General features: G+C 41.3%; 1 long non-coding RNA gene across 1 annotated transcript; it reads right to left on the bottom strand.

The window, feature by feature from the left end:
* Window positions 1–27,171: 27,171 nt before the first annotated feature.
* On the bottom strand, window positions 27,172–57,435 carry LOC144267574 (uncharacterized). Its single transcript, XR_013346637.1, has 3 exons — window positions 57,307–57,435; window positions 51,576–51,743; window positions 27,172–27,246 (listed from the first exon to the last, which is right to left on the bottom strand). It is a non-coding gene; the product is annotated as an uncharacterized LOC144267574 (long non-coding RNA).
* Window positions 57,436–72,089: the final 14,654 nt, after the last annotated feature.

The raw sequence follows: 72,089 nt of genomic DNA, 5'->3' as shown, positions 1-72,089 counted from the left end.
CTTGGGCCTAGTACACATAGCTGCTGCGAGTGCCTCCAGGCGGGGGCTGGGGGGGGAGGCAAGGACACTTGGGCCTTGTGTGAGGGGGCTTCATCAACACTCGTGGTCTTCTATCCCCTCGAGTTACCTAGTGGCCATGCCCCAGTGTCCCCAACAACTCCCTCCTTTGAGAACACTTAACAGCCTTGGCTCTGAGTTTTTTTACTTGGGCTACTTATTTCTTTACAATAGGACTTTGCATAAGCACTTTGTGATAGCCCTGATTAATTATTTATTAATTTTTGCAAAAGGGCCCTGACACATGATACTGCACAGCATAATACCATTAATACAAGCAATACAGGAAAGAAGTTTTAATAACAGGCTAAATAAACCACCAAGCCAAAACGACAAACCCCAGCCTGAAAACAAGGTTTGCAACCAATCGCTCTCTGGGGCAGTATAGGCAACCTGCGCTCCGGCTCGGGCATGGGCCTCAGCCTGTACCATTTTTTTATAGATTTTATAATTGCTATTATATATATATATATATACACACACACACACACACACTACTGGGGCCCAACAAGGGCACAAACGCCTCCTTGGGATGCCTTGGAGGGAAAATGTCCTGAGCTGCTGTACCTTTTTATTTAATGTTTTTACTGCTGACCTTAAATTATTAACTGAGTCCTTTAACTTTAAGGCCATTTTTTTCAGTACCATTTGCAGCCTTACAGTATAGTGGCCTATGCATGCCATGGGTGGCCCAGTAAACAGTGGCACTATTCCCAGTACAGAGCACCCTATAAGCTTCTCGGTTGTGAGGGAATTTTTTATATTGCCCTTTAATGCCGTAGTCAGTCGCTGCAGGGTCTTTTCTTGTGACTTAACAGAGGTGTTTTGGGCATTTCTAATTTTTTTGGGGGGCAGTGTGGCAGTTATTGACAGATGAGGAACTCCATGAGCTATATAACAACTACCTGTCCAGTTGGCTGGCAGCACCTTGAAAGCCTTTCGGCCACATACAAAATAGTGACCCTGTAGGGCCCAGTAAGGACTGTTTCTTAAGAGGATTCCTGGGATATCTAAGGCTGCTTTTTTAAACAGTTTATATGCTCCTAAGGGGGCATCCCATCCTCCTGATTGGGTATAAGTGGGGGCGTTTCTAATTGTGCCATTTAAATTACACTTGCTATAGGGACCACTACAAACCCACCATTGGCTTGCTACATTGGGGATATTAACTGGTCGGCAAGTTATATTTTTAAACTTTTTTTTGTGGTAAAATTATTTGTAAGAGTTTTTTTAAAAGGGGAGGAACCATTACACCCACATTGCTGGCCTCCCCTTTTGGTCTTTATTTAATACCTATTAGCCCACTGTGTAATAACACAGGAGCTTTTTCCCACAGGACGCCCATAGTAATTAGATTGGTTTTGGGTAAAACATAATACTCCCTCAGTGAGTACTGCAACTGAATACTCCTGGTCCTGATAGGTGGCTTGCTGTAAAGAGGTCTTATTTCAGAACTGCGAGTCTGTTCCTTTTTACTCTTTGGTGGCGGCTAATTCTGCTACGGTCGGGGCAGCATGTCAAGGGGCATTCCCGTTCTGGGGGACAGTGGAGTTGGAGCACATACCCAGCAATCAGTCTGGTTTGTTAAAGTAGCAACATGGTGCGCAAGCGAAACAAAGGAGTTATGCTCCCGATATGCACAGTTTGGAAATACCAATACAGAGAATAACAATGTTACCCAATTAATTATTACCAGAGTTTTTTTTAACCCAGGGTCTCCAGTACCTGGGTGGGCCCATTTTAGTGTTAAGGTGCCCGCCATCTGTGTCTTTTAAACAGTAGCTTTAGCCCGAGATTGTCACTAAATGAGGAGTCAGCAGGTTGGATGGTCCACTGTTCTGCTGACGAGGGGGCAGGTACTGCCTTCAGACGAGAGTGATGGATCCAGTTTTTGTGTCCCTCGATCTTTGCCACTGTATGGGAGATCAGCAGGACGGTATAGGGTCCTTTCCACTTTTTTTGGAGAGGCTCGTCTTTCCAGGTACGAACAAGCACGGAGTTACCGGGCTGTAAGGAGTGGACGGGAAAGTCCAAGGAGAGAGGCTGGGAATCCTTGGTATACCTGTGAAGAGACAAGAGAACAGCAGACGGGGAACATATATACTGTGACAAAAAACCATTACCCAACTCCCATTCCCCTGACAGAACCGGGGTGCCATTCATAGGCCATGCCCTTTCAAACATAATTTCAAAGGGACTAAGCCCTAATTTACCCTTTGGGAGAACGCGGATATGAAGTAGGACGAGGCGCAAAGCATTAGGCCATCGCAGTAAGGCTTTTTGGCACACTTTTGAGAGATGCCGTTTAAGGGTCTGATTGGTATGCTCCACTACACCACTGGCTTGCGGTCTCCAGGGCATATGGAGTTTCCAGGGGATCTGTAAGGCATGTGAGATGCTTTGAATGATTTTTGACGTGAAACGTGTCCCACTGTCAGATTCCATCCACTGGGGGAGTCCAAAGCGAGGAATGATCTCCTTAACAAACTTGAGGGCCACTGTTTTGGCAGTGCAATTATGGCATGGGAAGGCTTTTGGCCATCCGCTGAACTGATTCACTATGACAAGGAGTTACTTGAACCTTTGGGTCCGGGGAAACTCAGTAAAGTCTATTGCTACACTTGTCTGGGGCCCGGAGTGGGTTCTAGGGCAGCTGGTGGCAAAGGATGTCCCAGTCGGGGGTTATTCTTTTGGCAGACTAAACAGTCCGCTTGTACCTGGGCAGCCAGGGGTCGGAGTCCGGAAGTGATAAAGTATTTTCCCATTAGCTGGATAAGTGCTTCCCTGCCAGCATGAATGGTTTGATGTAGTTTTTGCAGCACTGGCCGGATCAGGCTCTTTGGTAGGAGGACCTTCCCTTCCGGGGAATGGAGCCATCCCTCCTTTTCCCAGAGACCGAGTTTGTCAGTTAGCTATCTCTCCTCCCCAGAGTACTGAGGGGTTGGAAGCTCCCCTACTGATAGAATAAGGGCATGCATATGGGCATTCTCAGGGGTGCATATGGGATTCTCAGTACTGAGGGGATGGCAGGGTGGCAGCATGCTTAGCCTCTCTGTTTACCCTAGCATTACCTCTGGCCACATTTTTATTTTTCCTTTGATGGGCTTTACAATGTACCACCGCCACTTCCAAGGGAAGTTGTACGGCTTCTAGGAGCCAGAGGATTTGGGGCCCATACTTGACTGGGGAGCCTTGGGTTGTCAGCATTCCCCTTTGCTTTCATAGGCCAGCATGAGCATGTAGCACACCAAAAGCATACTTTGAATCAGTAAAAATATTGACCTGCTTTCCTTTTGACAGTTCAAGTGCACGGGTCAGGGCTATTAGTTCGGCAAGCTGGGCAGAGGTCCCAGCAGGCAAACCTTTAGCTTCCATAGTGTCATGGAGAGTCACAACAGCATAACCTGCCCTCCTTTGCCCATTTATTACAGTACAGTACATCAGTGTACCACTTATAATTTGCATTTGGGAGGGGTATATCCTTTAAATCCGGATGGCTGGAGTACTGGGCATCTATGATTTCTAAACAGTTATGTTCCTGTTCCTCTGTTTCTGGCACGAAGGTGGCTGGGTTAAGGGAGGGGCAAGGCTGTAAGATGACTTCAGAGTTTTTTTCAGAGCAATCCGAGCCTGGGTGAGCCAAAGCCCTCCCTCTGCATCCAATAAGGCTTGGACCATATGGGGAGTATAGATTTGCATAACCCCTCCCAATGTTAGCTTCTCAGCTTCCACAAGCACTAGGGCAGTAGCTGCGACCGCCCATAAACATGCCGGCCAACCCTTTGCAACCTGATCCAGTTGCTTAGAAAAATAAGCCACGGGACATCTCCATGCTCCTAACAGCTGTGTGAGCACTTCTAGGGCCACCCCGTTTTGTTCATGTACATACAACTGAAACGGCTCAGAGAGATCCGGCAGGCCCAGTGCCGGGGCTTCCACCAATTTTTTTTTTTTGGATTTTAAATGCCCTGTCAGCCTCTGGGGTCCAATAGAAGGGGTCATGATCTGCCCCTTTTACACAGTCGTACAGGGGTTTAGCTCACAGTTCAAACTCTGGGATCCATATTCTGCAAAAGCCTGCCATACCCAGAAATGCCCTGAGCCGCTTACAATTACTTGGGGTAGGAACTTGACAGATAGCTTCCTTTCTTTTGCTTGAAAGCTGACGCTCCCCTTGCCGTATGTGAAACCTGAGGTACTGTACCTCTGGGAGGGTGATTTGAGCCTTACTCTGTGCTACCCGATATCCCTGGAGTCCAATAAAATTCAGGAGGCTCACGGTGGCTTTAAGGCAGGGGGTTTGGCCCACAGTGCCAATTAACAAATTATCTACATACTGCAGAAGGAGGGCCTCCTTATTATCCCACTCCTCTAAGTCCCTGGCCAGAGCCTGGCCAAAGAGGGTGGGGGAGTTTTTAAATCCCTGGGCCAACACTGTTTAGCAAAGTTGCTTTTTAACCCTTTTTTGGTCCTCCCACTCAAAGAAGAAGATCTCCTGTGACGGGGTGGCAACTGGGATGGTAAAGAAAGCATCTTTCAGATCGAGGACTGAAAAATGGGTATACTGTCCCCCTATAGAAGCCAATAAGGTATATGGATTAGGGACAAGAGGGTGCAGAGTCTTAACCCATTCATTGACTGCCCTTAGGTCCTGTACCAGCCGATACGTGCCAGCAGGCTTCTGTACAGGTAGAATGGGAGTGTTCCAGGCTGACTGACATTCCCAGAGAATACCATACATTAGGAATCGATCTATAGTTTTCTGTAAACCATTTTTGGCTTCCCTCTTGATTGGATACTGTTTTACTTGCACTGGGCCTTTCCCTGGTATGAGCTGAATAGTAATGGGGGTCTGGTGAGTGGCCTTTCCTGGGATCCCTGATGCCCACCCGAGGGGGTACACCTGGTCTTCCCACGGGCTTTATTCTGGGGCTTGTATGGCTGAGGGCTCAATTGCAAGGGTCATGATTCATGCATTCTCAGGGGGTAAGGTCAGGGTTATTTCATTCTCAGTAAAATGCAGGGTGGCACCGAGGTGACAAAGCAAATCCCGTCCCAGCAGAGGTGTTGGACACTCAGGGAGGTATACCAGCTTGTGGGATATAGTCCTGTTTCCCAAAGCGCATTTCGCTGGGGCATACACTGGGCACTTGATGTCTCTGCCTGTGGCTCCCACCACAGTAAGGGAATCTGCTACTGGCAACTGAAGGGGTCGATTTACAGCAGTTCGTGCCACTCCAGAGTCCACTAAAAAAATTTATTTCTGAGCTTCCCACCCACATCTTTACTCGGGCTTCCAGGGGTAGGGTGGTCCGTCTCCCAACACCCCTATTCCTGCTCTGCCATCGCTATTATAGAGGCACCCCCCTTTTCTTTCCTCTTTGGGCACTCATTTTTTCAGTGTCCCTCTTGTCGACACAAGGCACGCTGGTTGCGACCTGGTCGTCTCTCCTGCGAGCCCGGACGTTCGCGTCCACGGCCCCTTCCTCCCCGGCCACTTCCCTTAGTGCCGGCCTGTACCACTGTTACCATCAGTCTCACTTGCTTTCTCTCCTTCTCTGTCTCTCTCAGACTATAAGCTCAGTTTGCAGTCTCTAAGATTTGTGCCATGGTCATGGCCATTAAATCCTCCTTTTTTTGTGACTTTCTCTTAATATCAGGGGCTGCTCGTAAAAATTCCCTTAATAATTGACTTAGTTGCCTGATTATCGGGGTCTGCATTAGTGTTCTGTCGAATTGTGTCCTGAATACGCTGTAGAAAGGCCCCTGGGCTTTCTTTTAAGTCCTGCATTATTTTATATGGCTTTGCCCAATTATTATGTCAGACAGCCAAGTGACAGAGTCCATGCAAAACTCCTTATAGGCGGTAAGGCAGGTCATATCCCCATGATTATTTGGATCCCACCTGGGGTCTGCTCGGGGGACGTGTGCATCCGGGTCAGGGACATTAATACGATCCCGGTCGTACCGTTTCTGCGCCTCTTCCCTTGCTTTGGACACAACCTGTTGTCCTTCAACCTCAGACAATAGGGTTCGCAGGAGGATGTTACAATCATTCCAGTCCGGCTTGTGACTGCTGAGGCACCCCTCAAAGACTGATATAAACCTGGTTGGGTTGGTGGAAAACTCTCGTGCCTGTGCTTTGAAAGCAGCCAAATCCACAGGATTAAAGGGCACATGAGTATAAACCTGCATAGTTGTGGCTGGACGCCTGTCCGATCCAGACCACGCAACTTTAGTTTCGGTGATTAAGAGGTATAGGCCAACCATTGGGGACTTACAAGGTGTGGGTGTAGGGGAACACTGGCTCTGCCATTACAGTGGGGGTGGGGGTCTGGGGACTAACATTAGCTGCTACTGAACCAGTCGGAGTTAGATTACAGCGCTGTAAAATATCTGGTTGAGTACATAAAGTAAGAAACAAATGCGCATACATATGTTCATTCCAGTTCTTTGTTTTTTGACAGAACAGGAGTGACTGAAGGATCGTGTTGTAATTAATTGACCTTCTTAATGATTCCCAACATTGTTTGCTTTTTTGACTGCCACTGCATTTTGAGTGGATGTTTTCAGAGAACTATCCACGACGCCAAGATATTTTTTCTTGAGTGAGAACAGCTAATTTAGACCCCATCGTTTTAAATGGATAGTTGGGATTATGTTTTCCAATGTGCATTACTTTGCATTTATCGAGATTGAATTTCATCTGCCATTTCGTTTCGAGTCACCCAATTTTGAGAGATCCTTTTGTAGCTCTTTGCAGCGTGCCTGAGACCTAACTATCTTGAGTAGTTTTGTATCATCTGCAAATTTTGCCACCTCACTGTTTACCCCTTTTCCCAGATAATTTATGAATATGTTGAACAGGACTTGGCCCAGTACAGACCCCTGGGGACACCACTATTTACCTCTCCATTCTGAAAACTGACCATTTATTCCTACCCTTTGTTTCCTATCTTTTAACCAGTTACTGATCCATGAGAGGACCTTCCCTCTCATCTCATGACAGCTTACTTTGCTTAAGAGCCTTTGATGAGGGACCTTGTCAAAGGCTTTCTGAAAATCTAAGTATACCATATCCACTGGATCTCTCTTTTCCACATGCTTGTTGACCCCCTCAAAGAATTCTAGTAGATTGATGAAGCATTGATTTCCCTTTACAAAAACCATGTTGACTCTTCCCCAACAAAATTATGTTCATCCACATGTCTGACAATTTTGTTCTTTACTATAGCTACAACCAGTTTGCCTGGTACTGAAGTCAGGTTTACCAGCCTGTAATTGCTGGGATCACCTCTGGAGCCCTTTTTAAAAATTGGCATCACATTAGCTATCCTCCTGTCATTTGGTACAGAAGCTGATTTAAATGATAGGTTACAGACTAGTTAGTAGTTCTGCAATTTCACATTGGAGTTCCTTCAGAACTCCTAGGTTAATACCATCTGGTCCTGGTCACTTATTACTGTTTAGTTTATCAGTTTGTTCCAAAACCTCCTCTAATGACACCTCAATCTGGGACAGTTCCTCAGATTTGGCTCAGGATTTGGGAATCTCCCTCACATCCTCAGCTGTGAAGACCGCTGCAAAGAATTCATTTAGTTTTTCCGCAATGGCCTTATCGTCCTTGAGTGCTCCTTTAGCATCTCGATTGTCCAGTGGCTCCATTGGTTGTTTAGCAGGCTTTCTGCTTCTGAGGTACTTAAAAAATGTTTGCTATTACTTTTTGAGTCTTTGGCTAGCTGTTGTTCAAATTCTTTTTTGGACTTCCTAATAATATTTTTATACTTCATTTGCCAGAGTTTAAGCTCCTTTCTATTTTCCTTAGTAGTATTTAACTTCCACTTTTTAAAGAATGCCTTTTTGCCTCTCACCGCTTCTTTTAGTTTGTTGGTTAGCCATGGTGGCACTTTTTTGGTTCTCTAAGACTTTTTTTTTCTAAAAAACTTTTTTGGTTTTTTAATTTGGGGTATACATTTAAGTTGAGCCTCTATAATGGTGTCTTTAAAAAGTTTCCATGCAGCTTGCAGGGATTTCACTTACAGCTATTTTTATTTTCATAAAATTATATGACAAAGACCAGCTAACAAGTGAGGTCTGAAAATGAAAAGAAAAATAGCAGCTGAATAAAATCAAAGTTAGTTTTTCTTGTTATGCGTCTAATAGCTTTAAAATAGCACAGCAAACTATTAACTTAATCAACTGGATTCTTTTTTCTGGGTTGCCAAACCTCAGAATTCCTAAATCCTATAAAATGTGTTAGACAATGAATTGAATTGTTTTATATATATACTGGAATTCTCTTACTTTCTCATCTGAAAAAAAAAATTCTTGTAATGAAGAACTACATTCAGACGTTAAAATTCCAAATACATCTTTGGTCCCAAATAGGAATAATATATTTTCTTGCTGTATTCTTAATCATCTTTTTAGGTTATATATTTTTCTGCCAAAAACAATTAATTTTTAGCTGTAAAGTGCTCAACATTCCCCCTCCCATTAGGCATCTATAAGGTGTTTATTTTTGTGGACTTTTCCAGCAGGACATAAAATGCCTTTTTATTTTTGGATTTTATATGCTATGTATTATTCTATTACAAGTGAAAGGCTTCATGCTTGTAATTATTTCAAAAGCTCAAAAAATAACTCAGCAAAAATTACAAGACAACAAAAAATTGATGGTTCACTTATGGATAAGGTAACTTTACTCCTTATGGCTCATTCTGCTCTCCGTCCTGCAGCAGTTCCATTCATTTCTATGGAGTTGCTCCATGATACAACCCAGTTGATTACAGTGACATTGCACAGATATAAGAGCAAATTTGGGCTTATATGCGCAAAAGTCATTCTAATTCCTTCCAAGATTTAGCTGTTCTGCCACAAACATAAAATATTTATTTCTTTTTTTCCAGTAGCTGCACTGTATGAGCTTTCGGTTATTCTTAGGCTACCACCCTATAAGTAGTAATTGAATTCTTTGAACAAAATTATTCTGTTCAAGATATAATTGCTACTTACAAGAACTGCAGTGATTTTTTTTAATCAGCCAACTATCTACACTTAGCCAATGACTCCATATTTAAAAGCTCCTCATAGCTAAAATTTCAGCCAGCTGAAGGAGGAAAAAAACACACTTGCTATATTTCAAGCAACTACCTCTAGAAGTAACTTTAAAAGACATCATAGAATTATGCATGTAACGTCAGCCTTATGAGTACCAAGTGATAGATGGAAAATAAAGTCCCAATGTGGCATTTCTTGCACATCCAAAACTCCTTTTGACCTGAATGGGAATTTCACATGTGAAGGAAATTATGTACTTACATCCCACCCCCAGCATCTGATCACCTTGCAAATATTAATGAACTTTTATTCACAATACACCCCAGGAGATATGGAAATATTATTCACATTTTACAGGACTGAGGCACAGAGAGAGAAAGTGACTTGCCCAAAATCTCACAGAAAGTCTGTGGCAGAGCTTGGAACTGAACCCAGATTTCCTGAGTCACCATCCAGGGCCTTACCCACAAGATCATGTTTCCTTTCCAATTCTGAAAGGTGGTGAGTGCAGCTTGAAAGGGACTGCGCACCCTCAACTTCTGTTTAGCACCTTGCGGGAGGCGCTCAGCATGATCAAGTCCCCGGTGATTTTACTGACTATCATTTTGCAAATATGTACCCTGCAAAGAAAGATGTTTTAATTCCTACCTGACAAAATTCTGCATCATATTTGCCACTAAATCAAGTGAAAAAACCAGAACAAAAAATATCTGTGCTTCAAGAACTGCTTTTAAATATCATGCTTTTAAATATCATCTTTTGGGAAGGAAACAAACCAAGTAATGATCTGTGCAAGAAAACATTAAATGAAAGAAAGAGTGAAGGATAAAAGGAAAGGGCATTTCTCAAGGAATATTATGACAGTATAATTATATTCTTCAATACAAGAAGAATTCAGCAAATTACAGCTCAAACAAGTCAAACATTATAGCGTCATAAATATCTCTGAACCATAATAGCTATGTAAACAGGTGTAATAACTGGCTTCCTCTCAAGTCTAATAGGGATACCTAATGAAATACCATTAGTCAACTCTCTTCAATGGGTAAAGGGGAAATTGACTATGTATTAGACAAATTTAACATCAAATTCTGGATTTTGAAGCCAGAATTTAGGAGATTAATAGAGCTAGTAAAAATTTTTCTACCTAAAATTTTTCCCACAATTATGGAGGTTTCAAGAATTTTTTTTTTTTTAAGAAACCAGTTTCATTTTTTACACAGAAATTTTGAAATAAAACTAACAATTTTTGTTTCAAATTTATTTTTTCCTCTTAGGAGAAGAGATGCAGAGGTGGAGATATCATATGGCAGCAGTCTGAGGCATGGGAGAGATGCAAGCATGTCACCTCACAGGTTGGCAGGGCCTGGAGAGCACACTGACCAACAGTACTTACCCGTCTCATAGAAGGCTACCAAATATGATACCCTGTCTCCAGCCGTTAGGTTCACAAGGCAGGGTAAAGGAATTGGGGCGAGATGGGGGAGGGAGGAAGAAACAAGACATTGGCCATGGGGTCATTCCAAATGTTGAACACAGAAGGAAGGGATATGAGCCAATCTTGTGTCCATTTCCTGATACTACTACAGGACTTGTCTGATGAAGCTAAGGAATTTACCAAAGCATTCAAACCCTCAAAGGGTAATATTTGGACTGTACTAGCTTAGTAAGGCAGCTCTGCCTAGCGTGCAAAACTCCTCAGTTCATATCTAGGTTCTTGTATAACAACCCTCAGGGGGTGCCTAGTTCTGGTTCTAGCTAGCCTCGTTCTGATTCAAGGGAAGTCAAGAACAATGTGAATTTAAAGTGAAAGAAATTTCTCATACCTTTTCCCCCCCACTCCCCCACACTTTTTCTATTTGAAAACAACAAAACAAACGAGAGAAAGAAGTAGGAGGAGAGAATACTTCATCAAAGCCCTAGCCAGTTTCTCAGATTTTAAAAACTTTTTCACCTTTTTCCTGTGTGTGTGTGTGGGGGGGGGGGGGGACTTAAAGGAGTCGAAAAAGTGGATTTCCCCCCATTTTCAAGTAAAGCAGCAGGAGGAATTAAAAACCCACTACTTCTTGTTTTAAGTCCAAAAACAAAAATTAAAAACTGATTTTTTGGTTTTCAAAAACTGAACTAAAATGAAAAATTAAATTTGAAACAAATTCTCATTTAGTTTTATGTCAAAATTTCTATGTAAAAATAGTGTAAAAATGAAACTGCTTTCTCAGAATAAAATTTCTTGAAACCTCTATAATCATGGGAAAAAATTTAGGTAGAACTATTTTGACTAACTCTACTTAACTCTGGAGAAAAGAATAATTATTTCCTCACTTTGTCCAGAAAACAAAGTTTATATGAACTCTGTTGCATGACTTCTTACTTGGCTGCATTATTTATACCCTGAAATGAAGAGTTTGACAGGTTTTTTCTGAAATCCTGCATTTTGCAAGAATATCTGACAGAAGACATGTGATTGCAGAATCCTTCACTCCCAAGCTTGCTCTTAGTTTGGAGTCTGTTCCTTTTCAATTAGTATAATTCTCAACATTAAAAATTGGACAATGCCTCTTGTAATTGGGATGTGTGAAGAGATGCTAGATTTCCTGTGTTCATAACCCATCATGGTTTTTATCAATGTGTGATTTTTTCATACCCAGTGGAATGAACTGTGTAGAAATTATTTTCCCATAAGTAGGCTATGGGGATAACCTTGAATTTTCTTACGAAGTACAGAGAAGTACCTATATATTGCCAATACAGGACATAATGTAGTTTTGTCTCTATTGAGGTATTCCTAGTTAGAAATACTACATAGAATAATTCTTCCAAAATAGATTTACCCACTGGGCATTATTTTAGATATTTTAATTTAATAGCTATTAATCTTATGATTTAGGCTGTGGTGTATCTAGCTGTGTAAATTAAAGGGGATATTCTTTCTGGCGTATTTCACCTAGAGTAACTATAGAGGAGTCTCCTTGTTTGCTGCAGGGGCAGATATTGGACATCCACCATTTTGTATTTTCAATTTACATGCAGAATGTTAGTCACTCAGTGTGTTTTCTCCCTCATCCCCAGACTTTAAATTGGTTCTTTGTGTATCTAAGTTAAGGAAAACAAGAAAAATCATCTAAATTGAAAAAAAAATAAACGTTTTGATCTTTCTGTATAGGAAAAAGAAACAAAATAAGGATGAGAGTCAAAAATCCAAGTGTTCAGGGACAGCAAAGCAGCAATGAAAAACAGATTAAAAGAAGAAAAATAGTAAAGGAGAAATATCCACTTATGGAATTATGAAAGGATTCCCAGTTTAATGATACTGAGGAAGATGTTGAAGCATAATGAATTTATCAGTAGTATACCAGCTTGAATAATAATTTTATGCAAATATTATATAGTGAAGATACTGAAATGACTGAGGCAAGAGAAATATTATTTGTTTAATACTGGTAGGAAAAGAAACACTTGCTGTGCTTAAATACTTCTATTTTTCACAGAAATCTGGTGAGATGGAGTATAGGGATTTAACAGATGAACATAAGAAGCACAGGTTTCAGAGTAGCAGCCATGTTAGACTGTATTCGCAAAAAGAACAGGAGTACTTGTGGCACCTTAAAGATTAACAAATATATTTGAGCATAAGCTTTCGTAAGCTGCAGCCAATGAAGTGAGCTGTAGCTCACGAAAGCTTATGCTCAAATAAATTTGTTAGTCTATAAGAAGCACAGTATCAAACAAATTTTCTGTCTTAAAAATGTTTAATCCAGCAAACCAAGTGGAATGAGAAAAATCTCTGAATTTTTAGCCATTCTCCAGGCAAAGACCAGAAAGTTCACCATATCCAGAATGATGTAAGCGAACTGAATGGATCTATGTTTTAAGTGCACAGGGGGCATTGCACTGACCAGAGCAGGGTTATTTTTTTCCCCCAACCAGCTTCAGAAACTGTGATAAATATGAACATGATGCCCAGGCCTATCGCATGCCACCCAGAACAGATAATATATTAATAGGAAGTCACTAATGTCTGTAACCTTTTGACTAATCAAACTAAATTCTCCTCAGATAGACAATGAGAAAGAGGCTAATACAATTTATGCCTGGCACGCTCATATTGCATTAAGAACCATGCTGAAAAGAAAGAGGTAAAGCTTAGAAAAACTCACTTTCCCATCTTACAGGATCCTGCATTTGCACTGATTATAGTCATTATCTCCTCAGGCTACTCTCACAATATAGCTGTCTGACAGAGTGAGGAAAACATTTACCACAGCATTGCCTTCTGTATCTATGATGAATATCCAATAAAGCAGCAGCTGTTATGTCCCCACTGACATTCAAAGATTATTGTGGTTAATAGTGTGGACCAAAAATGCACCTAATTTGCCAGATGCAGTCACAGGATATGAGCATGTCTTATTTTGGGGGGTGGGGAGGTGGCAGAGAAGAATTTCAACCTTCATTTTCAATGGAGTGCCTAGAAGCTAGGTTCGTGTAATTGTCTCTAGAGAGCTTTTCAGTTCATGACAGCTATTTGCAATCTTGCTCTTTTGAATAGCTTCAATATAAATAAAAGCAAACAGAGAAAAAGAAATTGCTATATAAAAAACAAGAGACTGTCTGTAACCTCAGTTTTAGACAGGAGCATACCAAAAATGTGGAAAAACACTATCTCAGCTTTCATTAACCACAAAAATCCCAAATGTTTCAAAAGTTTAAATCAAATATTTAATATTTGATTGTTTATTTATATTTGTGAAATGTATACTCATAATAAAAGATTTCAACCTTAACCCAGCAGCAATAGATAGAGGACCACCTAGAACTCAAGAATAATAGAATGGACAGTGGAATCATCATTATAGACTGGCTAGAGTACATTTTTAGAATTTTTAATCAATACTTTATTGTCCTGTAATCACTTAGTTTCATTATCTGTAAAAATACACCTTTTTTGTCAAAAATTCTATATATTTTGGCAAGAAAAAAAGCCAACATCTTCCTCATTTAGCTTTCAAAATTCATTATTAAATTATCAGTTCCCATATCCTACAACATCATCTGCTAGCACAGGACCTCACAGTAATATTGAGTCCCAACAATGTTAATGTAGAACTCTGCACTAGCATGGAGTTCCATGGTAGAAGTTTTACTTTCAAGGTCAGAGCCATGTCATTTCCATCAATCTGACCCAGGACAAATATTAGCACCTATGAACTCTGTTTTCAACATAAAATATTGCTGCATTTTTTTAAAGGGCAAATCTTGTAACTCATTCTGAGAATGGTTTAGAAATATAAAGTACAATATGTAAAGTATGTTTTAAACTTAAGCTATCATACCAAGACTTTTAGGACCTGATCTTTCCTGGTGGAAAGAGGCTTATTGATCTCAATGGGCATTTGATCAGGCTCTTTCAGAGATTCTATAGGATTTATAAATTTCTAAATATCAGACATAATCCCCCTACCACTATGACTTGCACATCGTCAGGCGTCTCAATCCCACTAAGCTCTTAGACTAAACCAGAAGAGTGAGTTAGATTTTTATGGAGCTTTTTGTCAGGCATAGGGCAAGACCACCTCCCACATTGTCTCAGATACCTCACCAAATGTACTAAAGCTAATTTAGTAATTTGTCCTACAAACAAAGGAATTTGAGTTTAGCTGTGTGTCCTTACTGTCATGTGCGCTTAATCTTAACCCTTTAAACCAAACTACGTCTTTAAGAAATGTCCACACCATGAAATACCTATCTACTTGATCCAGTATTGGCTAGTTACATGCTTCTGTAGGGTTTTGTGGCAGCTGCAGTTTCAGAGAATGGTGAATATGCTGGGGCATCACTGTGAAATTGGAGCCAACCAGCTATTATTCAAATGGAACCTAAAACAGAAAAATAACTTTAAATTTAGAATCATGTATATACTTCATGCCCCTTTCATCTTTGCTGTTGGGCATCTCATTTTCAAAATGAATATTTTCAACATGTCCAAATAGCTACTAATAAAATGGTAATATTCTATGAAAGTATATAGAGTGCCTAGAGTTATGTGTATTCTGTCTAAAGAACTCATCACCTCTTCCCTTCTTAAATGGGTCTATTTGTTTTACATATCACCCTTAGTATCAAACATTTCAGAGAAAGTAACAGTGATAGACAAATACAAAACAGCAAACAAAGAAAACTATTTTAAAAAGCAGCCACAAGATGAGAAGCCTTTAGTTTAGTGCAGAAAACAGCCAACTGGTACAAGTGACAGGGCACTAGACAGTAGTCAAAGCAAGACACAGACATCAGTTAGTGACACAGGGAGTGCCCACACCCCTCCATCTAGGAAATAGTCTCAGGTGTTTTTTTTGGTTTCTGATTTTTTAAGGGAAAACAAATTTAGGCCCTGCTCCTGGAAACCCATTTATACATGCTTGTCTCTGTGCGTGTGGAAGCCCTGGGAGCCCCAGCTTCTTGGCAGCTTGTATAGTGGGCTGAGGGGGAGCCAGGAAGCCTGGATTGCCGAGGAGCTGGGAACCTGGATTTTTGGAACTGGAACTCCCAGGGCTCCCTGGCTCCACCTCAGTCCACCAGGTGGGCTGCCAAGGAGCCAGGCAGGTTTCCATCAGAATTTCATCAAAATCAATATTTTCCAATGCACTCCATCAGAAAATTTTCAACCAGCTCTAATTACATGCATGCAACCCCAGCAACTAGACAGTCATCTCAGAATCAGTCCTCGATAAAGGGTCCAGAGGCATTTTTTGTCCCCAAAAAAAAAATTGTTACCAATTTTTTCCTAACATAATTTGAATTTGCTGGTTTAGAAGCTGTTTCCAAGCTGGATTTTGACATTTAGAACCTCAAACTTGCAAATAAATATAGCCAAAATTCACCAGAAATGTTTGATGTACCAACAGCATGTGCATGAACTTGTCAACAACAAACTGTTAGACTGAAAAGGAATTATGGCAATTAAGAACAGAAATGAGAAGACATGCATCATGGTTTTAACACCTATTGCATCCTAATATTCAACTTTTTATAGCAATTAGTTATCCATAGATCATATTAGAAATAAGTTAACCGAGTTATTTTTCCTATCATATGTGAAATCATTTTCTTTCATGCCTAGTATTTGTTTTATAATAATGCTTTGTATTTAGAGTAGAAACAACATAGAATTGATAGTGATGGATTTTTTCACAAATAGAGAAAGCAACAGTAGTTGGATGAGGTGCTGGTTTATGACACTCATATTAGTTACAATTGTAGGTAAACCATGGCACCAGTAGTAAGTCTCACGAGATCCATGCCAGTTTCCTACAGTCTCTGAATTATTTGCCAAGAATCAAGTAAAGAAGGTGATGCACGTGAAGCTGATGAACAAGATCATAGATTAAGGGAGACAACAGCCATTAAAAAGAAACTGCAAGATGTCGACTATAGAGGCAATTGACAAAATTGAGTCGGTCTTTCATTCGGAACAGACAGTATCAGAAGTTGCCACACCCAATACACTGACAAAGACAAAATCCAGATTACAAGCACCAAGATCATCTGACGCATCACAGGTGGCGAGCTGTAGTGATCCCAATAAAGAAACCAGTATCTGTAATACAAGATGGTTCAGTTCTATAAAATTTATAGACTAGAAATGCTGCCTGTTTTGTCAAGAAGTGTTAAAGTTCTTTCTACCTGAGAGCAAGGAGACATGGATTCTGGTGGAGGAAAGAGGTTTCATGCTGTTTCTTTTTACCTGTGTATGCTGCAAATCTGATTTATCATCTTTCTTCCCCCAGTCACTGTCTGAGGATTCTGTTTACAGTTTATATGCAAACTGAGGTAAATGCACATCCCTTTGTTTAAGACAGGCCTGCTTGACCAGTTCTACCTAATCCAGACTATATGAGTTTGAATGTGTGCCTTTATCATCATATAGAGGGGGATTTCATAACTTGACACAATGTTGCTACATACATTTCATCATGCTATTACTGACCATTGAGTTTTTAATTTTCAAAGGATACCTCACAAAGCATATTTTGTACAAAGATTATTACAATAGGGTTCATTAGGTAGGTGTAGAGTGCATTGGGTCATAGCAGGGTGCCATCAACATCACAGAAATGTGTCATCTACCAGCTGAAGTGCTCAAAGCATTCCAGCAAGGGAACGTTGTTGTCAAAAGATCATGTCAGAAGTTCAACCAAGTGGTCCCTGATCAGAGCCAAGAGTGGCTTACTGGCACAGGAAACAGAGGAGATGGGATAGTAGGTATCACCAAGACTCACTCAGCTCACAGAAGATGGGCCTCGTCTTATGACCTGAGAGTCCATATTACAGCAGACACCAGCTCCATGTTCCACATTGGCTTGGATGACCAACTTATTCATAATGAGTCAAGAAAGGCAAAGAAGCAACGTGTCAGTGAAGGTGAAGATGCACTCTTTGAGCATGTCAAAGGATCAACGTTTTTTCTGGGGAGGAATCACCAACTTTATTAAAAAAATGTTGCAATGAAAGACCTGGCTACTGAAGACATACAAGACACTGTTAAATGCAGAGTTCCTAGGACAAGTGCAACTGGACAGCATTGGGTGAAATAGTTTATGCTAGAAGAGAGGGGAAACTGGATGTGTACACATTCATGAGCTGCTGCCAAAAAATAATGCTTCAACTTTTTTCTCCACACTATATGATGTGGGGAAGTCGTCAAAGGAAAGGACTCAACCATGAAAGCAGACAAATGTTTTTCAGTGACTAATCCAGCCTGTGAAACCAGCAGGACTGTAAATCTGCAACAGATTTTGAAACATAAATTATTGCCTGTTCCTTTGGCTTTAGCACAGACAAATGTGTCTAAGAACAGGCACAAAAGCAATAATGGGTGATGTACGGACACCTGATGTCCACTACCCACCAATGTAAGAGCTAAATTTTATAATTGTACTATAAGAATTGATGTAAACTTTGATTTCATTCTGCCAGCCACCCTTTTTGAATAACAGAAAGGAATGACAGTCTGAGACTGGGATCTTGTTTCCTATATGCATTATAAATTTCCATCTAGTCATTTCTTTGGTTTAAGGTTTAGTGAGTAAAAGACAGGATCTTGTATTGTGTCTATGTTAATTAGATTAAAGGAATGTTAAAAGGCCTGAGCCTCAATGTAAACTGTTTTGACCACAAGATTTAGTGAAGTTTAATTTACAATGTATTCTGCTGAATATAAAATACTGCTGTCTTCTCTGTGAGAGATTGTGTGAATGAGGAATGCATGCATCAGGAAAAGATAAGGCGTGAAAGCCATCACAGATGTCCAGATGGTCAAGAAAAAAAAGAGAGACTTGGAAACACCAGGAGACAATCAGAAAGCATCCATTGTATCCGATGCTAAACATGCAACCACCTCCGAAGGCAAAATGACAAATAGGAGATAACTATGGGAAGCCCGACAATAACCATCAAGTGATACCAGCAGAAAACCCCAAGACTACAACCACTTAAGGATTAATGATTACAGGATGATCTTGCACAATGCATGGACTCAAATGGGAATTTACAAGTATAAAGCTGGGGTGTTTTGCCATGAAACTCTGGGTTCAGTCCTGCCTCGGAGCATCGGATCGCAACCGACAGAGCCCAGCTCCTCACTCGTGTTCAACCTAACTGGCCATTAGATTGACTCTAGCTACAGCAGACTTGTAACTATAAAAACATCAACTGGCAGGACTGTGTGCATGATGTGTATGTGTGTGTGTGACTGAAAAGCATATGCTAACTGTTGTATTTTCAATAAATATGGCGTATTTATTTGCCTTTTCTCTTATAAAAGATCCCGTGTGCTTTGTATAGCATAACACCAACGTTATCCCTGTTGGGAGAAGTGGTTTTGAAAAGATGCACAAGTTTTGGTACAAACCATAGGAAAGCTGCTCAAAGCCAAAACATTTGGAGACTTTGCAGACACATTTGTAAGCAATACTTACTCAGAGAAGGTGAAAAAATGAAGAATTTATTTGTAAGATGTGTGGTGTGCCAAAGGTCACAGCACTGACAAAGCATGTGCCATTTTGTTTGCATGCTTGCGGGGATCAGAAGTCCCACCCCCAACAAGTGATGCTCCTTTCTTCCACGTATGGAGAGCTCATTAAAGGCCCTATTTTGGATACAGGTGTACTGCCCAAATGCAGTACTTCCTTCTCCAAATACAAGGGGTTGGAAACAGGAGGAAATGGGTCTGGTGCAAGCTCATGTCATTGCCACCAGCAGACTGGATGGATGCAATGTTCTGTGGCTGCACAACAGGATGCAGAAGTCAGCGATGCAGGTTTAGGTCGGCACAACTTCTTTTTACAAGAGCTCACAAACGCAGAGAACTGGAACAAGGTTGTGTCAATGTACCTGACACCTAGTGCTAATGGACAGTATTGTCAAATAAGTAGATGGGCATAAGAAGCTGTTGATCCAATCTGCCACTGTATACCAAAGTTTCTTTAAACAGTACAACATAAACATGTGCTTAACTTGTATGCATTAAATGTTACTTTATGTATAGTCAAGAAAATGTTTTTACTTGTTTTTAAAATAGTTTTTTTATTTTTAGATTATGTGTTGCATTTCTGTTAAATCAGTCTGTATACATTTGTTTCAAGGGGCTAATGCTCAAGTTTTCAGAGTCATGTGAACATGCTTTTTCATGGTTGTATAATGCATTAAATATTTCTAGTATCTCTTGCAAATAAGAAACTGAAATTTGATAGCTTTATAAAAAAAGTTGTGTATATTGATTAGTTTTATGCCATCCTATACCTCATTAAGATCCAGCTGAAGTATGTAAATCCAAAGGAAAATGATTTGCACTGCAGCAATTTCCACGTGCTAATCTGTTCTCTTTCTAGGAGGCCTTGTACACGACATACAGCTTGGTAAAAACTATATTTGGATTCAGCATGCCCTAGTTATCTTTAAAAGACTGGTTACCAACTTTTAACAAAAATGTCTCTTACAATTAACTTTACTGAAAAACCGACTGGTCTACAATGATTTGAATGGGTTTGTAAGCATAACTGACAGAAGAACTTGACCTCTCATGTATTAGATGTAAAGCCCAATAAAGGTAAATTTTGAAATGTAAAATAAACTCACAAGGTGTATTTTTATATATACAGGAATAGATCCTCCGCATTTCCCATCTGCTTTGTGCTGCCTCAGCCAGACCTACAGTGTCACTCTCCCCCCGGAGATTCCCCTAGTGTCACTGGAGGTACTCCAGCATAAACTGGAGCAATAGAATTGTTGTAGTAACATTGTCTTGGTGTAATAGAAATTGGACTAAAGTGAAGCAGGCCTATTACTCCCCTTTCCCCCAAACCAAAACTCTGTCAGGTTCTTTTAGATCTAGGGGATTTTGCCTCATTAAAACGCTGTAGCCCATTCCCAAATGAATTGAAACATTTATCTGTTATATAGCTGTCAACCAAAATCATCTGTCACAGGCAAAACTATGGAGATATTTTATTTAAAAGAATCATGTAAGGATGACATTTAATTTCAATCTATGCACATAATTTCTGCCAGTTACCCCTTTGATTTCTCTAGCCGCATTTTATAGAAGAATATACTGTAAAATGTCATTTTCTATCTGTTTTCTTTTTCCCCTCCAGGGAGGACTTTTTATAAGTTAGTTTATTATGTGAACTTTTTGTGCAGAATTTCAAAGGTATTTGAGCCTGTAATAACCACAGGAACAAGATACATTTAATCTTTGATATAAACTATGGCAAAATGTCTATGGGGAAAAAGAGTCCCTGGTCGGTAAAGCATTTTGGCTTATTTACCTTCATTTTTTTCTGTGTAGTGGTATTTTCCTCTTTACCTCTTCTTTGTTAAAGACAGCAGTTGCTTCAGAATCAGTTCTGCATTCGTTTCATGCCCTAGCTGCTACATTTAAGAAATGTAAAGTTTGGGTTATGCAAGGATTGCAGCATTGGACCAGACATTGAAATATTTTAGTGTTCGGAAGATCAATCTTTTGCCTAAGCCAGTGATTCTCAACCTGCGGCCCAATCAGCACACAGCTACAGCTCATGTGACATCCTTAGGGCCATACAGGTAGTATAGATACTGTGTGGATGCGGCCCATGTAACGCAGAGCTGCATATGCGGCCCTCAATGGTAAATAGGTTGAGAACCACTGGCCTAAGCAGTAATTTAGTATACGGTATAATATGCCTACCATAACCTAGTTTGGAATGTCTTCATTACCATGCCATAACATGTTTAAAATGGCACAAGCTTTTAAGTAAATTATTTTTATAAGACTGATATTGATTTAAATATAGGTTCATGATTCATTCGGTTTATAACAAGGAGATAAATACAATGCCATCAAATACAGCATTATTTCTACTCTTGCTGTTCATATTTTACCCACATATTTTATTCACGTTTCTATATAAATATGTAGGTGCACACGAAAAATAGGCAGTTATATAAGGTTACATTTCTTTGGATATACAGTACTAGCTACGCAGTAACTCCTAGTATATGCAGTACGAGTTCTAAGAAAACCATTACAGGACAAATTACCATGGCAAAATATTTTTCCAGTCACAGGAACAGAGTGGAAGCACAAAATGGGTAAAAGAAAAAGAAACATTTAAAGACTGATAATCATGTTGCCAGACTTCTTGTTAGTAGTGTATGCTCTGACAGACTAGGCTGTAGAATTTGATCATCCTCCAGAAAACACTAGCTGTGCATTTTTAAAGAAGCATAGAACCAAAATTACAATCTCCTATAATTACTTTAAAAGAACAAATGCCCTTTTTGGTTACAGCTAGAATGACGCATGAAAACATTGTTTTATGCACAAAGCAGTGCACTTAGTGCCAGCTCTAGGCCAAATTTGTGTTTTTTCTTTTAGGTGAGGCACTGCTTTAGTAAAGGTTAGTAATTAAAGGGCACCTTCAAAAGTGTACCATGCATTCTGGGCACAAGAACAGCTACTTTTGAAAAGAACCCTTTCCTTGGAAAAGCTAGCCTATAAAAAGTTAACAGTAACAACACTTTGTGATTGAAGGCATTTTTTTTTTTTTAAACTCAGATACGTTTATTACTGTGAATTCTTTGGGTAGTTTTCCTGTGTGGCGTTTCAATAGATGAATGGCCACAGAATACCATATTGGCAGCTCATCGTAACTGGTAATGTACTTATAGAATTAAGTGTTAATTCCCAGAAATCAGACCACAGTGTACTAGCTCTGCCTATATCTGCAGTTGTGCCACACAGACCTGTATGTGTGCAAATCCTCAATTTGCATGTGTCATAGGTGCTGTGGAACAGCTCTGAATCAAACCCATGCAGGACCCCGGGGCGGATTTACCGCAAAACATACCATGCCCTGGCACGGGGCCTGCAAACTGCATTCAGAAATAAAATAATGTAAAACTTTCATGCCTGCAAGTCCACTCAATCCTACTTCAGCCATTCGCTCAGACAAACAAGTCTGGTTACAATTTACAGGAGATAATGCTGCCATCTTCTTGTTTACAATGTCCTCTGAAAGCGAGAACAGGTGTTTGCATGGCACTGTTGTAGCCGGCGTAGTAAGAAATTTACATGACAGATGTGCTAAATATTCCATGTGTCCCTTTGTGCTTCAACCACCAATCCAGAGGACATGCATCCATGCTGATGATGGGTTCTGCTCAATAACAATCCAAAGCAGTGCGGACTGACGCATTGTTCATTTTTATCATCTGAGTCAGCAGAAGGTTGATTTTCTTTTTTGGTGGTTCGGGTTCTGTAGTTTCTGCATCTAAGTGTTGCTCTTTTTAAGACTTCTGAAAGCATGCTCCACACCTTATCCCTCTCAGATTTTGGAAGGCACTTCAGATTCTTAAATCTTGGGTAGAGTGCCGTAGCTATTTTTAAAAATCACACATTGGTAGTGTCATAAATATAAAGGGAAGGGTAACAACCTTCCTGTATACAGTACTATAAAATCCCTCCTGGCCAGAGGCACAAAATCCTTTTACCTGTAAAGGGTTAAGAAGCTCAGGTAACCTGGCTGGCACCTGACCAAAAGGACCAATAAGGGGACAAGATACTTTCAAATCTGTGGGGAGAGGGAGGGAAGGTTTTGATTTGTCTGTCGTGTGCTTGCCAGACAGATCAAGGAAGCACGCAATTCAGCTTCATTAGAATCAGTAAGTACTAGCAAGGGAATGTGTTAGCTTATTTTTGTTTTGGCTTGTGACTTTCTCTGTGCTGAGAGGAAGGTGTATTCCTGGTTTTCTTTTTGTAACTTTAAAATTTGGCCCAGAGGGAAATCCTCTGTGTTTTTGAATCTGATTGTCCTGTAAGATTATCTTCCATTCTAATTTTACAGAGGTGCTTCTTTTACCTTTTTTTCTTTCTAATTAAGTTCTGTTTCTTTTCTAATCTGATTGGGTTTCTTTTAGTGTCCAAAAAAACCTCAAGGTTGGTCTGTGCTCATCTTGTTTATTCTCAAGCCTCCCCAAGGAAAGGGGTGTGGGGGCTTGGGGGATATTAGGGTGGAGTAGGAACTCCAAGTGATCCTTTCCTTGAGTTTGTCTAAATCACTTGATGGTGGCAGTGTTACCTAATCCAAGGTACAAGGGAGAATTTGGGCCTTGGGAAGTTTTTAACCTAAGCTGGTAGAAATAAGCTCAGGGGGTCTTTCATGTGGGGCCCCACATCTGTATCCTAGAGATCAAAGTGGGGAGGGAACCCTAACAGGTACCTTCTTTGCATTTTGTCAAATCTGCTGTGAAAGTGTTCTTAAAATGAAGATGTGCTGAGTCATCATCCGAGACTGCAAGAACACGAAATCTATGGCAGCATGCAGGTGAAAAGAACAGTAGACATACAATTCTCCCCAAAGGAGTTCAGTCACAAATTTAATTAACACTTTTTTTTTTTTTTAAACGAGCGTCCTCAGCATGGAAGCATGTCCTCTGGAATGGTGGCTGAAGCACAAAGGGGCATATGAATGTTTAGCATATCTGGCACATAAATACCTTGCAACACCGGCTACAAAAGTGCCATGCGAACGCCTGTTCTCACTTTCAGGGGACATTGTAAATAAGAAGCAGCCAGCAGTATCTCCCATAAATGTAAACAGACGTGTTTGTCTTAGCGATTGGCTGAACAAGAAGTAGAACTGAGTGGACTTGTAGGTGCTAAAGTTTTAAATTGTTTTGTTTTTGAGTGCAGTAATGTAACAAAAAAAACTACATTTGTAAGTTACACTTTAAAGATAAAGTGATTGCACTACTGTACTTGTATGATGTGAATTGAAAAATACTATTTCTTTTGTTTATCATTTTTACAGTGCAAATATTTGTAATAAAAATAATATAAAGTGAGCACTGTACACTTGTATTCTGTGTTGTAACAGAAATCAATATATTTGAAAAATGTAGAAAAACATCCAAAAATATTTACTAAATTTCAATTGGTATTTTATTGTTTAACAGTGCGATTCATTGTGATTAATTTTTTTTAGTTAATCGCGAGAGTTAACTGCGATTTATCGACAGCCCTAGTTTTTTTTAGAAAGTGCAACAGGACTGCTAGAAATTCATGAAACAATATTAAATGGAATTAGGTTGCTTTTAATGTTCTGTAACTCAGTATGAATTGAAAAGCAATGTGAAATTGGCCTGATAGCAGTTAAGTGCATTTGTCAGCAGACAGTCAATCATGAGGAAACAATCTTATTCATGAGTGTTGGACACATTTAGTTTAAAAAAAAAAAAACCCAAACTCGTTTTTGTACTTTGCATGACTGTCAACTGCTAAGAGAGAACTAAGATGTGAAACCAAGTGATCAAAATAAGTGAAAGTATTTAAAATTATTTATTGCTTATTGGATGGACTACAATTTTTTAGAGATTAAAAACTGTTACTATATAAGTGCTTTTGTTCAGAATACAACAACTAAAATGCTTTTACTCAGAGTGACGTAAGGAGAGCAGTATACTCTTAGGAATGTGACACAGCCTTTTATTTTACCTAACAATTTTACTACTTTTCCACACTCTATATAGCAACTAGCAACATGAAGTTAAACTACTAATAGACATTCTCACATCCTTGGCTCTTACGCCCTTCAATGGGAGTTTTACCTAAGTATAGATGGAGGATCACACCCAACTTCATTATTAATCATTTGAGTGTCATCAGCTTGTTTAATGTGTATAAAACAAAATGATACAGGTATCAACTACAATGGACGTTTTCTAGATTTACACAGGTGTAACGAAAAGCAGAATTTGGACCACTCTTTGCCTCAGATCATTTATTTTCTATGGGCCCACTGCTGCAAATCTAGAGTACTTCCACTGACTTCAGTACAAACAAACTTTGCACACTGTGCCAAAATTAGACAAAAAAAGTTCTACTTATATAACTGACTTTTTTGAAAAAAAAGTTTTATCCACTCCAAATTTTAGTTACCAAAGATCAATCTAAAGCCATGACATTTTATACATATATTCACATAGCTAGAATATTAAATACTTTAAAATTATATAATCAAATGTAACTACTTCATAAAATAAATAATTAAAAAAGTTCTTTCATATGTACTCAAATGCTTATACTTTCAAAAGGGATTTAGGCACATCAGTCTCATTGACTTTCAGTGGGACTTAGTCACTTCTGAAAATTTTACTCTTCATCTACACACAAAGCTGTACTGATTAAACTAAATGATTTAATTAAACCAGTGCAAAATGTTTATGGACACCTAAAATCAGCTTAATCCTGCTTTATATTGCTATAGCATAACTGAGTAAGGAATCAAATTTAAGATAAAACAATATAAGCCAGTTTTAAATCAAATTAAATGTGTCCACACAGGGATTTTACCTTGGGTCAAAGTGATGCAATTCTGAGTGTAGACAAGGCCCAAGAGAAGCAGTGTGAACAGATGGGAAGAAAGCCCCCGTACCAATAAATGTTGAAAAGCAGGTAAAGGAATAAATTATAAAATGTGATCTGAGTATCTATTTTAATAATAGAATATTATCAGAATGCTCCCCCTTCCCTGCAGTCAATGGGAGGAGATCTTGAACAGATTGCATGGAATGAAACAATGCCAGGAAAGACTGGGGGGAGCAGGGGGATGACAAGTCAGCATGTATAGCAAGACAGAAGCTACCTGTCCGCCACCTTCTAATTGGCTTGGAGACAAGATTAGCCAACTGTGTCTCCTTGTACACCCCTGTCCCCTGCTACCACCTATTTAAACTCTCACAAACTGTTCAAAAGCCTCTTCCTCCTGTTACCTGCCCCTAGATGTAGAGTAGGATCTGTGTTTTTTAGGGCCTGCGGGTATGACTGATCAGTTTTTTTGAGGTTCAGGGTCCCATTGGACCAAACTAGGAGACTTCTAGTGGTTTTTATCCACTTTTGTCACAGCATCATGGAGGCACATTTGGATTGCCTGCAATAGGACCTGGAAGTTCAGTATTGGGTAAGGTAAAACTGTTTAGCTTGTTGCAACTTGCAGCCAGTGTCCAGTAGAGTTAAGGGCTAAGAGGGCCAGCTTCTGAGGTAAATGAGACCAAGCATTCTGCTGGTGAATCATGAGCCTATAGGCAGGGCCGGCTCCAGCTTTTTTGCCACCCCCAAGCGGCGAAGAAAGAAAAAAAAAAGAAAAGAAAAACCCAATTGAGCTGCAGCCGAATTGCCGCCAAAGAGGAAGAGAGGGAATGGAGGACTCACCGCCGAAGATCTGGATGTACCGCCCCCATAATGCACGGAGTGCCGCCCCTTTCCATTGGCTGCACCAGGCACCTGCTTCCTTCGCTGGTGCCTGGAGCCAGCCCTGCCTATAGGAGAAGGGGAGACCTCAAGTCTTCAAGGACTGAAGCTCCCCCCTTGGTAACCTTTATCCCCCTCCTCCACACACTATGACAAGAGAGGATTCAGGAGTGGGTCCTAGTGGGGGTCTAAGCTGCTCTACCTTGTATTATTGGTGATAACCCTGTAACTCTGCAATGGAACCAGTTAAATGTATCTGAGATGCATACCAGTGTTTATTAAAGTTGCAGCCTGCTGCTTAAATCCCTCGCATGTGCCTGTGATTCATTTGTCTGTGTCCCCATCTGTAAAACAGATCAGGAAAGTGATGAAAGAGAGAACAACAGACTTGCTCAAAGTCTCTCACACCAGAAAAAACTACCTCATTATGAGCATTTGATACTATATACAATTCAATTCCACTAACCAAAAATACTTTTGTATAAGTAAAATTTCTACAAACCATAGTAGAATCCATATAATTAGTATCAGCAAAGGAGAGATCCTTAGTTGTAAGAATACTTTTAGTTCACAGTTTCATTTGAAACATTACAATAAAGATAAAATGTCCAGATTATATGGCACTTTCCAAAACTGGGAAAGATTTGGAGAAGTTTAGAAGGGCATTAAGATAATGAAATATGTAGTGTGACATAAGCCAGTTATAAGGTCATGTACCATCCTGTTTACTGTTAGCAATATGAAAGATGTGTGCTGTATGCACACAGATTGACACTTGGAGGTGCTATACATGGTTTTGGGTTGCATCTGACCATACTTGACATTTAAAAGTCTGTGTTTTTTTAAAAAAAAAAAAAAAAAAAAAAAGAAGCATTCTCCCAGTGCAAATATGCAAGATCATTTGGACAAACTTCTACTGCATTCAAAGCTCACACAAAGTAATTGAACCTTGGAGCCACAGACTGGAGTCCATAGTTCTGTTCATAATTCAGCTTCCTTGCTGCTGATAGAGAATATTTGAAAGGTATCTGAATGCACTGGTAGATCTTGGTTAAGCTGTTCTTCCTGGATTAGAGAGTTTGGTCTTTTTCTAGAAGGGCTCTTAGTGGCATATTTTTTCAATTTTTCTAGCCTTAGTACCTATGCTAAATCCAACATTGTGTATTGTTAACAGTCATTTCCACTTCATAAACCAGCATGTCATCTTCCTGAAATGTCTTTGCCATCTGGAGAGACAGCTGATAGTTAGTCACCTAGGATCCTGTAGGAGGTTAAGCTACAGTTGCCTGAGTCAGACAAATTACAATACATTTAGCCAGTGCCAAATTCTTCCATTGACTTATGACACCATCTATTGAAGACCAATTTTGTCAATTAAATTAAATTAAAAAGTTTTTAAAAAGACTGCACAGGTTTCAAACAAAATCTCTTTTTAAATTGGATGTTCATTCACTTACAGAAATATATTCTGACTTTGAAAACTCCATGTCAGAATATAATTGCACTATTTTCCATAGGCTTTTATCAACAGAACAGAGGCAAAGAATCTTAAAATACACAGTTTAATAAAACAGAATTAACACACACTTGACAAATTCCTCATCTTGCCTTTAAAAAAAAATGTTAACATTTCTATAGTATGCACACTGCATTTTTCTTAATATTAAGATGACATTTGATAGAGCATCTCTAGCAAAAGGAGGAATCAAAGAGCATCTAAAAATCCAAAGCCAGGTTTAGATCTTAATACTCATCTCAAGCACATCAGCTGTTTCCCATGTTTGTTCAAACAAAGTACCTGGTGTACATGTGTGTGCACACATACACACACACAGAGTAAATTAGCACTTACCTTTTGGTCATAATGCTGCGAGTATACGTCCCATATCCAGACTTGGGGTTATAGCTCATGAAAAGCTATACACACAGTGCAATTACACACAGCACTTACAGGTGCCTTTAGATCAAACATTAAATTAAGGTTTCTGCAGACTGTCTAGATAAAAAGTTAAAAAATCCCATGGTATTTTCTAAAGAGTAGGGGATAACTATGATATCCTGGCTTATATTACAAACTCAGCACAAAGCCAGGTTCTACAGTTTAAAAGTATATGAGCTACCCTTGATTCCTTTATGGCTCCTGAATATGGACTTCAGTAACCGCTACAGGTAGATCCTCTGCTGGTGTAGTTTAGCAGATTTCCATTGACTGCAGTAGAGCTATACTGATGTATACCAGCTGAGGATCTGGACCTATGCTGTTAAATCAGTAACGTGTTAGCTCTGGAGAGTACAGATGTGTTTAAAGCACATCGTTAGGGCTGTTCTTAATAGGGATGGACAGCTTTCCTGAACTGGGGCCTAAGATTGCTACTGCACAGTGAGACCTCCCCGCTCGCAGAAAACTTACCAAATTGCTACCACCAAAAACATTCTGTTTTCCCTGCTTCAAACAAGCCACATCCCTTCAATAACTTACTCCTACCATATACATTTATTTCAAGCTTATATCAGGAAAGTACTTTTGTCAGTATAGCTTATACCACTTCCCCAACAAAATAAGCAAAAAAGATTTTACGTCAACATGAGATGCTTCTGTTGGCACAGGTGTTGCCAAATCACACCTCAGTACACCCCTGACTAACACAGCTATGCTTACAAGTTTGTAATGTAGACCTGACCTAAACTGCTGCGTGTCCATCTTAGATTGCAGCCTCCTGGGGCAGGAACCTATTTGTTATATAGAACGGAATACACAGAGCTCACAGAACAATATAGGAGCTCAGGAAGTGACTCATCAGATCAGGCCCAGGGAACATCTAATACCCTGTATTCAACAATGGTCAGTGCCAAATGTTTCAGAGGAAGGCTCAAGAAGCCTCATAATGGATAATTGTACAATAAACTACCTGGGGCACCTTCTACTTATACCCAGGCAATTAGTGGTCAGATTATGCTTTTAGGAGGATCTATATACTCTATATTTTTATCCTACATAATGTAACTGTGGCTGTTCCCATCATCCATATAAAACATTAGTTTATATTTAAATCCTGATAAACTCCTGAACTCAGATAACATTTGGTAGCAAAGAATCTTGCTGTTTAGTTATGCTACAGGTTATTCTTCAATTTAATTTTCTGTTGTAGCAGATTTTCAAAGGCTTGTCAGTCAGATTCCCATTTGGAGCAGAATTCAGTGATAAAGACTTATGTCTTTTCTTAGTGTAATGTGTTCGTTTACTAACTGTACACAACTCCCATTTCCTTGAACAGGGGTGGAAACAAGAACCACACAGAAAAGTCCTTGCAGAAACCTCAGGTAAAGAACCTCTGCTCTGATCCCAGAAGTAGCTGCCTTATACCCTCTCTCGAGCCTCATACCAGACAGGCAGCTTAACACTCTCCTTTTCCTTCTCTACTCCTTTACCCCAGGAAAACCCTAGTTCAGGTAGCTCATCAAGTTCACATGGACTAGAAAAGGTGAGCCTGGTAGTCTACCCTCCCATTGTGCAGCTATTCTGCAACATTAAAGGAACCTCAGAGCTCCAACAACTAGACCTAAAGGACTGGGCTTTAACCATCAATGACTCTGAGCAAGGGTACTACACGGCATCTTTAGCTATTCCTGTGTGGACTTTTATCCCAGGTACTTATACATCAAATACAAATGCCTTTTGCCATACAAAAAACAACCAATGATTTATGCCAAAGGAGACTTTTCAATTATTATTGATTTGTGAGTTTTACTACAGGAAAATTTCAGGCATTTGAAAGCCATGGTTCATTTAGACCAGGTGGCTATAATACTTGAACTCTTATTTTATTTTTATATGTATACCAGCCTTGAACAATGGGATTATTTTCAGGTGGAAGACAAGAGAGGAATGCCTGGCAAACAAAAAATAAATTTCATTCAGGATTAATAATAATCTAGTTTACCTGAACATGACCAATAAATATGCAGTGACAAAATGATAATTTAAATGAACTATCCTATTATATAAAACTAATATTACTCAAAAAAGGAATGCAATTTGATATCATATGAATAGGTGTCCATAAACTGCAAGCCAGCCATCAGTTCATACTTGTAAATAGTCTTCAGACCACGTTCCATTCCAAATTTGATAGAATGGTGGTTACCACAGTCTTCCAATATATTAACTGAAACTGACTTTTTCCATAACATTAATTCTATCAACTCTAGGTTTACTTGTCCAATAAGTAACTCTCATGATTCCTGTAGCTTCCTTATCTCTCTGTCCCTGAGGAAAGCAAGATTACGCAGTCTTAAATTAAATAAAAAGTTTCTCTCTTTGGTAGCATCTAATAAGTATATTAAACATTCCACAGTCAACATTCCCACCTTGCATAAAAGGTAGAACAAAAAAATCCCAATGAAATAAGGGGGACTTTACTGAACTTTCTCTCAGAAATTCCTTCAGTGTTTGGTGGAGTCTGAGCTCATGGAATTCGATTCACTAGTCTTAAACTGCTATTACTCTTAAGCTCTTTCCTTCTGGATGCTAGAAATACGAAGAATACATTAAATTCAGCACATTTTTGCCACCAAGATGTATGAGGAAGGAAAGTTTACAACAAATAAAGCAGAAGCTGGGACAACGGCAGTTCATTTGCTCCTGATGCATCTTTCTGCTGTGTATATTTTGTACTGTAAGAAGACAGCTTTCTAATGAAGAGTTTCACAGGAAAATTATACTGTCTACTCCACAGGTTCAACTAATTAAGGCAGTCACTGCTTAGAGAGCATTAATAATCCCTTGCCAATGAAAGAAGCTATTTCGATAATAGATGAAAACAACTTTAAATTAGTTTAAGGGTATATTGTATAAAATTGTGACCTGCCATAGTAATTAAGTTAAAAGGAAACTACTAACTATATTGCTGCATTTTACAATAACCGTACATTACTGTCCAGGTTCTTCATTCTAATCATTGGTCTGCTCCTTAGATTCTTGAATTTTGTATTCACTTAACTAGACAATTACTGTTCTAAATGAAACTAATTACAGTCAAAGTGTAACAAAAGGAATCTGAAATAAGAAAAATACATTTTTTAAAAGACGCATTTGGTGAAATCCTAGGTACATTGACGTTCATGGGAATTTTACCATTGACTTCAGTGGTGCCAGAGTTTTACCCACTGTATTTGGGATTGTTAAAGGGGTCAGAGTAAACTTCTGCCAGTTGATGATTCCTTTGTCTTAATACTTATGAAAAGTAATATAGTTACTCAACTTTGAAAAATTTGAATTATTTTGCTATTCATTTTGGCTAACTTTGCAGTAAGTAGATAATCGTTCAAACTACTTGTTAACACCACAGAGCAGCATTTGGAAATTGCTTATTAATAGGAAGAAAGGTAGTGTGACAAATGAAAAGCACCACCATTTACAAATCTCAACAATCATATGTACAATTGGATGGATTCAAGTGATATTCCTTCAAAAGTTTAGCTAAGTCATTTTATATGTATGGTAAGCTGTGCTTTGGGAGAGGAGTAATCATGTGAGTGCATAAAATATTTGAAGAAATAGTTTTAATTTTGTGGATTAAACACTGAAGATTTATTGAAACTATGTTCCAATATCTGGGGGTGGAATCAAGAAAGGGACATAGGCATGGCAATTCTGAGTCACAATGCCTAACTTTTGGGTGCCTAGAAAAAAGCATCACAGGAACAAAACTGCAATCCACAAAGCTGTGTTAGGCACCTCATCTCCCTGTGCAATGAATGTGGCGAGACAGGTGCCTAAGAACGCAATCCACAAAAGACAGCATTCTAGGCAGCTCCCTGCCTAAGCTCAACTATGGGAGATGCCAACACGCTAAGCCTGCCCCATTCTCAGAGATGGGAACTAGTTCCGCTAGTGATCCATAAATGGAAATCCTTCTTAGACGCCTATGTAGTTTCTTGTGGGAATGATGAGTTAGTCACCTGCCTTGCTTCATACAAAATGGCCAGAGGAGCAGGTGGTGCCCACATAACTCTTAGCCCAGTGATTAGAGTACTCACCTGGGATATTGGAGACACAGATTTAATTGCCTCTCCGTGCAGAGGAGAGAAAGGATTTGAACTGAGGTCTGTCCACCTCTCAGAAGAGTGCTCTAGCCATGGAGCTATGAGAAAAGGGCCCCATCATGCTCTTCTCTTGAAGCTTTTTGCTCTGGGTAAATAATCAGAGACACTGGAGCAGGGTGTCCTGCTCCACGGGTGCATGCCTCAACCACTGCCCACTGTTCTATCGTCATTCATTCTCTCTCACCCAACCACTCAAAGAAAGAGTGGCTGGGCCAGAGTGTAAGAATAACTGTAGAACTGTGGTCAGCTCTAATCCCTGGGCTAAGACTTATAAGGTGGACACCACTACCTCCCCCTTCCTCCAGCTGGCTTTTAAATGGGGCCCAATCCAGGTGGTGTGCTCAGAGGGCACCTATCAGATGGGAAGATAAATGTTTGTCTTCCCCAGGTTTGTGAATTGCTCTGGGGCTTAGGGAGGAGAAAGACATCCAAATGCCTACAGGGAAGCAGCAGTACACAAGCAAAAACTTAGGTGTTGAGTGAGTTTAGGTGCCTACAGAGTTTGGCAGGAATTTTCTGAATCGAAGTAGGGGACTTAAGTAGCTAAACAGAGTCCACCCTGGTTCTCTTATTAAGAGGAGAAAAGAAATATCAGCTTATTCGTTACCTGTTATGATTGGTTTCATGACTATAACTGCTGGAGAGTGAAGATCTGTTTGGAATTTTTAGTGACTTTATTTAAATGAAAGCCTGCAAATAGGGATATGTTTGAAAAGTAGCCTTTGTCCACTGTCACTGGGCGGCAGGCCCTTTAAGGGGAGATGGACCCAGCCTCACCTGTGATAATTAACAACCTCCCATCTGAAACTGATCAGCTGGGGATGGGGTGATTATAAAAGCCTGCAAGAGACTCTGGGGTGGAGAACTACAAAAGCAGGTTGGTTTTTGTGGCAGGCCCTGAGGCAGTGAGTGAACTCTAAAAAAAATAAAATAGGCCCCTCCAGAAGACCCTAGGTTAGGAAGAAGGGATGACTGTTGTTTTTCAACATTATATAAAAGAGAAATAAAACTGACATCCTGAGGAAAAAAGACACTCTGTGTCGTGTTGCTCCTTTTTGGGCTGAGGGGACAGGCCAGCACCCTACATTAAATCTTTTAAGTAAAACAAAAGACAGTTTAAAAAGTCACAAATTCTCCTTATATCACCAACCTATACAAAAGATTAATCGAGATCACAAGCCAACTTCTCTTTCACAGCCTTGCACTTCTACAGTATCTAGAGAAACCTGACATTCTGGGGATAGATTTGGGAAATGTGGGGAAGGATTACAGGGGCTGCCACTCACTTGAAAAGGCAGGAAATAATGTCTGTGGAGCCCCACTCCCACTTTCTAGCCTGTAGAGCTAGCCAGCTGCACTGGGGAGAGCACACATAAGAGTGTGTGCTACCTTTTAAGGTTGGTCCAGGAGCCACTGTCAGAACCACCTGCATGTTATCAAGGAAGCTCTCTGATCTATCTGAGACTGCCCTATTTAAAAAAAGGGTAAGAGGAAGCAAAGCAGGTCAGGTGTGGAGAGTTGAAACCCTCGTCAGCTGTGCGGAAGGGGATCTCTGGCTCAGCTCCCTATGGACTGGTTGACCACACCCAGGGGCTTTTTGTTTGGGGACTTACATTTTAAGTAGCTCAAACTAGGTTCTGAGGTAAGAGCCTTGTTCAAGTGAGCCTTTCAGGGGACTTTACTAAGTACAGACAGTTATGTTGGAGTGTTTGGCTTCTCCTTGTCTGTGCTGTTACAGCAAACCCACTGCTGCCCCCATTAAGGGGGAAATGGAGGCAGGCCTCAGCAGAGCCACACTTGGCCAGAAGGTGGGGCTACAGAGCAGGCATCTCCTATTTACAATGCAGTACCTGTTAAGAAAAGCTCTAAGAGATATATTGTCTCATTGCTACAATACCTTCCCCCAGGGCTTCCTTTCGGAAGGGGCATTATCCTCAACACAAAGCTATCACTAAAGTGCCACAAAAGTCATGTTAGTAGACTGAGGGAAATATTCCAAAGAACAGAACTCCTTTGACTGTATAGATGACACAGTCTTGGGTGAAGTTTGGACTCATCATTATTCTTACCAGATACCCAAATAGTAAAATTTTTCAGGTTTTCATTTTCAGTTGCCTAAAGACTGCCCTATGCTTCCAGACTCAAACCGAGCCACAGTGATCAACACTTTTATGATCTCCAGGTTCAATTACTGCAGTGTAGTAACCTAGTAATCAGTGGTAACAGCATTTAAAAAATCCCTTATGTTGCTTTAATGTGCTGTAGCATGCCTGCAAAGCAGCTCAGATCAATACAAACACATCACACTGACATTCCAGTCACTGCACTGGCTCTGTTCAGTGATGGATCAAAATCAAGCTCTTTGTATTGCTTTCAAGGCCTTCAATAGAATAGGCCCAGTCTATCTCCGGGATCAACTCTTCTTTTATTGCTATGCCCTGCCACAGCTGCTTTGCTCATCAAGTACCACGAAGCAGTCTATAAAATGAATGAGAATCATGGAAGCAAGAGACAGCGCTTATTTAGCAGGTGGCCCAATGACGAGAATTCCCTTCCTGATGAGATTAGAACCACAACAAATCTTTCAGCCTCTAGGACCAAATGAAAAACATCTTTTCAAAACAGCATTTTCACAGTCAGAACAGTAATTATCTCTGCAAGAATATGACCATCTCAGAATATTGTCTTAAGAGATATAGAAGATCTCTACTATATTTGTTTAGATGAGAGGATAACGCACACACATACAAAATAATAAATCATTTGGTAGTTATGCACAGGGTCTTAAAGAATATGCAGGACAAACTAGTGGCCTGTTGAGACTGGTGGGCTGGATTGTTAAATGTTAGTTATCTTAACTGTGAAGTTTTTCCATTCTATATTCAATGTTAGTTTCTCTGCATGTAACTATGTCTGAAGAAGTTGGGGGAAAATGGTAAGTAAATAGCGTGTGCACATTTGTCTGCTTCATGAGGGAGGAAAAAGAGTTAACTCAATCCTGGGAGGTTTGTATACATCCCCAGGAAGGCAGACAATAGACTAACTGAATTGCTAGTTCTCAAAAGAACAACTATTAATCCATTGGTGGAAGTGTACCTCCAACCCCCGATCAGTGACACAAACCTCACTGAGCAGGTTCAAGAATTGCAGGACAAACAAAGGGATTCTAAAAATCAATAAAGGGACAGCCTATGAACTATAGGAAAAAACACTGATGGGTCAAACAGAGGCAGAGGCAGTGAGGATGTCTGCGACAAAGCAAGGCCTACCTAAACTTGCAAGCAAAGGCTAAAGTTTAGGTAAGATAATGTGTATATAGGCCTTTTGTTTAACCCTTTCCTTCTCTGTAATAGTCATATGGAACAACAAACATTTTGAATAAGCTGTTCTCTGTGACTGCATCACACCGCACACTGGCGCCGCAGCTCCCATTGGCTGGGAACTGTGACCAATGGGAGTTGCGAGGGCAGCACCTGTGGGTGGAGGCAGTGCATAGAGCCACCTGGCCACGCCTCTGCCTAGGAGCCGAGGGATATGTTGCTGCTTCCAGGGAGCCACCTGAGGTAAGCGCAGCCTGGAGCCCACACCCCTTCCCACGCGCAACCCTCCTGCCCTAGCCCTGAGGCCCCTCCCACACCCAAACTCCCTCCTGGAGCCTGCACCCCAAACCCCCTCCCATGCTCCAACCCTCTACCCCAGCTTGGAACTCCCTCCTGCATGCCAAACCCCTCATTCCTGGCCCCACCCCGGAGCATGCACCTCCAACTGGAGCCCACACCCCCTCCCACATCCTGAACCCCTCACTTCTGTCCCCATCTAGAGCCTGCACCCCCAGCCGGAGCCCTCCCCCTCTCACACCCCAACCCAGTGAAAATGAGCGAGTGAGCGAGGATGGGCAAGAGCGAGCAACAGAGGGAGGGGGGATGGCATGAACAAGGGGCGGGGTTGAGCCTCGGGCAGGGTGGGACAAGGGATGGGGCAAGGGTGTTTGGGTTTGTGTGATTAGAAAGTTGGCAACCCTAATGTGTGTAGTTTTTTCAGACCTGACATAAGTACAACCAGATAGTAAATATCTCCTTCACTCCTGCTAAGGGAGTTCTGTTCTTGTCTACTTGCAGCTGGCATATCCCTTCCTACTGCCCCAAACAATTAAATCTCAGCAGACTCAGTGCATGTTTCTTAGTATGCTTTCATTACCTAGCTTTGCACCATCACAATGGAATCTGTCTCAAAGAGATTAACAATATGTTTGTACACAGCAAGCATTGCCATGAACCACCAATATTATTTACCAGAGCTGCTCAGCCCTGCAGTCTAGGCTCTTTCAGGATTCTGCAATGCCTAGAGCTAGTTGGATATGTCATTTAACTTCTGTTTTTAATCAGAATAGCTGTCATTCTTTCTGCAACTCTTTCAGAGCTGTCACTTTTCAGAAAGGGAAGGAGGTAATTTGAGAACAACATTTTCAAAACTAATACTCTTTTCTTTCTGATATGAGCTGAGGATCTCAGAACCTGGGTGTGAAGAGAGGTAAGGGAAAAGTGAAAATTCACTGTCCTTAAATGAAACGTTTCAGATGCTTTCCAAGCTGTGGCCATGCTAACGGGACTGCCAATACAATTACACCAATTTGTATTTAAATTGAAAATAGAAAGAAAGCTCTTGCTGATCTCAGGCAATACATAATTCTAAAGCCAGAGGGTTTCTTAATTGATATAAAATGCTTAAGAATATTTTCCGATGTCTTCCGTATTAAATGTTTGGGCATATTAAAAATAGAGAAGTCTGGTGTGCTCAGTTCTAATCGTATTAGTAATCATGATTTATTGGTGTCTGTTCAGGATGCTGATTAGTCAAGGAACACCCAAATTATTTGTCACCTACATAATATGATGCACTTTTAAGTTGCTGCAGACATCTAAAGCTATGTCTACACTTGCAGAGTTTTTGCTCTGTCAATTTCAATGGTGATAGTGAACCGGTGAAAAAAAAGCATTAGCTTGTGTACTCATTTCCTTCCACAGGCATCAGAGAGAGTTTACATGTTTCTGATTTCCACCTTTCTGTGATACTCTCCCACCAAATGGAAAGTATGAATGATTAGCTCTTAGAAATAGATGTGCAGACATAAAATTACACATTAGAAAGTTGCCCCTGAGGATTATTCCCCCATCTATGTTTTTAGGGTGGTGCCCATCATCATATTATCCATTACGTGGTAATATTTTACTTAATGGAAACACTTAAAACATTAAAATAGGAAGATAAATCTGAATTCTAGCATCAAATCTCTCACACTCACCCTTTGTATGTATAAAAATTAAAAGGAAAAACCAAAAAGGACTTCAAAGCCTTGCTTGATTACATTTAGCATTTCACTTTGTTTATGAGTGACAGCAAACATTCATCATGACTGAAAAAAAATCACTTCTTATTCATAGAGAAGGGGAGAACAACACTTCACAATTAATCTACATTATAAAAAACCCGACTTAAGTAGCATAGGTAACACAACCTATTTTGGCATATTTTTACACTTCCTCCAGTCACTAGCCTTTGCCAAAGCCCTATACCATAGTTTCACTAGAATCTGCATTACTTTCTTGTCTTTGGGGATGTCTACTATCCACAAAGACATTGAATCTCAAAAATCAGTGCTGCAGAGCAGTTGCTGCCAACATGGTAACCACAAACTAGAAATATTATGAAGGATACTATACATACAAATGAATCAAATACAAAATGCTACAGTGACACTATATGTATGTGTGTACACATATGTATACGTGTGCCCATGCAAACAGTTCAGGAACATTATCTACTATTTAGAACAGCCCTACATATAATAGTTTGAACAAGATCATCAACATCATGGAAAGCTGTACAAAAAATTCCAATCTATGCGCTAGTTTATGTTGTAATACTGACCAGTGGTTTATAACAATATAAAGGGAAACCATATTTTAAAGGAAAAAGAAGAAAAGGACAGAGTTAGTTGAGTTTCCAGTTTTTGAGATCTTGTTTTTAACACAGGGCTGACACTAGTTTGTGCATTGGATACAGATATAGAGTATCCGGGAATTTTGCCACTGATTTCAGTGGAGCTAGGATTTCACCCATAGGCTATAGACAAGGGCATGGGGAGAAAAGAACAGGAATAAGAAAAGGTGAGCAGAAAATAAAGAAGGTAACGAAGAGGACTGTGAGAACTAGTTGACTTATTACAGGAATCAACGTATTCCTGTATAGCCCTATATTTACCAGAGACTGACTTGTGATGTTATCCCACCACCCAACTATGAGTTGGTACATTGCAAAATGGCAAGGAAAAGCAAAGAAGAGAGAAAAATAAATTGGAGATAGGAAGGAAAGGAAGACAGGCAATAGTAGTACCTATCATGTCTACCCGGGAACTAGCTCCACTGGCATCTCTGTAAAAATGGCACACATTAAAAAAAGACAGTGAGATGAAGAGCCAGAAGTTCGTTGAAAGGAAATTGCTCTCCTTTCTCCTCGGTTAAGAGACACTCCTTCCCCACCCCCTCAAAAGCCTCCTTATTGGAATACAAGGACATCACTCAAAATAAACTTTATTCCAACAGAGCAATTAAAAGACAAATTGGATAATTTCAAGTGGAGAAAAGTCCATTAAATAAAACTTCAAAGCAGCTTATTGCAAAAGGTTCAATTCTCACAAAAACGTGAAAATCTATATGGCCAAGAATAAGTTAATTGTGTATGCAAATACTAACATGTCTAGCAGTGAGAGAGCTTTTAAAAATGCACATCTCATTAAAATTTCCTCTAAATCTGAAGAGCATCCTAAAACTGATTGGCTGTATAATAATCAAAGTACATACATCTGTTCATTTTGTGATGATCCTTGATTTTGCAGGAATAATTTGTATCATATGAGTATGTATAGTTCCAGAAGACTCTGACTTATTATTGCTGAATGCACTTCCACAGACCTGATGACTAATACATCCTGAGATGGGAGTAGCCTCACCATCCAGGGAAAGAGATACTCTAACTCTGCAGTTACACAGTTACAAGTTAGATGCAATGAATTCATGACTCTTGCCTTCTAGCATTCTCCCCTCAGCTTGTACTCACCACCTTTGAGCCACACACAAACTTATCCAGAAAATCTGCTCAGTTCTACTTGATTCACCGCTTAAGAATGAACAGGAAGTCACCTCCACTGTGAAACATAAGTAAGCAAAGAAGGTAATGGAGGGAAACAGAAAGGTGAAATCAAAGCCTCCAGTCTGCTGTGGCAAAGTGTAACCCACATACCTCCTGGGTGTGGTGTTCTATCCCGGGTGGGGGGGAAAGAGAGATTTATTATATAACTTTTTTAAATGGAGTTTGCTCTACAGCCTTAGCTAAGGGCCAGTTGGCTTTTAACTCATGCAATAGAGGCTCATAAGCTAAGATCCAGAGGTCCCAGGTTTGATCCTACTCACCAACAACCAGGGTCTGTTGGTGTTACAAAAGCATCTCATGTTGCTTCCACTATGTTATTCTTCCCCTGAGGTAAATCAATTAACTTCTACTGTCAGTCACAAGTTCTGAGTGGACAGAATTCCATATGTATGCAGCAAAAAAAAAAAAAAAAAAAAAAAAAAAAAAATCAAGTTACAGAAAAAACAGTAGTCAAATTATGAACATCTTACATTAACTCTGACTTGCTTCATCACAACACAGGAAATAATTATCCAGCTTATATAATCAACAGGGCTCAGGTTGCTCAGCAACTACTTTTAACTTCTGGTGTCATTTGCCATTTATTGAACAGAAGTAGTTAGATCACACAGCTCATTGTGGTGGCTGTGTTAAAAGGAATTGAATAGAAGACAAGAATGGATCATAGACTTGTCAAAGACAATAAATTAGAATAGTTAATCCTACCTTGCCACCTACACACTTTCATGCAGACCATGGAAGAAAAAAACCAATTGATGACTTACAACAATTAGTATGTTATCTAAAGTTTTATATTATATATAAAGTTAGGTGATGCACAACATATCTTCTCAGACTACAATTCACTACTTAAGAGCTTGTCAGAAGAATTAGTTATGTGGGTTAGAAAGGTTTTATTGTTATGGATCCAAACTTGGATTTTTCTTATATATAATTTTGTATAAAAACTGATTTCACTTGCCATTATGAGACAGGTATCCATTTTACCAACTGAACTGAACAAAATAAATCAGGGGTTTTCAATTATAAACCCTACCTTTCTCTGCACAATACCTTTTGACCATCTCAAAAACATTGGATAAACTTTTTGTATGCCGCTGGTAAGCTCAACTGAGAAAAGCTATTTAAATCTATTACCACCATTTTCTCAATTTAAAATGATGTTTTGTAGGTACTGGAGCAGGGGATTTGTTCACATGCTAAGGAATAAAATGCTAACAACTCTTTTTGTGCCATGCGCTTCAAAAAGTGAGAGGTATATCAAAGAATTCATGTTTAATTCAGCCCATGCGGAAGGCCAGTGAGAGGCTCATGCACCAGAACTCCTGTTTGTAATCTTATGGAGGGGATAGGTGGTGCTTGGACCTCAGCTGGACTTTCTGTAAAGTTTCAGGTGAGTTTCTGTAAAGTTTCTGATGAGTTTCACCACTGTGCCTAGCCATTAGTATTTTTTATTATAGCACTTCACCCTATCTGTAAGGATCTACTCAATGAACTATTTTGCCCATGCACAAGAAAAACAGAGTCTAATCAGCTGTGAATATTTTAGAATACTAGCATATTTTTCTTTATAGGAAGGACCCAGTCATTTTGTTACTTTAGCTCAGAAGTAGACAATTTGATGTCAGCTAAACCATGCTGTTATCTGTTGAGAAAAGCCTGAATGTTCTTGTCTTTTATTAGCGTTTGGCTTATATTTTGTAGTTATTATTTGAATGAGCTGGTTTTATCCATGGCCCACGTGCACTATCCTAGGACTGGGAGGCCTAGGGTGAGTTTCCTTCTCTGCCAAACTTAATGTAGGAAAGCCACTTAGCCTTTCTATGCCTCAGATTCCCATTGATCAAATGGAGCTATTAGTATTGCCTTCTCTCACAGGGGTGTTGGGAGGATAAATATATTAAAAGATTGTGAGGTGCTCAGATACTATGCCACATGGGCGTACTTAGGTGTACTTATTGAGCTAGTGCAAGCACAAATAGGAGGGTCATCGCAGTATCACTGGTAGTGGCATCGGAGGCATGGCTGAGCTGTTCCGAGTACAAACCCGCCTGAAACCCATGCCTCTGCTGTCACTACTTGGGCTCCTGAGGCTATGGTTGGTATTTATACTCATGCTGCCTTGATGAGAGCTGGTGTGAATGCGTGTACACGAGCAAGGGAATCACATCCGTGCTCATAGGGGAGCTATAGACAGACAGAGAGAGAGAGAGAGAGAGAGAGAGAGAGAGAGAGGGGATACGTCAATCTCAAAAAGCCTAGATGAAGATAAAATGCAATTTCTTTAAAGACAGTTTCCCCACAGACAGTGGATAAATGCTTGTGGTCATTCATTCATTAGGATTTCAGGGGGTTATATTTACTTCCCCAAAATTAGGTTCCTCTCAGGAATTCCTGGAAAGTGAAAATAATAGGCAGAAATTTTACTAAGTCTCAAATTTCTTCTAGCTGCCTCAGGGTGTATTTTCCTTTTTGTTTTCTTGAATCCCTTTTCCTAGCCACCCCACCACCTTCTAGTATAGAAATATTGGATTGATCAGTGAAACCTGTAGTCTACACATGTGTAATCCCAGTTGCTTCAGTGGGATCACTTATGCAAAAGGACCACCCACATGAGAAAAGGTTTGCAGGATCAAGTCCTACAGATTGTGGTAACAGACAGCTACAAGCACAGAGAGGAGGAAGCTGCAATCTAGGAGGTGCTACTGTATAATGATGATGATCAAAGATGATATTTCATCTTGTCTAGAAAAGCAGAACATATTCAATTAAAATTAGCACTGTTGATTAATCACAGTTAACTCACGCAATTAACTCAAAAAAATTAATTGCGATTAATCGCAGTTTTAATTGTGCTGTTAAACAATAGAATACCAGTTGAAATCTCACCCTCAGAGATGTTCCAATAAGCTTCTTTCACAGACTAGACTCCTTCCTAGTCTGGGTCCAGCAATCATTCAAACCGCAGTAGTTACTGTCCTTTGTTCCAGTTTCTTTCAGGCATCTCTTCGGGGTGTAGAGGCTATCTTCTGAGCCAGCTGAAGACAAAATGGGGGGGTTTCCAGGGCCTTTTATATTCTCTCTTGTGGGCGGAAACCCCTTTGTTCTCCTGTGCAAAATCACAGCAACAAGATGGAGTCTGTAGCCACGTGGGCAAGTCACATGTCTATGAATGATTCAGCTTTTTGCAGGCCAACACCATTGTTACATGTTAGTTTGAGCATCTCCAGGAAAGCTCAGATGTGGATTGGGGTCTCCCAAAGTCCATTGTCAGTTAAGTGTTTCTTGATTGGGCACTTACTGAGAATAGTCCTTTCTCAAAAAGCTGACCAAATGCTTCACTGAGGCTACTTAGAATCAAACAAGTCCATAGACAATATTCATAACTTCAAATACAAAAATGATAGACACAGACAGCATAATCATAGCCAGCAAACTACAACCTTTCCCTAGACACCCCACTTGGCCTCCTCTGTACAAGAACTGGTGCAACCATAGGACCCTGGTTGCAACAATGATCTATACCATCACAGTTTAATGTCAATAACATTACACCATCCTCCTGAACTTACTGCCAGTGACTTTAATATGCATAATCTTCATGTCAAATTCCTGCAGGACCAGGCTCCAGCGTAGCAGTTTGGAGTTTGTGCCCTTAGTCCGGTGAAGCCATACCAAAGTTGAATGATCAGTTAGAATCCTGAACCTCCTATTGAAGAGGTAAGGCCTTAGTTGTTTGATGGCCCACACAATGGTATAGCACTCCTTCTCTATGACAGAGTAATTCTGTTCGGCAGGGGACGGCTTTTTGCTTGGGAAGGCAATGGGATGCTTCTTGCTGTCTTCCCCTGTCTGCATTAGCACAGCACCCAACCCTGTGTCTGATGCATCAGTACACAATTCAAAAGGCTTGTCAAAGTCAGGGCTGACCAGCACAGGCTCTGCAGATAAGAGTGCTTTTACCTTGTTGAAGCCTTTCTGGCATGCCTCTGACCAAATTACCTTATTAGATTGATGCTTTTTACATAAATCCGTGATTGGGGATACAATGTCACTGAACCCCTCCACAAACCGCCTGCAATAGTTTTCCAAGCCTATGAAGGATTGGACTTGCCTTTTAGTTTGGGGTACGGGACATTTTATGATGGCTTCCACCTTAAGAGGGTCTGGGGATAGTTTGCACGCACACACACACACACCCCACAGTGCCCCAGATAAGGGACTTTGGCTGCCCCTATCTTGCACCTAGAGAGTTTCACGGTTAGCCCAGCTTCTTTGAGCTTTGATAGCACAACTCCCAGGTGTTCCTTCTGGTCACCCAGGTGTTGCTGAATACAGCAATGTCATCTAGTATGCCCTAGCATAATTCTGCAAACCATTTAACACTCTGTTGACCAGTCTCTGGAAGGTTGCACCAGCATTTACCAGACCAAAAGGTAACACCGTAAATTCATAGAGCCCGATATCAGTGACAAAAGCTGATTTTTGTTGTGTCTCCCCCTCCAAAGGGATCTGCCAGTAACCTTTGGTTAGATCAAAGGTACTGAGGTATTTGGCTTGGCTCAGCACATCCAGCAGATCATCAATTCTTGGCATGGGTACACGTCTGTTACAGTGACAGCACTGAGTTTCCTATAATCTTCACAAAATCTAACAGGGCCATCCCTTTTAGGGACCAAGATCACAGGGGAAGTCCATGCACTGTCAGATTCCTTAATCATCCCCAAGTCCAACATGCTTTGTATCTCAGCCCGAATTTCCTCCTTCACCTTGCCGGTGGCACTATGAGGCCTGGGAGGGGGCGGGCTGAGCCACTTTCATGAGCAGTCTGTGGGACAGCAAGTATGTCCTTCCGGGTTTGTTGGAAAATACCTCACTGTACCTTTGCAGTGTTGACAACGCCTCCCCCTTTTCGACTGGTGTCAGCTCACTGCAGATTTCCATACTTTCCAGAGTTGACCCATTTGGCATTCAGCCCTCAAATCAGTGAGTGGGTGTGCCTTAGTTTCCCCTTCTACACAACAGATCATGTTTACCCCTGCCACTCTACTCTGATAGCCCTTGAATCTGTTTACATGTACCAGTTGGGCATAGTATCCTCAAGGGGCTTTTAAACTTTATAAGTGTTCTCGCTCACCACTTCAAAGGGCCCCTCCCAGGAGCTTTGCATTTTGAACTTTTTTGCGGGGCTGAGTACCATGACCAAATCTCCTATGTCAAAAGTCCATTTACAAGTATTTTTAATCATACCATGCCTTTTGCTTGGCCTTACTGCTCTGGAGGTTGTTTTGGACAATTTCCATTGCGTCTTTCAACTCCCTCCTGAACCTCTGTACATACTCAGTCATGGGTTCTTCCCTCACCTTGTTGCATCCTTCCCAGGTATCCCTAATGAAGTAGAGAGATCCCCTCATTTTTCTCCCATACAGATGGGTCAAATTGAGAAAATCCTGTGGACTCTTTGGGTACCTCCCTGTAGGCATACAGCAGGAATGGCAATAACTCGTCCCAGCTTTGGCCCCGTTTCTTGGCATACATCCCCAGCATGGATTTTAGGGTCCCATTGAACCTTTCCACCAGCCCATTTGCCTGCAGGTGGTAGTGGGCCATCTTAAGCTGTTTCACTCCACGCACCTTCCATAGCTCATTGAACCAACTGCGACATAAAATTTGCCCCCCGATCAGACAAAATCTCCTTAGGGAAGCCCACTCTGCTGAATATGGTGAGCAGGGCTCTTGCAACTGTCTCAGCCTCTATGTTACACAGCATGATTACCTCAGGATACCAAGTGGCAAAGTCTACCATCACTAAGATATACTTGTTCCTCCTCCGAGTGGGGTGCAGCATAGGGACCCACTATGTCCATTGCCACCCTTTGGAATGCCTCCTGAATGACAGGCAAGGGATGCAGCAGAGCCTTCTGGGGTCCCCATAGTCTCTTCCTCTCCTGACACACTGCACAAGTCCTACAATAATCCCTCACATCATTCTGTATCCCTGGCCAGTAGAAATTCCTCCTCAGCCTGTCATAAGTCCTCTGTACCCCCAAGTGACCAACAAAGGTACTATCATGCGATACCAGCACTAATGCCCCCCCCCCGGTGTTGGCTATGTACAATCAACTGCTTATAGGATTGACCGGGGCCTCCCTATACAGTTTCCCATCCTCTTCAAAAAAAACTTCTCCCCCTCCTTGTCCCCCGGAGTTCCCTCTGAGACACACTTTCTTATGCCCTCAAGGGAGGGGTCAGCCCTTTGTTTAGCTACAAATTCCTGACAGACAACCCTCGAGATAGCGTCCCCATCCCTGGGCACTGACTGCATCTCCCCTGCAAGCCTGTCGTCTTCAGCGGGGCAGAGACCTGGCTTTGCCTCTTGCATACTTGGAAGCACCCCGCCTCCCTGCACTGTCGTGTCAATGGGATCTTCCCCACCTCCTCTGTGGGTTCCAAGGTCCTCGTCCCATTTCTGGGGATTCCCTCTGAGTCACCACCCCCGTGTTCCCTGGGGCAGGATGTGTTTGCTGTTGAGCTGCATCAAGGGTAACCAGACATCAAATGCGAAAAATCGGGACAGGGGTTGGGGGGGGTAATAGGAGCCTATATAAAGAAAAAGACCCCAAAACCAGGACTGTCCCTATAAAACCAGGACATCTGGTCACCCTAGCTCCACCGGACCTACAGTCATCAGCTGGAACAGCCCCCTAACCTACAGGCAGTGCTCTCTCCTCCCCCTCTAGGAGTCCCTCATTGCCTTTCTTCTTGCTGCAAGTTACCACACTAACAGTCCTGGCTTTGCCGAAAAAAATCATTTCCCAGCAACATGTCCGTGAGGATGTCCTCGAGCATCTCCACCAGTAAATCGCCTTCCATACCTTCCCACTCCACATAACCTTTGCCAGGGGTACAGGGAGCCTTTGCGCCCCCAATCCCTTAATGTGGGTCATCTGCCCCATCAAAACACGAGCATCTGGAACCACACTTGGTCAAATCAGAGAGAACTGGTGCAACCATAGGACCCTGGTTGCAACAATGATCTGTATGGTCACAGTTTATGTCAATAACATCACAATGGTTTCCCCCCCCCCCGCCAAGTTCTATATATAAAGATTCAACTTGTGTCAAATAGTCATATGTGGTTCAGGGTAGAAGTAACTTTGAGGTAGACAAAAGGGTCATAATACTTCAGATTAGAAAACAAATGTAAAGACATAATTCAGACCATGGTATTCAAGAGTTTAAACAGAAAGAAAAATCAAGGTTTGATTATTCCCAGACTGTGACTTTAGAAAATTAGCTCACAAATGAGCATTTTGCCCTATAAAGATTGTTCTCCAGAAATACTGTGTGGAAACAGCTATTTGGTTTCTTGCCAAACTAAGGATATGAAGGATGCATATTGCTAAATTCTGGCCTAATATATACCCTGGATAACCCCACTTACTCCACAGGATTCTTCACAGGGAGAAACACTTAGCTTAGCTTGCAAGCTAAGGTCAGTGTACGTGAAAGAAGATACAAAGAAATGCAATTTCAGCTGAGACAATGGGTTTTAAAATGGCTGAAAAAAATGCAAAACATTTGATCCTACTGTTGAAGAATATTGCAATCAGTATTTCTGTCCTCCAAAAGGATGAACTGCAACTGAAATTGATATAATGAAGCTGATGCAGAGATTTTCCCAGAGCAATTTGCCCTGCGGAAAAGCAGGGAGCATTTCTATTGGAGTGGGAGCGGGGGTGGAAGCCCTGCCTAGCAGTCAAAGTCTGTGATGGCAGCCCTGACTACCCGTTAAGGGGGTGGTATAATCTGGGCCCCTCCCACTCCACAGGGTTCCAACCCAGGGGCCCTCTCGTATACTGTAAGGAAGGCATCCATTACCTGCGATCCAACTAACTCTCCCCTGGTCTCTTCCTAGAACTGTTTTTGCCAGCAGTTAATTTGACACACTTTTTGGATGGAATGGGCCTTTTATCTATTAAAATTTACGCATGACGTTGCACTGGAATTTCTCTCTGAAATCAAAATGTGATGAGGGAGCAAAGGAAAAAAACTAAATTAGGACTTGGCCTTTCTTAGAACTGTATGGTACACATTTTAGAAGTCAAGGAATAAGTGGTGCCCTTGTGAAGAACAGAGAGAAATGCTGCAAAAGGCAAGTAGCAAGACATGTAGAAGGAAGAGTTATTTTTCCTGACATTCACAACAAAGACTCATTGCTATGTGATCCCTTTTAAAGGTAATCTACAAGGAAAGTGGCAAGCTTGAATACCTCAGGCACATTCACATAGTCATGTAATTTCTGTCTGCTCTCAACATTCTCTGGAGACGTACAAGAAAATTAAATAAGATAATTAGATCAAATGAATTAGCTAACAAAAGCACACACAGAATGATAAAGTAGTCTTACTTCAATGCTAAAATAAAATGATTAAGCCACAGTTGTTTGCAACTAATTTATAGTACAAAATAACATTGTTAAAAGAAAAAAAATCCAATAAATCCTTCACTGAAATAAGATTATCAGCAATTTTTACAAGGATCCAGGAGAATTCTTTATACATGCACGGAGGTGAAATGTTTACTTTATGAGCCTATAGGGTGGATAGAAAGCTGGCTAGATCATTGGGCTCAATAGGTAGTGATCAGAGGCTCCATGTCTAGTTGGCAGCCGGTATCAAGCGGAGTGCCCCCAGGGTCGGTCCTAGGGCTGGTTTTGTTCAATATCTTCATTAATGATCTGTAAAATGGCGTGGATTGCACCCTCAGCAAGTTTGCAGATGACACTAAACTGGGAGGAGTGGTAGATATGCTGGAGGGTAGGGATAGGATACAGAGGGACCTAGACAAATTAGCAGATTGGGCCAAAAGAAATCTGATGAGGTTCAACAAGGACAAGTGCAGAGTCCTGCCCTTAGGATAGAAGAATCCCAGGCACTGCTACAGACTAGGGACTGAGTGGCTAGGCAGCAGTTCTGCAGAAAAGGACCTAGGGGTTACAGTGAATGAGAAGCTGGATATGAGTCAACAGATTGCCCTTGTTGCCAAGAAAGCTAATGGCATTTTGGGCTGTATTAATAGGAGAACTGCCAGCAGATTGAGGGACATGATCATTCCCCTCTATTCAGGATTGGTGAGGCCTCATGTGGAGTACTGTGTCCAGTTTTGGACCCCACACTACAAGGAGGATGTGGAAAAATTGGAAAGAGTCCAGCAGAGGGCAACAAAAATTATTAGAGGACTGGAGCACATGATTTATGAGGAGAGGCTGAGGGAACTGGGATTATTTAGTCTGCAGAAGAGAAGAATAAAAGGGGGGGATTTGATAGCTGCTTTCAACTACCTGAAAGGTGGTTCCAAAGAGGCTGGATCTAGACTGTTCTCAGTGGTAGCAGATGACAGAACAAGGAGTAATGGTCTCAAGTTGCAGTGGGGGAGTTTTAGGTTGGATATTAGGAAAAACTTTTTCGCTAGGAGGGTGGTGAGGCACTGGAATGGGTTACCTAGGGAGGTGGTGGAATCTTCTTCCTTAGAGGTTTTTAAGGTCAGGCTTGACAAAGCCCTGGCTGGGATGATTTAGTTGGGGATTGGTCCTGCTTTGAGCACGGGGTTGGACTAGATGACCTTCTGAGGTCCCTTCCAACCCTGATATTCTATGATTCTATGAGTCACTTAGGGCCCAGTTTGCCCTGAAGCCAGTGGGAGTCTTGTCTGCATAGGGCACAAAAGAATTGTGCTGATGGATCTCTGTTGTATACAGTCAGAACTCTTAAAATAGATAAGCAACATACTGAGAGCAGGGATAGTTCAAGCAAATTTGTGGTCTATTGCAAAGTGATTAAGAACCTTGGAGGGTGGAGGGGAAGTGTTCAATCCTATGGGAGAGTTCAGGTAGGATGGGAGAGGAGGAGAGGTCTTTAGCTGGATTCTCTGGTCCACCAAGCTCTGTTGGGCTACAGCAAGAAGTGAGACTTCGGGCAAGTGGAGGAGATTGCCCCTGGAGAATTCTCCCTGTCTAGGGAGACTCTCTACCAACATAAAGCTGGATGAGGCACTTCTGCTGCCTTCTGCACTGCACTTGACTCCTTCCCCACTTTACACCCTTTCCCTCCCATTATGAAAGGTAGTGAGGATTGGAGGGGCAGGAAAGGAAGGTGCAAGCACAGGTCTGGCAGAGTGAGTCTCTATGACATCCAATTCTCCACTAGCGTAATATCCCTGAGGAACCTTATGTCAGCTGCATAAATTAAAAGCTGCCCCCCTCCAGCTTTAACTTGCAAAGGAGCCAGTCTAGTGTGCTTTGTGTATGGTTGTTTCCTGTTAAATGGCAAGGGGACAACTTGTAATGGGTTCCACCCTAGACTGAATTCTGTGCAGGTTTTAAACTCAAGCTATCACCTCTTCATAAAGCTCTCCCATTGAATGAAGAATCTTTTAATCTATGTTACTCAATACAGACAGTAAATATCCTACTTCGATTTCCATCTGCCCTGATGGAGTTGCATCCCAATAATCTGGGCCTCCTTTTGGCAACACTATCTGAAATAGCCTTGACTGCTAATAGCTAATGGTCCAGTGCTCAGGAGCCATGCTTATAAAGCATGATCAAAAGCCCAGTAAAGTCAGTGGACTTTGGATCAGGCCCAGAGAGCAGCAGGATGTGAGGTCTATCCCTGCTGTATGTTACTAGCTGTGCATGGAAACAGCATAATAGAGCATCAGATGGCCAGTTTGAACCATCACAGGTGCCTAGACTCTCCCTGTAAGACTCATACAGGTTTATTTTAAAATGACAAAATAAAGGGTGAAATTCTCCCCTCAGCTGCTCCTTGTGCTAGTTCAGTATGTTTGTGGGGTTGCGTGGGGAAGAATTTGGCCCATCTATGCAATATTTGCTAAACAGTACACGTCATAAGGGAACATTGCCAAAAACACATCACATCTCCTTGGTATGTTCACTCACCCAAATATTTCAGTGTGGTCTTGATTTTCCTGCATAACTTATATTTGACACACTGTTAAATTGGAGCTTGATTGCATTTTACAGTAAAATCTTAATGGCTCAGCATAATTTCTCAATATGTGGCTGAGTGTACTGCACTAAATTTGCATCTAGCTGCAGCAGCATCTCCTCAGAGGTGTCGATGCACTAGCATTCAGTGACTTGACAGCAGAGGCAACAAACAAAGCTGGAGGAAAAACTTGGATTTCTATTGTGAAATGCTTGTGGCAAAACTGGTAAATGTCTGAATTTCTGTCTACATCTTTATGACTAATTTCTAGGTTTACAGCTGACCTGACCTCCACTGTTCTCCTGATCCTGCCACTCTGCAATTATCCTCTAGGAATCTGGGCCTACCTCCAATCCCAAGTGGTGATGGGTGGGGAGGGGAGGTCACTTGGGTCTTAGCGCCCCAGTGTGGCTCTGGTTGGCTGGGGCACGAGTGGGATCTAGCTGGTCCTCTCTTGACTTCTGTTGCTCTTTCCACTCTGCAGTCTCCTCTGGACATTCAATAGTCAAGTCTCCCTGCAGAGGGACAAAAAAACAAGACATCAGGTTCCACCTTCTACTATTTACCCATTGTGGGTGGACAACCTGCTTTTCTGCTTCCCTCCACAGCATGGAAAAAATGAAAAAGAGTTAGAGCCAGTGGCATGGAAATACAAGCACAGGAAGCCAGAGGTCTGGAACAATATTCCATTATTGGAACAGAAATAGTACACTTATTAGTGAAGAACAGCTGTTTAAAATGTAGGGCATAGCACAGCAGAAAACATGCCCCTAGCATACTTGTACCTGTGAGCGTCCCTTCTATCTTGTTGTCCCATTTGCCCATTTATTTTGCTTGCCCGTGAGGCTGCCCTGATCTCAGCTCATTTTCTCAGGATTGAATGGGACTCTTCAGAAAGTGTGACCTTCAAGATATGTGAAACCATGCACAATTTGTAATAAAACCCCTCAAGAATCAAAATTCTGCAGTTGTAGTAAATCAAAGTCCAAGACTTAGAGGTAAAATCTCCCAAGAGTTTTTACCTCTGAGTTTCTACCGTCAACTGTTTGCCTTGAACCACAGTAAATTCTTCCAATACAAATTACGTTATCAGAAAACAAAACAAAAAGTTATCTGGGACACTGCAGTTATAGGAACACACTGGTCTGCTGAAGCATTCACTTTAAGGTTGAGCAACTACCCATTGCTTTTTAAAATTCGGTAAAGGTGTCTGGTATGGTCTATTCATCATTTTCTGCAAGAATACACAATATTCTTTGCTGAGCCCCAGGGGAAAAAAATGCAAACCAGAACAACAAAAACAGTCTCTGGCAGAGATTTTTCTTTCATTCCAACGTGGGTAGTTTTATCTGAAATTCTCTTTGTAGACTCAGTTGGACAAAAATATACTTCACTTCCTGCCCTCAGTTGTTCTGTAGTGCTTCTTTATACTATTTATAGGTTTCCTCGTTCCACTCAGGGGTCACAGAAAGCATTTTGGTGTTGTATGAAGAGTTTCTTCTATTGCATATTTTATAATTTGGTTGCAAGCTGCTTATATGTACACACAGACACATGTATGTTTATGTCAAGTCTCTCTATACGTATGTATATATTACATATAAATATGCTTTTTGCGATCTATTTATAAATTGACACATGATTTGGGGTGAACTATACTTGTGATCTCTCAGTCTGTCCTTGGGCACTTTGCAAATGGACAGGCCTATACCTGCACTTCTGAGTGGAATCCAGCACTTCACCCCACTTTTAATTCAGATCAGCAGGTTACAGCAGCCCCTGTTTACTGGCCATATTACCTCTACAACCCTGTCTGTACTGCCTGTCTTGCTACTAAATTCTCCCTGGGAGCTTGTGACTGGTGGGAAATTGCAGTGACTAAGGGAAGCATTTTAAAACAAGTAGGATTTATATATCAAATGGAACAAGACAATCAGAGATAAAAAGGGCTTAAAATGTACCTTCAATGATCCAGGACTCTGTGCGCTTTCCAGGATGTGCAATGAATAGAAGCCCTGCCTCTGTGCACAAACTATACAGTGACTGAGGCAGGGCAGGGCTCCCACCAGCCCAGCCTCGTTCCATGTTCATGTGGAGTCTACTTCACTTCAGACATTGCTAAGAAGTGCTAGCAAAAAGTTATTCTGATTGCCTTTTATGTATGTACAAAGCGAAGTTTTCAAAGGCTCCTAACTTGGTTAATTAAAATCCCATTTTTTTCCAGTTTTCATAGGCTTTTCCCTATTTCGAAGACCATTTTCCTACCAAATGTGAATTTTCTACCTCTAAGCTGTCAGTTGTGAAGCTCTTCAAGGAAAGTCATGTTACATATTTTTATAGGGGGCGGGGCGGGGCGGGATATTTTTTCACTCTTCTACTCAGAAGTGGCTGAACTTTCCAAATTCAAAAGTGACCTTTGGGCTGTGTCCAGAAGGTAGAAAATTTCAGCCAGAAAGAGGAGTTCTGAAAGCATTAACTGGTAAGAAATACTTAGAATAGAATCTCCAAGGAAAACCTTAATTATAGTTGCCATTTCCACTCTAACTATAAGATTTTGGAGAATCAGAGCACTTTCAGTGCACAACCCACTGGTCTGGAACTCCTTTCTTGAAGGCATCAAAAAGTCCTCAAATTTCACTGTCTTCAGGCCCAAATCCAAGTCTATAGTTTTTCCTCAAAAACAACCTGTTAAACCAAAATACAACTACTGTGGATACTAGATTGTACATAGCTACCAAGTGCAATATTATTCATTCACTGCAAATTATTCTTCTCAACCCTGCAAAGAAATGTTCATGGGCAGCTCCTTACAGCTATTTCAGTGGCACTCCATGTGGGAATAAACGTCCCCTGTACGGACTGCTGGTCTTAGTACATAATAGGAGCAGAATAATCACCGATTATTGTTGAGACTGTGTGCGCTAGGCTCTAGCCCTTTCCAAACCAAGACTTCATTCTCCTCCCATGACTGCCACTTCCTTTCTTTAATCCCCATTGGGCCTCATCTTTCAGAGGATCTCACCAGCTCTGACACTCTCTGCTGGACCTACTGCAGTTTTCCAAACTGAAATGCTTCCATGCCTCCCAAAATCAGATGATATCGCTAAATATTATTTTCTCTATTGATTATATATAGACTCATCTTAACAAGGTAATTACAGGTCATATGTTGTTTTATCCACAGCAAATTGCATTCCTAGGTATAAGATCAAAGACTCCGTTCAGCCACAACAGCAAAGCATGAACAGTTACATAATTATTCAAGCCCTGGCTTGCCTCATTGTGAGAATTAAATAGGTTTTGGAGTTTGCAGGATGCTTTTGTGACAAACAGATGAGCTAAGCAATACCCTAGTTTGCATCCCTGATAGTCTCCTTGGCTTGGCTTGGCTTGGCATGGCATGATTTCCTTCGATGCTAGAGTCCTTGTCTCTGGAAGCCATAGGTTTAGGGACTGTTAGCATATATGAGTATAGACTATTTTTACTAGTGTGCATTACCCTTACCTTACACTTATCCAAGTTCACTTAAATTTCAGTGTTGACCAGCCTTCCATTATGAAGAAGAGATGGGTCCAAATGAAAACCTTAGTTGCAAACATGCAAACTTCAGTCCTATTTAAATCTGGAACCCAGTTTTGTTCCTTGGGCCCCTCTCTCAACTAAAAATTTGTCACCTTCCTCAATAGTTTCCTACATTTTAAACAAAAAACAACATCTTCCCCAATTTACTGTGCACTTCCTTCAAATTGTTAATACACAAAGTAACTCTGGTCCTGATATTAACCCCTGGAGCTCGGGGGTATTAACCTCTCACTAGTCTGAGAAGCAGTGATTCATTATGACCGTTCTTATAGTTTAACTAATTTTGGAGTCCATGAAAAGACTTTTCTCCTTACCCCATGGTTACTACTCTCAAAAGCTTCTCTTTCCCCAAAGGTTGTCTGAAAATGACAATCCACCAAGTCACCCTTACCAGAGAAGAAAAGGAGTACTCCTGGCACCTTATTTACAAAACAAATATATTTGAGCATAAACTTTCGTGAACTACAGCTCACCTCATCGGATGCATTCAAGAACTTTGTTTAGAGAGAGTGTCATGGTTTTCCCTTACATAATCTGTACTGGTTTTGGTCCTATCAGGATATAATTATCCAGATATTACTGTATCCTATTCTGACAATTAAATTAGCATTTTGTCAAAATTCCTTAAATCATGGGTGAGGCTTTCCAACCTCTATTTCCAGGGATCTCTTTTGGATCCCATTTTTTAAAAGTGTGTACATTAAGTAACTTTCCAATCTTCACTGAAGGATGAGCCCAACTGTCAGGGAAGCACAAGAAAGTCTGCACTGCTATATCTAGATTGTATCTGGTCCCTGGTTAACTCGGGAATGTCGCTACCAATGCTGCCAATCAGGTAACTTTCTAGAATGCAAAATCTATTTTTGTGTATGTTATTTAAAAGTGAAAACACTTCTCAGACCTGAGTTTGTTATAGATTTAGCAGGTTCTTCAGTGCAGAAGATTTGTACCTACTAGCATTACAAGTTTTCATACAGAAGTTTAAATGTAAGCATCAATACTCAATAAGTCTTATGATCAAGGTCCTATAATCCTTATTAATTTTGGCTCCAGTAAGAAATAAAATATTTATAAAAAACAGCCATTTTTTCTGGAATTATAATTATAGTTTCTGGAATTATTGGCTCAAGCTAAAACTTAGCAATAGAAGTGGTCAAAATTTGTTGACTTTGACAGAAAACTATTTTTTCACAAATAATTTTTAATTAAATGTTTTGGTTTTTCACAATTCTGTTTTTTCATTAAAAATGTTCAGTTTCAAATTGTGAATTTTCATTTGTTTTTCCCTTTCTTGCCTTTTTTCCCCTTTTCCTTCATTCCTTTTTTGTTATTAAATGTAGTAAGAGGACTGATGTCACGGGTTGCCCCCTCACACACACTTTTCCCTCCCCAATTCTTTTTTCTTTTGTCATGTTGTATTTTTTTTTAAGACTTCAATTTTAGAAAATTACAGCATGACAAGAGTGGGGAAAAGTGTGACTGCCACGGTGTAGCTTTTCGGCAGCTGGAAAAAGTTTTGAAAAGTTTAACAGGTAAAGAAATAGACAGACAAAATGAACAAATCTACTTTTTTTTGGCACTCAGGCAAGAAGACAGAAAGTAGGAGAAAAATTAAAAAACGCAAAATAAATGTTGAAATGAAATTTTTTTCAAACAAATTATTTTTAAAAAAGTGTTTCCATTTAAATCCCTGCAAAATGGAAGCAACTTCAGCATCTTTTATAGATTTTTTTTTGACAAGTTTTACTTGTCAAGGAGAATAGTTGCTCTTGTCTTTATGCTTCAAAAATGCCCAAAGCATTTAAATAAATTTCAAATAGAAATAATAGAAGCAAATGGTTCCCATAGGCCTGCAGTTGGATCCACACTAGATCCCAGAGCACACATAGATAGGATTGTGGATCACAGCCTTAGTTTCTCCCTATTAATGAAAGTCCTGCCTTTAGAGGTGAATACTGAAAAGTTCTAAACAGATTGTGAGAGTGGCTTTGTAAATTTCACAGTTTGGACTACTCGCCTGTGATGGCTTTACATGGCTAATTTTACAACTCTAGTTTTAAATTATTTTTAAGAGACCTACATTTTTAACCACCTAGAAAGATATATCAGATTTTTGTAATCTGTTGCTGCAATTGCTAGAACAGCAGCAGCCAGGGATCACACCACTGCCAAATTCATATCCAAGGAGAATTTTCCAGGATTTACACAAGATTTTGAAGTGTTCCAGATTAAAAATACATATTTTGATGCAGCAGATTTGTCTACAGCCATCTGAGCCAGCCATTAAGAAAAAAATTCACTGCAGTTCTTTTTATTAAAACTATACCACAGGCTGTAAAAGAAAAATTCTGTTTTATTCCAGAATTCCTTCCCCGCCCCCCAACTCCCCTCCCCTTCAGAATGTAAGTGACAACACTCCAGGAGCATTACAACTTCAGAACAAACTCATTGGCTAAGCATACGGGGGGGAGGGGGGCCTGGATGCCGTTACTCACCCATCAGAGCCTTGATTAATCTGGTTTTGAATGTCACATACAGCACAGCAGAAGTTAACAATTAAACAGTGCCAGTTAAACATACCACCCTGCAATAGCCACAAACATAATACACATATTTAGAGCTAGATCCAAGGCCCACTGAAGCCAATGAAATTCCTTACACATCTTTTCAAAATGAATATTTGATTCTAGTTTGAACAACAGTGGCCCAAATGTTTTCAAAGTGTAAGTGGAGTAAACCTTAGCCACATACAGTTCTGTTGGTGATAGATAGTGTAATGTATTCAGTCCAGAGTCAGACAATATCATGCTGACTCAGAGCTGACCAGACATGCTTGATGAGATATGATTTTGAAATTACTGTAAATTGTAGCATTACTAGTTATGACTGTACGCGATCACTTTGAAGAGTAGTAGCTCAAACACTTTCAGATCTGAAGGGGAATAAACATTAAGCTCATATTATTCATTATAAACCACCTTCTGTCATATGTCACTCTCCCTCTTCCTCAGCCCTTGAATGCTGTCCTCCAGGTCTCATGTAATAGCAGCTCTAAATCAGGGATGGGTGAATTTCTTTGTAGGTTCAGCTCATATTCAAGGGTTACCAGATTCATTCTGTGCTTGTGAAAAAGGAGAAGGAGTGACACAAAACATCCAATAAGAAACCAACAAGATGAAAACTGGAGAGGCAATAAAATGAAAAACAGACCCTGGGGGCAGAGGGAGAAAGATGGAGAAATTGGGGAAGGGGGTGGGGGGGGAACAAAAAAAATCCATAGATAATGTGACCTTTCTGATTTCATTTTTACCAGTCTTCTTATAAGTATAAGTATAACTCAACTGACTTCAAAAAGGAGATATTCTTGATTTATTACAGCAGTGTGGGACAGAACAGGATCCAGCACAGTATGTATACTGCATCTCTAACGAGTCTTACTTGGACTTGTCTAGCTTATGGGTCAGAGAAGTATTCTATTCTCAATACAAAGCATTAAGATTATAGATTTATGGAGTTTAATGACACCCTGTTCTCTCCTTAAATCATCTAGTCTGGTCTCCTGTATAACACAGGACAGAAAACTTAATCCAGTTACTCCTATAGTGAGCCCAATAACTTGTATAAACTAACCTTTGAACCCCAAAAGTAACTTGCAAAAAACTCCAGCTCCAAGGGTTCCCTCTCCCTGCACCAAACTGGGAGAAATATCTGGTGTCATTTTAACGGAGTGAATGACCTCTACTCAAGAAGTTCCAAAGTCAATTCTCTTATGAAATTGACATACTGTATGTGTTCACGTGGCACTGAATATTTGCATCTAAGTACCAGTACTTAGGAATGGTAATACTCCAGCTACAAACACAATGCATGCTCATTTTTAAGCGCCTTAATTGTATCTGACATAGCTGAAAAGCCATGTAGTAAAAATTGTTGCACAAAGGACAGTTTGTGATTCTAGGGATTTTTTTCCTATTGCGTCTATCGCTTCTTTTTAAAATAAATACATTAGAAAAATCGACCTCACTTAAGGTTTGGTCAGCTTCCAACAAATTGCATGGCATTGTGCATTTCCTGACATTATGACAAGTGGAATTTTCCTATATGAGTGTCCTAAGTCCTTTTATAAAATTCTAATGGAGCAAAAGTCCTCTTATAATAAATTCATCTTATTCAGGCAACACAGGTTAATTTTAATAACTAATTAATCCTACATGATCTCTCCCTCTTATGTTCCATGAATAGATCATCCATCATGATTTATGATTCATGATTCTGCATCTGAATAAATCAGAGTTTTATTAATAGCCAGAGTGAAATATGTCCGTTTTTAGCTCATAGAAAATGTCGCATTATACGAAAAAGGAAGTTGATTTTGAAGTTAGCAAAATTATACTTCACTACTTTTTATTTCTGGAATAGTTTCCAGCTACTTCTAGTCATTTAGGAAAAGCAGCATAATGTAGCTATCAGACCACTTAAAACAAAAAACCCCACACATCTAGAAATGCCTATTAGGAGGGTAATTTGAAGATGCATTTACTGGAATCATAAAATCGGTCCTTAACTATTAATGACATTGTCAGCTTTCTCATGAGAATCTTATCAAACAACAGTATCTTATAAAAAGTAAATAAAATACCCATACTGCACATGGGTGAAGTTGGGTTTTTGGTTGGTGGTTTTGTTTTACCTTCCTCTCTAGTGTTCATGTGTTATTGGGAATATCTACCTCCTCTACATACATTTGAATGTATGCCGTTCTTTAAAATGCTTTGTCCTGATCTAAGGCTGAGCCACTCAATGGCCTCCATACTTTCATTCTGCAGATCACCCTGTTTCTCATAAGAGCTCCTCTTTCACATTTGGTTGCTTTTTCTCAAGTATTAAGAGTATGCAATAAAGGTCTGATCAAGCCTATTGAAGTCCATTGAAAGATTCCCATTGTGATTTTTAGTTGTTCCTTTCTCCAGGTATGAAATAGATCACCTCTATAAATCACAATCTGAGATGAGATATTCACAAAAGTTCCTCTTCCCTTATACAAAGAGTCATAAGAATGGACTAGAAAATAAACTATTCTGTATATTTTTGAACCATCTTCATGTAGCTGATATTTCCCCATCCTTGCTCCTCACAAATAAGGTCCAAACTTACCCCTTTTTCAGGATTGGCTTTATTGCAATTCAAATAATAAGTCAAACTTTTGCCTAAACTGTCAAAGCATGGCTGTACCTGGTGTTTCTCTGCAGGGCCTCTGCTGTCATAGCCGCTAGTTCATTTGGCTCCAGAGAAACTCCAAGGTTCAGGAATCAGTTTTAAAGAGAACTAACTCCCACTGTAGTATTTTATAGGATGGTTAAAAAAAATAGGTAACCTGTCATACAGCCTGGTCTCCTGTCTGCTTTTAGATAAGTTTGTATAGGTTTCACCCCAATTATAATTTATAATACTTTTCTGTAACAGCTGCTCTCACAATATATAATGCAATGCAACTGCTAAACTGCCAGTTTAGAACCTCTGCTTTTGCTGATGTTTGCTCTATCTTCAGCAACATGATTAAATATAACATTTATTGACATGTATTGTTTTCACCCACCTCTAGCTATAAAATTGAAAAATCCCTAGCAAGCAATATTTGTCAAGTAGCAATGACAAAATTTACCTTATTTATCTTTTTCCCACCTCCTCAGTATTAAAGCTCTCACCTCATCTATCTAGCAAACAGACAATGAAAATTCTAAATGCATTTCCTTCCCTCTCCAATGTAACAAATTTCTTTGCTAAAGTGTTCTGAGCCATCAAGTCTCACTAATCAGCTGGTGCAGCCTGATATAATTCAAAGGCAGAATTGTATGAAAAGTAAGAACCTGATACTTTCAGATCTCGAGGGTGGCAAATATGTCATTATATTTTAGCATCAACCTCCCCAAGAATTCAACAGTCTTAAATTACAGCCTTCTATGTGTACCGAGATAGCTTTTACCTTACAGTGTCAGCTGGGGGTTGCCGCATTTCCACAGCTCCATTCCCAGCCTCACCAGGGAATAAGAGCTCACTTGAAAGAGACCCCTCCACCACTGGCACCAACAATGGTAACATACACTTGTATCCAGTGGTAATTGCTCTCTGATGGCTCAAACCCAGCCCACCCTACTCAAGCCAGAGCAACCTTCAGGGTATGAGATCTCTCTTGCATGGTCACAACCATCGCATCAAGATATGGGTTGGACTCTGCTCTCCATCCACAGAGCTTTTGGAATGGGCATAGCATCATCCCTTATTTATGAGGGCTCATGAACATTAGTGAGATAGCTGACTGTTTTTAGGGAGTCTGCATTACAAGCAGACACTGAAGACTCCCCTGGACATCCTTAAGAAAGCAAACTTCTGCTGCAGCAAAGTCCCTTCAATGGCTACTTTAAGTTGGCTGAGAGGGTGTGTGCTGGTGTCATAAATATAAAGGGAAGGGTAAACCCCTTTAAAATCCCTCCTGGCCAAAGGAAAAATCCTTTCACCTGTAAAGGGTTAAGAAGCTAAAAGGTAACCTCGCTGGCACCTGACCAAAATGACCAATGAGGAGACAAGATACTTTCAAAAGCTGGGAGGAGGGAGAGAAACAAAGGGTCTTTGTGTCTGTCTATATGCTGCTTTTGCCAGGGATAGAACAGGAATGGAGTCTTAGAACTTAAGTAAGTAATCTAGCTAGGTATGCTTTAGATTATGATTTCTTTAAATGGCTGAGAAACGAATTGTGCTGAATAGAATGACTATTTCTGTCTGTGTGTCTTTTTTGTAACTTAAGGTTTTACCTAGAGGGATTCTCTATGTTTTGAATCTAATTACCCTGTAAGGTATCTACCATCCTGATTTTACAGAGGCGATTCCTTTACTTCCGTCTACTTCTATTTCTATTAAAAGTCTTCTTGTAAGAAAACTGAATGCTTTTTCATTGTTCTCAGATCCAAGGGTTTGGGTCTGTGGTCACCTATGCAGATTGGTGAGGATTTTTACCAAACCTTTCCCAGGAAGTGGGGTGCAAGGGTTGGGAGGATTTTGGGGGGAAAGATGTGTCCAAACTGCGTTTCCCAGTAAATCCAGTTAGAGTTTGGTGGTGGCAGTGGATATTCCAAGGACAAAGGATAAAATTAATTTGTACTTTGGGGGAGTTTTAACCTAAGCTGGTAAAAGTAAGCTTAGGAGGTTTTCATGCAGGTCCCCACATCTGTACCCTAGAGTTCAGAGTGGGGGAGGAACCTTGACAGCTGGGAACAAGGAACCCGTTGGCTGTAGTGTGTAGTGGGCAGAGGGTGCCAAGACAGAAATTGTTTTGGAGCAAGGCTCCAATGAGTGCAAAGTAGCTTCCCCTTTAGGAAGCTCTCAGAGAGTTGGGGGTGGTAGTGGACAAGAACCCCACTCTTGTAAGTACAATTAATCTAAACCTTGTTAAACTTAGTGTTTAAAAATTATTATTCCAGCTCATTGCCACTGTAACGAAGTGGATAGGTTTAGAGTTAGTATAATGTTCAAGACACCAGGTTTTCCAGACACCATTTAATTAAAAGTGGAGATATGTCATACCTTTTCAGTCCTGTTGATCACCTTTGATTTTTGACTAAATAATAACTTAAAATATACTTGGTAAGGAAACCAAAAAAAGTTTTCCTGCTGGGTGAATAAGTTCTTTATAAAAAGTTAGAAAACAGACAGGATCACTATCAGCCAGTGTCCTCACTGCTCATAAGCAATAATGGAGAATAATGGGAGGGGAAGTTGTTGGGTTCTCTCTCTTGTTTGGAAAAAGACCATTTTAAAGGCTACCACAACTTTTGGAAGGAGCAGAAGGAGGGAGAAGAGGAGGAGAAAAATGTCAGTGGAGAAGCTTGACCTTGATGTGGAAGATGAGGGTCATCTGAGAAGGGGATTCAAAGTCAGGAACATTTTAGTCAGAGATGTGTGATAGGAAGATTCTTCTATCAATTAGTTGCATTTTGGATAGAAAAGAGGGCAAATCAGATGAAAAACACAGGGAGGCCAAGAGGAAGGGTTTGCAGTCATCAAGGGGAGAGATGACCACAATTATACAGTAGTTTAACAGCAGTTCTGAAAGGACAGATTTTAGAGATGCTGTAGATGAAGTACTGACAGGATTTGGTGCATTTCTGATCTGGCCCAGGCTGGAAGTGACCAAAAGTCATTACTATCTAATGGCTGTTTGGTGCCACATGACGTGATTTGGTCAAGTCAGGCCAGTTCCTAATGACGTTCACATAAAATCAATCAGAATAGCAGCTTCATTAGACTTACCTATGATAAACGAAGCACAGATATTAACCTATCCTCTAATCTCTAAAGATGAACCCTCCCCGCAGGCTGACACACATTAACAGGGCAAGGTTAATTAAAATGAGCATCCATTTTTTAAAAACCTGTCTGAGATAGAATGTCCTAATTAGGCAATAGTCATTATCATCAACGTTATGAAATTGACCATAAGACAAGTCAAGCATTGTGGAGTTGATGATTAGGGAAATCAAGGTCAATTCTGTTATCTTTCAGTGATGCTTACCAACACAGATTACGGTATACAATATTATTGGAGACCATAACTGTGATCTTACAAACAACATTATAGATGGTGAATTCTGACTCTGCCATCACTGTGACGATACTATTGGCAACATTAATGCACAGTGAGTACTTTCTATCTCAATTTTTAACTAACACTAACTGATGAGTAGTTGGAAAGTGGGATAGTTAAATTAAACATTCTTTATGTGCATTTGTTGTGCGTGCTTTTTTAGTTCCACTGTATATATCATTTGATGGGTGAGAAATAAATTTTTTTTTTAAAAAATGTATTTACAGATTCCTATAGATGACGGTCTTGTTTTGCTGTCTCCACCATGTGCTGTGAAGGGGTCAATATATTCATTCTCACACAGCAGAGGACATATTTTTCAACAACATGCAGAGATGAAGTTATATTATTTCTATTAACCTCACATAAGCATTAAAGAGCTAAACCTTGAGCAGAACACTAGAAAAAAGATAAATGCCTTAAATGCTGTGTGGCACCTATTTCTACCGGGGTTCAAATATAAATTAGAACTAACTAGAAGTGGCTTGGGCTGTGCTGAACAATCTCCAGATTTCTAACATCACTGGAAGGGACTACTTTTTTCTGACGATTCTTGTAATTGGTTTTGACTGGTCTTTGAAGCTATTAAAACTGTTATATTGCTGTGTTACTTAACACTCTTCCAGATCTGTTGCCCGTTACCCATGCCACAAGATACAAGTGCTTTTTCCTTTTATCTTCCAACTATCAAGACAGACATATCAAAGAGTTAATACCAGATGCAGGAGTTTGTGATTTAAAATATGTGTAGGAGAGATCTATGAAGGAAGGGAAACAAAGGCATTTGACAAACACACAAAGAGATATGATTACAATTTATGATATTTTAGAGCTTATTAAAATACTAGGCTACCACTTAACTCTTTATGATGCTGTCATTTTATACATATGGGTATTTTTGGTCCTGGTATTACTACTTCTTGATTGATTTATAGAGCAGTTTTCACAAGTACATTAAAATAAATTGAGAGAAAAAGAAAAAAAAGTTCATATATGAAGGTTATCATTATGTGAGTTGGCTCATCATGCTATCTCCTACGCAGAAATGAAGCAGAGGTGGGGAAATTTTGTTGGAAGGCTAAGAATGGAAAATATTTATTTTCAAAGTAGTGAAGTACTGAAATTTCTGCTTAATCTAGGTAACATAGCAATAGCACCATATCACTAGCGTCTCTTGAAAGGGTATTAGCAGCATGGGAGCACGTCCAACTAGACAGTTTAGGAGAACTAACAACATTACTCTCTCAGCAAGATAACGGTTGTCATGATTTCTCTTTCTTTTTTTTTTTTTTTTTTTTTTAAAACAAAGAACTTTCTTGCTGAGTTTCGTTTATGTCACACTGAAGACATGTGCAGCTCTCTCAGCCTTTTTGGATTGGACATGTCAACTGTCCCCTTCGTATAACTAGATCCTTGTAATAAATATGAGAAGTCACTTTATAAAGCTACAGTGTCAATATTTGTTTCCACTGAATAAAAGGACTTATTTTCCCTCAATAGCCTCTGCTCCCCTCCCCCGGATGCAGTCACATCAAAAAATTAATTAATTTTCTAAAATATTAAGCAAATCAAACTGTTTCTCCTATAGGCTGGGGATCATTTGATTCTTTGAAATCTCTCTCTCTTCTATATAGTGAAATAATTTTATCACACATTTTGTAAAGTCTCTTCTCTCTCACTGCACTCATTGTGTGTTCTCTGTGGCCTGCACCCACATTTCCAGGTTATTGTGCTTCATTGCTTTCCCACTCCAATCCCTGTGATCTCTATTGAGCAGCTCAGCGGCTCAGACTGTGTACTAGGGAGAAGATTTCTGGCTATGTGCCTAACATTTTAGGGCCCTCTGGTACAAATAGAGAGCTCCACGTGTGAGAGGAGATTGACTTCTCAAAACCAAAATTTTATTGTGTTTCTGAGAACTAAAATGTTTCTTTCCCAAAAACATTTGCAGCTGACCTGCTTCCTGGAAAGATCACTTGTACTTCATGAGTCATTTCTCGTTATGTCGTGTAAAGCCAGGCAAGTGAAGAAATGTAACTTTCTCATTGTGAGATGCCAGGGAGCTTTTAAGCTAGAAAAAACATAAAAGAGCACTTGTAAACATGGAAGAGTGTACAATTAGAACAAACACCTATCGTCTACCTAAAAGTGGCGTGTGGGGACATAAGGGTGATGTGGCATGTGGGGGCATAAGGGGGTAATAGGTTAGGGTCCAAACGAAAAACATGCTCTTTGATAACTGGGAATGGAAGCAGGGTCCACCTGATTTTGGTATGCCTTTGCCTTTTATCAGGTGATGGACTGTTTCAACTCAATAGCTGTCTTATTTTACATAAGAGTATTCAGGCCCTGAACTTTGGAGAATAATGAATGGAGTAAGAGAGCTTGCAGTGTAACACTGGGACATTAACACAACTTGGTGTATTTTTAACATGAAAAAGTCCTGATTCCTGATCCCTATGTCCCCTGTACCATGCAAACAGAAGGTAAGAGGAGGTTACTTACTGTAACTGGAGGTTCTTTGAGATGTGTGGTCCCTATTTGGATTCCAGACGGGGGGAGAATAGTGAGCAGTGCTCGGCATAGAGGACTCGCAAGCAGTCCTGGTCTGCAGGTTAGCACAGCTGCGGCAATGGCATAGTGAGCAGAAAAGGTGTGCATGGAGGGACACAGGGCTGCCCTACAAATGTCCGGCCACAGGACATCTGCTAGGAAGGCCAAAATGGGCATGTGCCCGCGTGGAGTGGGCAGAGATGCCTCTGAGTAGAGGAACATATGAGAGAGAGGTATTCTGCAATACAATGGGAGATCTATTTTGGGAGGCATTGCAAGGAAAGGGTGTGGTCCCGGCAGCACTCCATGATGGCAAGGAAGAGGTGGGGCACGGCACTGAAGGTGTGGGTGTGCTGGAGATAAAAGGCCAGTGCCCAGCAGACATTGAGAAACTGCACCATTCACGCCCAGGGGGAGGCGTGCGGTTTAGGGTAGAAGATCGGGAGGTGTATGCACTAGTTCAGGCAGACCAGAAAGGCCACCGTAGGGAGAAATTTAGGGTACAGTTGCAGGGAGATCTTGTCCTTGTGGAAGACAGTAAAGGGTGGGTTGGACATCATCTTGCTAACTTGTCTTGCCAAGGTGATAGCCACCAAAAAGATCACCTTTATGGAGCGGGGGGATGAGTGAGCAGCTCATGAGGGGTTTGAAAGGGCGGCGAGAATGAGAGTCAGGTCCCAGAAGGAGGTAAGCTTCCATACTGATGGAAGGGCATTAAGGAGGCTGTGAAGGAAGCAGGAGGTGGTCAGATGAGTGAAGACAGAAGAACTGTCCATAGGGGGAAGGCAGGCACTGAGCAGAGGCAGAGGAGTAGGCAAGGCCCAATAGCTGGAGGTGGAGTCCAGAGAATAGCAGTGGCAGTGCATCCAGCAGTGAAGTGTCACCATTTAGCATGGTAGCAGGCCTAGTAGATGGTAGTCAGCTGCATGCGACGATGTTGCGCACAGGAGCGGAGCACACCCTGTCTACACGCAAGCCCCATCCAAATACCAAGCTGTGAGGTGAAGCAGCCCCAGCTTAGGATGCCTCAGGCAGCTGTGCGCCTGATAAGAGATCCGGGTGGGTGGGAAGGTGGATTGGGGGGCAAGCAGAGAAGTGGAGGAGATCAGTGAACCAGTACTGGTGAGGCCAGGAGGGGCTATCAGAATGAGTGTTGCATGATCCCACCGCACCTTGCACAGGACTTGCGGAAGCAGAGAATGGGCAGGAAGGCATAGCGGAGGTCCAGGGGAGAAGGGCATCACCCTGTGAGCTTGGAGGAGAAAAGAGAAAAAGTTTGCTGTTTGCAGCAGCCCACTGGCGAAAGACTGAGTGGACCACGGGGTCATGGAGCTCCCACTCATGATTCATGTAGGAAGACCTGCCAGAGAATTGCTGGTGCCAGGGAGGTGCACAGTGTAGAGAGTGACCCCATGCTGGAGGCACCGCTTCCAGAGGAGGATGGCCTCCATGCAGAGGGAGGGGGATTGCCCCACCATCATGTTGTCAGACAGCAGTTGAATGTGGCAGGATTTGATAAGGGACAGGAACGCCCAGCAGGCAAGGGAGGTGGCCCACAACTCCAGTATATTGATGTGCATTTACACCTGGCACAGCATCCAGATACCCTGGACCCCACCCAATGAGGGAGGCATCTGTGGTCAGAGCAGTGTGGGGAGAGCAAACACGATGCTGGCTCAGACCTTGGATGGGTTGGTCCACCACATGAGGAAAGTCAGGATGGAGCAGGGGAAGCAGAACCAGCTTGTCCGAGCAGTCCATCTGTGTCTTGTAGATCGACCTGAGCCACAGCTGGAGGCAGTCCACAAGCAGACAGGCATGAGGAGTGAAGGAGGTGCAGACTGCCATGCGATCAAGAGGGAAAGGCAGTAGAGTTGCATATGTAGGTTGCTTTGGAGCTGCACAATGAGGAAGGTGAGGGTGACAAAAATGGTCCATCAGGAGAAAAGTGCAGCCTGCGAGAGAATCCAGACGCACCCCAATGAACTGTGAATATATGTGTGGGGACGATAATGGACTTGTCCTCACTGATGCAGAAACCCAGGTTGGCGAGGAGAGTGCAGAGGGTCTGGATAGTGGAGAGGAGATGAACGCATGATGGTGCAATGAGGAACCAGTCATCGAGGTAGGGAAACACTGAGTGGCCGAGGCAACACAGGGGGGCTGCGGGATGGCAAAGACCTTTGTGAACACAGGCATAGTGGTGGCGATACCAAAGTGGAGGACCAGGAACAGATATTGGGAGAACTTCCAATGAGCTGGGTGGATGTTGACATGGAAGTAGGGACAAACCAGACCCTGTGGGGGGTGGATGAGCGAATAAGAGGAAGAGCGACCATCTGGAATGGGAATTTGCATATAAATTTCTTCAGCACACAGAGGTACAGAATGGGGCAGTGGCCACCACCCCCCTTCTTTGGCATGAGGGAATAAAAGCCATGGTAATGGTGGGGGATGCATTTGATGGCACCCTTCCATAGCAAAGTTTATGGTGGGAGGGATCTTCACAACCAGCAAAGGGCACGCGAGGAGGGGGGAAAATGAAAGGAACTCTATCAAGTACCCCAATGGATGACATCCAACACCCATTGATCAGTGGTGATCTTGCCCCAGTTGTGGGTGATGAGGGCATGATGGCTCCCAAAGATGATCTGGGACACCTCAAGAGAGGTGTGAGGTAAGTTACAGGCCTCAAGGACGGAGTCAAAATGACTGCTTGAATGGACAGTGAGGCAGGGTGGAGGTGGTATAGGTGGAAATGGTGGAATAGTGGGGTTGCTGAGTACTCGGGCAATGTCAAGTGGGCTCCTGGGGTCATTGGAAGTAGGGCTGGTAGGTGGCTCCAAGGTGGAAAGATGATCTCTGCTGCTAGTGGGTAGGAGCTGGGGTGTAGATACCAAGCAATCACAGGATGGCATGGGAATCCTTAAGAGAGTGGAGGGATTCATCCATCTTGTCACTGAAGAGCTTATGGTGGTCAAAGAGGAGGTCATCTGGGGTGGTATGGACCTCCTTAGGGAAGCTGGATGATTGGAGCCAGAAATTCCAGTGGAGTATGATGCTGGATACGAGTGTGGGATGTAGCCATATGAAACTGGAGGCCTGTTGCAGTGTAAACCTTTCACCCTAGAAGGTCCAACTTCTTCTTCACCAGGTCTGGAGGAGTGGCCTGAAGATGTTGCTGCTGGGCATGGTTGGTTGCCGTGTGAATTATAAGCAAGTTGGGAGGTGGGTGAACAGGAAGTCCATACCCTTAGATAAGATGAAGTATCGGCGTTCAGAAAACTTCAGGGTGGGGACACTGGAAGCTAAGGTGTGCCAGACCACCTGGACCAGTTGGAGGATGGCCTCGTGAATTGGAAGGGTGGCTCACGAGGGCCTGGACAGTTGGAAAATGTCCAGGAACTGGTTTTGTGCATCCTGGACTTCTCCACAAGGAGGAGGAAGGACATCGCCACTCGGTGAAGCAAGTCATGGTACTGTTGCTGGTCATCTGGAGGAGAAAGAGTGAGCAGAATGAGGGCGTCGTCCAGGGATGATGAGGCCCTGGTGGGAACCAGAGGTACTGGTGAACGGGAGCACCCTGAGGTCCATCATAGCATGATGCAGGCGGGGGACGGCCAGTGAGATGGAAGCATCAGCGCCCCATGGCCCTGGTAAGGTTCCCAAGCTGGTGGATATCAGCAACTTCTAGGGATAACAGAACCCCACATCAGCAGAGAGTCCATACAGCAGGTAGGGCAGATGGTACCAAGGAACTGGGCTGTACGAGCATGCAGGGGAAAAAAAAAGGGGTCTGGATCAGAATCCCACTTGGACTTGGAGGATGGGTCCAGTAGAGGCAGGGCCATCAGTACTGGTGGTGTGAGGTACAGCGGAGCAGGGTGCTGTTCAGAGATTGGGAGAGTTTCATCCACTGGAGAGGGGATCCTTGAGGTGTCCAGGAAACCAGGATGCTGTGAGGAGCTAGCATACAGCAGCATTATCTCAGTCAAAGGCAGCCGCGGAGATAGGCATCCCAGGAAGTGGATGGGAGAGTCCCAAGGGACCCAGAGGCATGGACAGCACCGGTGGTGGACTGGCAGTTTTGGCTAGAGGCAGCACAGAGGGCTTGCGGTGGTGCCTCTACTTATGCTCAGTGTGGGGCTTCTTGGGAGGTGGAAGGGCTGAAGCTGCGCGACTTCTCACCTGACCCAATGCAGCTCGGGGAGGCAACGCTGTGCTTAGGGGTGATCCCCATTGGGGATCCATCTTTATGCCCATGGCTGTGCTTCTTATGTATGTGGTGCTTCTGCGGTTGCCATGGTACCGCAGGCACCAGCACATGAGAAGGAGCTGGGGTGAGGAGGGCATTCACCTGTGGTGACAAGTGCCAGTCTGGTGGATCTGCAGGTCCAACTGTGTACGTGGGCACATAACTTCCTCCATCAGATATTTGTGGAGGAGGAGTTCTCTGGCTTCCCGAATGCTAGGTGGGAACAAGCGCCAGATGGAGCAGCAGGTGACGATGTGGTCTTTGCCAAGGTGATAGAAGCAACACTGGTGCCCATCACTCATGGAGAAGGATTGCAGGCACAAAGCACGGTTCTGGAAGCTTGCCTGCTAGGCCATAGTCCCCAGGAGGGCCAAGGGGCATGGGAGGGGTCACTCCTCATGACCAAAGTCTAACAGGAGAGCAGACCTAAAAAACGAACTATAGATAAGTAGAAAAACTATAACACCATGTACAATGGCAGGAACAGACAAAGTTCTCTTTGCAAGCTAAGAGCACAGAGGAACAGGGGTTCCAACTCTGGCCACACAGCGGTAAGAGGGAACTGGTGTAGCGTCAACCCACACAGCCTCGGACACACCTTGTGGCCGATGCACCATGCATGTGCGGGTCAACCAACCCTACTACAAACAGTTCTGGCTCTGGCGCATGCACATGCATACACACCCATATCTGGAATCCATATAGGGACCATCACTCGAAGAAGAATTCATAGCTATTTTGAGCCCTTCCCTCCTGCTCTGTTCAGCCCACACCTGTCTGTCTTTTGGTTATTTTGCTGATAACTCCCATTTACTAGCAAACTGATCATATACACATCCCATGTGTCAATCACTGGAAATTTGGCAGGTAAGACCTGCCATTATTAGCAAAGAGCCATGACTTGGCTAACACTGTGTGGTATTAGCCGAGAAGATAACACCTCCTCATCATCACTTCCCTAATTAAATGAAATTAAGAAAAATAAGTGCTTGGAAGAGGTTGGGTCTATTTTGTTTTCAGTAGCTCTAAAAAATTAAACACTATGTTCATACAGAGACCACAGATATTCAACCAGTTTCAGAGCTATTGAACAGACTTGTCATATTACTAGGATAACAAAATTAGTTCAATGTATCATTGGTCAAGTGTATAGTTTAATTTTTCTGATTTTGGTAAATTCAGCCAGGCAAATTGAAAATTCTATGAAGGATGCTGGGTCCCAAGTGGATCTGTTTGCTTACAGCAGAAAGTGTTTGTGTTTCCTGGGATCCTATTTCAGTTGAGAACTGTGGCTATTTCCAAGCTGTGCTAGCTGGTAACAGTTTAAATACGATTTGTAATTTAAAAAAAAAATTAAGATACCATTCAATAATAATCTTTCCTATTTCTGGTAGCCAGAAGCTGCACCTGAATGCTTTTGTGTGGTTTAATTGGAAGGTTAGTCTAAAGGATAGCTCACACATGCAAATATGGGTTAAAGTATTTATACTCCCATGTGTTTTTATTAGAGTCAGAAGAGTAAATTAGAATATTCATCTGATCACTTCTTCTAGTTAGACTGTCTGAAAGTTATTTCAGTCTCCATTAACAAAGATGGTTAGGCTGTAATATGGCCCTGGAGAACCCTGCAGGGACATCTGGGGGTACAGCCATTCCCCACTCACAGGGCAGCCACACAGTGCTTACTCAAATTGCAAGTCTAGGTCCAGGAGGGGGAACAAGTTGTGTGTGACCTCTGCTCCCACCTCTCCTCCCCCAGTGAACAAGTGGATGGGTAGGAAGTAGAGAAATGTGTCCCAACTCCCTACCTGAGTAAGGAAGCCCTCTTTTCA

This window comes from Eretmochelys imbricata, chromosome 7 (assembly GCF_965152235.1).
Source record: "Eretmochelys imbricata isolate rEreImb1 chromosome 7, rEreImb1.hap1, whole genome shotgun sequence".
Taxonomy (NCBI): Eukaryota; Metazoa; Chordata; order Testudines; family Cheloniidae; genus Eretmochelys; species Eretmochelys imbricata.
Note: the sequence above shows the minus strand (reverse complement) of the source record. Positions and strands in the feature narration are given on the sequence as shown.